Source organism: Eurosta solidaginis, chromosome 5 (assembly GCF_040869045.1).
Source record: "Eurosta solidaginis isolate ZX-2024a chromosome 5, ASM4086904v1, whole genome shotgun sequence".
Classification (NCBI taxonomy): Eukaryota; Metazoa; Arthropoda; class Insecta; order Diptera; family Tephritidae; genus Eurosta; species Eurosta solidaginis.
This window is the reverse complement of record NC_090323.1, coordinates 214,034,561-214,106,649: the sequence shown is the minus strand read 5'-3', so window position 1 is coordinate 214,106,649 and position 72,089 is coordinate 214,034,561.

Below are 72,089 nucleotides of genomic sequence, written 5' to 3'. Positions count from 1 at the left end.
CGCAGCCTTTATACTGTCTGTTGCCTCGTTTGGCTATTTCCCCTAGGGTCTGGACTTTTCACTAATAGCCTTCTTGAACATTTCTATTTTTATTTTTCATGTCTGTAAGTATCTCATATTAATATTTGTCTTCTAGTTATATGCGGGTTTATGCGTGAGAAACGACATATTTGCGCTTAGCTGATGATTACATGATGTGTGGCTATTTCTCCTTTCTGCTAATTAATTTGAATTTCAAAAACCCTGTCTCTTCATTTGGCTTTCAGCAGTTGTCTTCATTTAAAGTTGAAAGGAAGTTTAATCAGTTTTGAAATGTGCCATAAGAATTTCATTACTTAATTTAAAACTCCCATTTTAATGATGCTTTTTCTCCTCCTTCCCTACAATTTCCATAGAAGCTGTTCATACATACCGGCTTATGCCTTCTCATGTTTTCAAATATCAATACGTATATTTGTATGTATTTGTTGCACAAAAATTATAGTAAAGAAGTAACCATCCGTATGTAATCAAGAGTGGTAGAAGTCACACTCCAATTACCCATAGGGAAGATAAATTAGTAAAGAGCAGCCTGCATATGCGTAAGAGAACATTCATACTATGTAATACAATATATTAGTATGAGTGGGAGTAATGTTCGGTGAGTGCAATAATGCGATTTCAACGTATGTATGCATAAGTAAACAAAAAAGTCTAACTGAGCGCAAAGGCTCAAAAGAGGTTTTGTGCATCGACACCTATGAATTATTATGCACAGCTACATATGTGATTGGGCAGGATGTATTGGGTATAATGAAAAGTTATGTAAAGCTATAAAAGCAACATTGAAATGATCTTGAAGTAAATAATGGTTGTAGTGTACTTCAAAATGTATGTATGTATGTAGGCAGGTATGATGAAATGAGCTTGGTTGTAGAATTGAAACTTTTCCCTACGGTCATTATTTGTTTGACTTGCTATTGGTACTCGCCTTATGATCGCTGTTGTTTTTGTACAGTAGTTCGTCATTGATTTAACAACGTATTGTTTTACTACCTATTACATATGAAAAGGAGAGATGTGGTTTGTAATACTGGCATGATTTTCAACTAAAAAAAATTATACGAATAACATGATGCGTTCGTAGTGTGAGTGTAAATATTCTAATAGTTTAGAGACGCCTTTTCGGGAAGTGGACAAGATGGCTCAATTTGTTTGAAATTTATTACATGGACAACCTTTCGAATAGGTTAATCTAATATATGCAAGCGAGTTCAAAATCTGTTGGTTACTTTATAACTCAATCTCGGATGAACCAATTTTAAAATCAAAGTTTTGTTAGAAGGTTTGGCTGCATGTGTGGACCCACTTCTAATACATAGATAAAAATGTGGACTAGAGTGATCTCAGAATGCGTTTTTATACATAGGTATGGAATAGAGCCTGTAGGGCGTTAACAAGGGGTGGTGGGTAAGAAGGAGAGCGAGAGGGAAATAAAGAGTAATACAAAAAGCCATAGGCTTAAAAAGGGAAAAATTTAAATAAGAGATAGGAGTGAGAATTGGGTGTGGTCTGCGGACGGGGAGTGGGAGCGATAGTGGGATCGTGAGTGTGAGTGGTAGTCTGTGTGAGAGGAGGAATGCTAGTGGAAGTTGGAAGAAGAGTAGGACGAAGATAAATGGAATAAGTGGTGGACAAAGATAACAAGAAAAATGCAAAATTAAGTAGAAAAGAATGATTGGAGAGTGAAGACGGGAAGCGAGGCTCCTTTTTGAAATATAGGCAAACCAATTTTCGAGCAGAACTAATTCTGTTAGGTACTCTGGGTGATATATTGATTAGTTTACTTACAAAATGATATGCCCTAATGTACTTATACATAAATAATGCACAAACATGCGTATCTTATGCAATCATTTTGTTCTACAAATTAATTGTGTAAGTAAAATTCAAGTGTAATAGGTTTCAGCCGACAGACTGAGGATATCCTAACAAGAGCGAAAGCAAGCATTATCTTTATAGCAAAAGGCTAAGACTCTTTAATTCAAAGAAACAAGTTATTCAGCTTTTTAGTCCTAATTATGATAAATTGTAATGAAACCGCATGCGAAACGATTTTACTTCCTTTTGATATTTTTGCCTTATTTAGACAAAGGTTTAGAATTACCCAGCAGTGTGTTAGTGCTAATGCCTTGTATGAACAAGCTAATTATTACATATTATGTGTTTTCTTTATACACTTACGTATGTATGTATGTGCACTCGTGCATAAGTCCAAATTTTATATAGGTATCATATATCACTTATATTTGTGCATATGTTGAAATATTCATATGTATTTGTGCTTTTTAGATTGCTTTCTTTTTGCCATTTAATATAAATGAGTTTCTGCTTTATGACCTTTTGTTGAGTGTCGACAGGAGTGCAAAATTCATACTAATTTAGTATGAATTAGAGTGAAGCCATAAACATAAATCATTATTTGCGTAGTGTTAAAATTTGCAAATTTACGCTTTTATAAAATAGCGCACATATGTATGTATTATAGGGCGGGTCGATTTAAAAATCGCTCATTGCTCTCTGAAAATCTTATTCTAGGGATTAAAATAAGAAACTTTGCCGAAGGAACCATACCTTTAAAACGAATTCTGATGTCCCCCCCTTTGGGTCGAACTTTTGGGTAGGGGCAATTTCAATTCTACCTGCTGTGTCTTGTGGTGGCTTAAAAAAACAACGCAAGCAATTTTACGATCTGCAATTGTGTCACAGTGATGCCTTCATTTTTTAAAACGGTTGAATAAAAAACCCACACAACTATGTTTAAGACATGCAAATGCATCACAGTGATGCCTTGGTTTTAAAAGGGGGTTGTAAAAACGCTAATTTCTAATAATTTTTTTTAATTTCTTTTCTATTGCTAAGTTAAATTCATTTTTTCATTTACATATGTTCTGACTAAATAAATTTCTAAAGAGAAAAATAAACTCCAGAAAGAGAAAACATAGGCATTTCTAAGTGGGATTTTTCAAAATTTGCAAGTTCGACCCAAAGGGGGGGGGGGGGGGGGACATCAGAATTCGTTTTAGAGGTATGGTTCCTTCGGCAAAGTTTCTTATTTTGATCCCTAGAATATGATTTTCTCAGAGCAATGGGCGATTTTTTTGCCTCCCTAAATATCGACCCGGCATAATGTATAAGTGTTTGTATGTGACATTAATAAACACAAACGAAAATCACAATAGCACTAAATATGATGAATATGAAGTAAGATATTATGGTGTTGAGAAAATTTTTATATAACATAAAATAACACAGTGTTACAAAAAATAAAAAAGTGCAAATATCGGGGAAGTAATATAATTTTATAAGTTGATCTGGGAAAACAAAACCCAGATACATAAAGGAGAAATAAATAAGCAACTGTTCGAGAAGACTATTTGCGAAAAGTCTACGCCCTAGAAGGTGAACGAAGCAATTGAGGGTATAAAAGCAGCGCAAGCTAAATAGTAAATCAGTTTAATTTTGTTATGCTAGTAGTGAAATACGGGATTATTGTAATTGTGTAGTGCTAGTACTACAGTAGGGTGATAAATAAAGGACATATTCCTATATTGAATACTAAACTATTTATTCGACAGTTCAGCGATTCGATAGCAGGAGGTGCAAAATAATCAGAATATCCAAAACTTTTTTGCAATATATATATATTTCTTCTGTATGTGTTTTTGTTACTAAACTCCTCTAAAACGACTAAACCGATTTTGATGAAATTGTATGCGTGTGTGAGGATTTAAGAATGCTTATGACTTACACTTTGAAACAGAATGTGGACCAAATACCGATCTATTCTAAAAAATTTATTTACGGTGCGATTCGCTTGAAATTCTGTACAGGAGTGCCTGTTTGACAAAGATCATATTTGAAAAAATTTTCATTCCTGAAAGTGGACAGGTGGCTGACTTATTCCAAATAAGAATAATTTATGATGCGGTTTGCTTGGAATTTGGTATAGAGGTACTCCATGGCAAGCTCATTATTTGAAAAACTTTTCTTTCCGCAAGGTGGACAAGTGACTAATATATTTCAAAAAACTCCTTTTGATGCTATTTGCCTGAGATTTGATACAAAGCCATCTTTTTATGAAGATTAAGGTTTGAGAAACTTCTTTCGCGGTAGTTTACCAGAGACCGACTTATTGGACAAAATTAAATTTATTGGGCAATTTAATTAAAGTAAAAAGGTGCAAATATCTGGGAAGTGTTATAAGTTGTTCTGGAAAAACCAATAATAATTACATGCAAGCTTAAGATGCTTACTGATAGGGATAAAGCCCGAAAACTCTACCAGAAAGTTCGGTGGTTGACGGAAGGCTTCAAGGCCTGGGAAAATTCTTGAAGGAATGATAATAGCGTTCGGGTTACTGACATACAGAGTGTACTTAAGTTATCGAGGGAACATATCTCTTCATTAATATCTAGTGAGAGCGAATATGAAACACGTTCCGTTATCCGATTATAAAGAAGTGATAATGGCAATATCCCAAAGCGCCAATTAATGACAGAATACCCGCCGACCTCTTCAAATACGGGGCAAAAATTTGGTAAAGAGCATGCATTAACTTCTAAGTGTAGTCCGCGCAATCCAAAAGAATGAATAACCGAGCCAATTATCGCGGAATCAGCCTGCTTAGTGTTGCGGATAAGGTTCTATCTAGCGTACTGTGTGAAAGACTGAAATAAAGGATCAACAAATTTGTTGGACAGATCTTCACGACGCCTCAAAATGCCGACTTCAAAGACAGCGCGAAAATAAGCTGCTTGTATGCCGCTGTATTTGAACTTACGTTCACTTTAAGGTAAATAAGTTGAGAAAAGCGGCCACCGTGGTGTGATTGCAGCGTGCTCCGCCTACCACACCGTATACCCTGGGTTCACACACCGGGCAAAGCAACATCAAAATTTTAGAAATAAGGTTTTTCAATTAGAAGAACATTTTCTAAGCGGGGTCGCCCCTCGGCAGTGTTTGGCAAACGCTCCGGGTGTATTTCTGCCATGAAAATCTCTCAGTGAAAACTCATCTACCTTGCAGATGCCGCTCGCAGTCGGCATAAAACATGTAGGTCCAACAAGCCTTCAAACAAGGCGACTCTCTTTCGTGCAATTTCTTCAATATAATACTGGAAAAGGATAATTCTATCAGCAGAACAAAACCGTAATGGTACAATCTATTATAGCAGCATACAATTAATGGCGTATGTTGGTTATATTAATATTGTTGGCCTGAAAAGAAGCGCCTTGAATATTGTCTTCTCGGAATAAGATAAAGAAGCAAAAAAAAGTAGGTCATGCCGTAACCGCGAAGACAAGACGACGTACAATATGTCTTCCAAGAAAGAATCAGTGCATTCGCGCTTTGGCAGCCACGTCACTTTTGACGGACATGAACTCGATACTGTGAAGTATTTCGTCTAGTTAGGAACTAGCATTAACAAGAAAAACAATGTCAGTTTAAAAATGAAACAGGGAATAATTCTTCGTATTGGTATTACAAAAATATATTAACAAACAGAAAATAGTTCTATTGATTTCTAAGCTCGTTGTATTGAATACGAGTAGAGCTGATGAATTAGTTTAGCATATATCGAAATAGATTCATACAACGAGCTAGTCAGTTTTCTTAAAAAATATAGTTCTTCTATTGTAATAAATCTTGTTTTCAATTAAAAGAAAAACAATAATATTAAAACATAAAATTATAGATTAAGCCTTAGCTCCATTCGAAAACATGATACCAAAAAATTTCTTCAAGAATAGAACAATTGGTGCTAGGTTTAGACTCGGTATGGGGCTCCACATTTTGCCTAAATAATTGTATTAAATTAATATTTATAATATTCTTAACATTAAGTTTCACATTTTTTTTTTTTGTTTTTTTAAGAAAGACTAAACAAATTTTCAGTATGACTAAACCCAACTGAACCTATAAGGGACCAAACGGATCAATAATACCTCAACTTAACAAAATAGGTCAAACGCAGACTTCTCTTGTTACAGATTAGTAATAATTTTTCTTTCAGGGATTTTCTGTAGCTTAATGAATTAGCGATATTTTGTGAGCCAATACTCGGAATTTCGGAATAAAAAACGATAAAAAATGGGTGCGTGTACTTATGTATGTGCGTGAGAAATAAAACTTCTTTGTCATCATTAAAAAATGAGTTTCAATTGCATGCAAATAATTAATTAAAACAAAATAATAAAAGGACTGGAAAAAGATGACCAACGAAGTCAATAAAAGGCAGTTGAAAAACCAAGAAAATATATATTTATTTTTTTACATTCAGTGTAACATAAATTCGCGAATAAATCGAATGTTACTGTTTACGCGGTGTAGGCTGTCACCCGTCCCATCTCCCTCTTGTACATACGTATATCCATGAAATTATATATATATTCCGTATCTTGTACTGTATTTTATTATATGAAATTGTACTATATTGAATTACCCACAAAATCAATGAATTGTATTTACCCTTAAATTCCCTATTGGGTCTCCTCATGGACGTGTGGCAGCCTCCACCGCGAAAATCCACCAACTGGAATTCGCCGCAAGTACAGAATGGCGATCTGGCATGATCGCCATCTGTCAGAAAACCACCACCTTTTGGTTATCAAAAGTTGTTATTGTTGTTATATCGTGAAAACCATCACTTTGATTTAGAAAACTTTTTCCTTTTTTTTCGCGCAAATCAATATTGCATTGTTGAAAGCAAAAAAAAACTGTAAATTGGCGATCATCTTTATCACTTGTCATTGTGCAGATTCCATATAGTTTTTCCGAATTCGAGATCTGAAATAGTTCCAACCATCATATACATAAAGTGTTTTTTTTCCTCACTTTGCTGTGCGCGAAATTTGTAAAACGAAATAAATTTACAAAAAACCTGAAAACCAACTTTGATTTTTTTTTTTAAACCATAGCGTAAAGGTCGGCTGCTGTGGAGTGCGTTAATACTGCATATAGTGCGACAGAATAAGGAAAAGCTTTCAGAAAAGATCATTTGTCCAACGAAGCACACGTAAAGTGCAGCATACTCTTGCAACAAAATATTTTCCAGTAAATTTTGCTGAGCTTAGTGAGTTCCTGCCAAAATCCTTGTGAATATTCCTCATTGGAAAACTCTACAGTCGCTTGGTTTACAATCGTCAATTGGACTCATCATCGCTATGCTGTTAGACGGCCGTTAGAACCAACGTGGAAATCCTCAAAGTCTTGCCTCTACCAGTGGGATTTTGCTCACCGTCAGAACCATAGTCCAAAATACCCGGGTAAGTCTCAAATTATCTAGTTACTATTTTTAAGTTATGTCCACTGCTATAGCATCTTCCGGTTATGACTGAATCTGATCTTCAAATTTTAGGCAAATCGAACCATGAATAAATTTTGTACGAAACGACCGATCCCTGGTCCACTTCCCTTGAAAAAAGTATCGTAAATATTAACCTAGCAAAGGGCTATTTATTAACAAAATTTCATGCAAATAAAACAATGAATAGAATTTGTTCGAATAGATCGGTCCTGGTCCATTTCTCAGAAAGTAGTTTTACAAGAGCACTCTGCAGAGTGCTGTGAGGCTATACTGTAATATTGAGCGAAATCGGCGGAATGGTTTAGGATTTCATAAGCAGAATGCAAACACATGTGCATTCTTCTTTATATGTGTGTAAGGCGCGATAACTTCCGAAGAGATTTAGGCCGAGCTTCTCTTTCAATTTGCATCGTACTCCTTTTTAAATTTTCCTGCAAATTGACGGGACGGGACCAGACGGGTTTTCATTGAGAGCTTTTCATGACAGAAATACACTCGGAGTACTTGACAAACACTACCTTCTAATTGAAAAACCTTGTTTCTAAAATTTTGATGTTGCTTTGTCCGGAGCGTAAACCCAGGGTCTTCGGTTTGGTAGGCGGAGTACACTAACATCACATCACGGCTGCCGCCGTATAGATAGATATACATAGATTAAATCTCTTTAGTGCACAAACATTAGTATATATGTACAACGATGCCAAAAGATAAAATAAAACTTCTGTTTAAGAATTTTAACGAAACGTTTAAAATGTTTAGTGCAAATGTGGTGTTAGTTAGCTCGTACAGTGAACAAACACACAAACTGTTTTTCAACCAGTTACTTTTTTGTAATATATCTTAAAATTTCACTCTTATCATTTTTCGATTCAAGGTTCCATAGAGCGCCTAAAGAAGTATAATTTCAAAAATTTCTTGTCAATTACAAAGCTTTTATATTCCTCAATCGTGCACTCAACTACTCTCAACCATTTCAGTTACTAAAGTTTAACATCATCTTTCGACATAATTTAATATGCAAATAATTTAAATTCTAATAGTGTGACGGAAAATCATTTTAAAAGTGATTTTGTTATGGAAAATGATTTAGCTTGGAGCATTTACATTTTTATCACATTTAAGCACTTAGCAACCGCAGAGGTCAAAGGGGAAAACGTCTACGTAGCTTCATGTATACCAAAATTACATTTTGCATCTCGTGAAAGCGATCAAAACCTCTTTTTTCGATTACATTACAGTAAATATAGGGTGATGATATGTTCCGTTATTCGCTTCTTCTTAGCTAAAAGCGTTTAAGCAAACTTAAATTACAAAATGGGAAATGGATATTTTTGTTGCTTTAATGTACTGATAATGGAAAGTTTATTGAAAATCTGTGAGATGCTATAGTTGGATTTTTATTGAGCACTTCAAATGTGAAGTGAAGACAAATTATGAGATACAGTATTCTAGACTTTATCTAAAAAAATTTGCATACGCTGAATTTTTGGTATAGATAGATGTACCTACAAACATGCACCCTGAAAGCTAAAGTGAGTGCAGTTATAATCATCAAAATCATATCCACTTGTTTAGTGACATACCAACTGTGCTCAAGTTGTGAATGGAGCACTTCGTCTTATTGCTAGGTGTGAGGGTGTAAGGGTGAAGACGAATCCGTTATCCAAATTGATGACAGAAAACCAGTTCCGGCGGCCGACTATGATGACGTGAGATTGGAAACTTTACGCCTAAAAAATAGCAAGACTTCGGGTAACAATGGACATCCCGCTGAGCTTTTCAAACACAGAAGCGAAGAGTTGGTAAAGGCAAGCAATAACTCGCGTGAAAAATAAGGTCGGATGAAGCGCCGTGAGCTCTCTGGATTTAATAAAGAGGAAAAAAAGGGATGTTGTGGTAAATGGGGACAAGGGAAATACACAGATTATATGCTGATGATAAAACATCTAAGGTGATGGCTTCAGCCCCTCTAAAGCTGGACTCTGCTACGTTAGATTATCGTATTACCAGTAGTGGTATGTAAATCACTAATTTTGGTTTGAAAATAATTAACCATGAAGGCTTAACTATCTACCTGTAGGGCTAAAGGAATCATCCTTATTTCTCAAACTTATTTAATATTGTATGTGGCATTTGCTTATCCCCTAATCCCCCTATCTATAAGTTAAGGAGATATCATATATGTTCTTTCAACACGCATTTTTTTATTTACATAAAAAAATGGCGGGGTTATTCTAGGAGTTTTGTAGTTTTTGTAAGGAACCTGCACAACAAATTTCCCAATCTTTACTTTTGACCGAAGATATCGCCAGCGAAAGAAAATGAAAATTTATTTTAATAAAAAATTTTTTCAATACTGATGGCATCCATGTAGTCTATATCTCTCTCGATTGTTCTACACCTGTAAAACTAACCGTTATGTTAGATAAGTTAATATAATCTAATATATTTTCCAAGTTAATGGTCTGAAGTTGCGCCATCTCTCATCATGTTTGATAATGGAATATTTTCTTGAACACGTTTTATCTTATAAAGTTGAATAAATATTTTCAGACCACAAAGAAAAAGAGTTCTTTAATTTATATGTGAATTAAAAATCAAAAAGTGTATTTCTATAAATGAACAATCTCATTGATGCAAAATGCATGCCGCAAGCATGCTTAAAATCTTTCCCTCATACGCATACTTTATGTGCGAATAAATAAGGTTTGACCTCAAAATATATAAATTTTACATACTTTTTCACGCTTATAGCATACAAGCTTCGTGTATGCATACAGCTTATTTCAACTGGGAAGTAAATATTTTCTTAGAAAAAATAAAAAATTCTATTGAAATTCAAAATAATTTGATTAATATATATATACAGTTTGGGGACTCAAGCTAAGCATGGTACTTTGGATGTACGAGGCGGTGGTGCGACCGGTGCTTACCTATGGTTCAATAGTCTGGTGCGAAGCTCTAAGTAAGAGCTACAATCTCTCCAGCCTGCAAAAAGTCCAGCGCACTGCGTGCGTTGGTGCCATAGGGGCCGGACGCACTTGCCCCCAACTGCTTTAGACCACATTTTGCACCTGCTTCCAATCGACTTGCACATACTTTGTATATTGTCGCAAACTGCACTGAGACTCAGAGAGTCTGGGTGTTGGAAGGATACTCAGCAAAGGCATAGTATTTTCCTAATGAAACTTCCAGATGGTACATGTAGTACCGAGCTAGATTACTACCCTCGCAAACTGAAGTTTGAGTACGGTTGTAATACCGCCACTCCAAGCAGGAACGAGTGAAAGAGAAACCCGGGCATAAGGGTCGACGACGTCCAAATCTACACTGACGGCTCCAAGATGGAATCGGGAGTGGGGCCGGAGTCTTCTTTGTGTCCCTAGATTTGTCTGCATCATTCAGACTCTCTTCACACTGCAGCGTGTTTCAAGCAGAAATCCTTGCGATTTGGCAAGCCTGCAAATCATTGGAGGGCTTGAATGTAGCTGGTAATGTTTGCATCCTGTCGGATAGCCAAGCAGCGATAAAAGCGCTTTCCTCGCTACACATTAACTCAAAATTAGTGTGCGCTTGTAAGCGACTCATATCGCAGTTATCCACCAATCTAGAACTACGCGTTATCTGGATACCGGGTCATAAGGGGATAGAGAGTAACGAGAAGGCCGACGCGCTAGCATGCAGGGCTCATCGGAGATGAACGAGGAAATAACCATTGTCGAAGCGGGCATAACTCTAGCAGTAACCAAGGGGAATATACAAATTCATTTGGCCATACTATGATGGAAACAGCACGAGAAGTCTTCTGAAAAAATCCAGAACTAACACACGCAAACTGTAAGGATTCTGTACTGGACATTTTGCAGTAGGTACACATGCGGAAAAGATGGGCATTCCGTATAACGAGTACTGCCGAAGCTGCAAAGATCCAAATGCCAGGGAGACAGTAGAACACTTTATGTGTAAATGCCCGGCTCTAGCTAGAGTCCGGAACCCCGTTTCTAGAAGACCTCAGAGGGTTATCTGTAACAGCAATATCGAATATTCTTAATTTTATCAACAACTCTGGCTGGTTGTAATACATTGACCGTAACATTCCGTAGGTTTTTAGATGAGTTGTATGGCATCAAAAGGGCTTTAAATAGCTACCTGGGCGACCAGGGTCGCAGCCATTTCACCTACCTACCTACGTATATAGTTTATGAGCTTAAATGGATGATTTTCCTTTACTATAGTACATACAAAATAAATGTAAGGCCTTATAAACTACGAAGAGATTTTAGGCCGAAATTCTCTTCCAATTTGCATCGTACTCCTTTTTTAATTTTTTCTACGAATTGGCGGGACGGAGACAAACGGCATCTACAAGACAGATAAGTTTTCACTGAGAAAATTTTCATTGCGCAAATACACTCGGAATGCTTGCCATATTAGTGCCGAGGAGCGACACTGCTTAGAAAAACTTTCTTCTCATTGAAAAAACTTGTTTCTTAAGTTTTGATGTTGCTTTACCTGGGACGTGAACACAGGATTTTCGGTATGGTAGGCATAGCACGCTACACCCACACTACGGCGGCCGCCAATTGCAGTACACATTGTGGTTTTCCTTTACAAAAATATTAATATGGAAATATCAAATGCTTGCAGAGGCTGTAAATTCAATTGGGATTACTTCGAAAGAACATATTCTACGAAATTAATCATTTCTTTATTTTAGCAAATATATATCCTTTTTTTATACATTTTGAGTTATAAATTTTGCGAATATAGTTATAATTAAATTCCATATGACTATAATTTTATTGCATTATTATTAATAATTTCATTTACGCACACATAAATAACAACAACTAATAATAAAAGATAAAAGTACATATGCACATTTCCTGTTTTGATCATTTGTTGTGATTTTAATTAAATTTTCTATGAATTCATATTACGCACATTGTTAAACTGTGACAATTTTCAAAGGCATCTCTATACGAGGTGTGACAATTTAGTTCCGGTAATTTGTCAATAAAAATCAAGAAAATAAAGTTTTAGGAAAAATTTTAGTATCCATATTCAGGGAAGTTTTTTTCTTGATCATGTAATCATTAAAATTAAGTGCTTAATTTTACTGAATATGCTGTCGGAATACCAATTGATTTCTATCAACATATCGACTAGCATAACAAATGGACGATTATGGAAGCCACTCTTCTAAGGGAACACATATTGGGAGAATGAAAAGATTGTATTTCCAATCCTTACCTCTTCCAATTTTTGTTTGGCTCCATTTTCGATTTCTTCGATTGGGACGTCGCATTGTCATGACGCATGTTTGAGCCATCCTTGGTGAGTTTGGTGGCATACGAGAAACACGTGCCCGCAGCCTCCATCAAATTTTACAGTCACTTTCTAGCCAAAGGTAATGTATTCACGACACCCTTTTCCACTGACTGCTGACTTTTTTTACGCATCTCAGGATCACACTTAAATATCCAAGCCTCATATCCAGTAACTATCTCCTAGGGTTTTGCTATCCATTTCAACTTTGAACTCAAACTTAAAACATGATCCCATCTCTTAGACTGGTGATGGCGAATGAAAAATTTTTGCCAATTTTTAAATTAAAATCAAATACTCGGAACTGAATTGCCACACACCGTATGCATGAATTGCTTGAAAAATACCTAAATAAATTTATAATCATATGCGAAGTAGAAACTCCACTAACTCCAAAATAATATGTTGAAATTTTGAAAAATGAATGAATTAACAATCAGTTCTGTGAGATATTTAATATGTTTATGACCAATCTTGAAAAGTTTTTCAGACAAAAGTGTATGCCCTATATTTAAGCTTCTTGGGGTTAGCTAGAGGAGCTCAATAAACAAATCTAATAAAAAAAATTGCTTTACTCACAGAGCTAATGCGTTTTTTTTTTAAAGAAAATCTGACAGCTGCCAATAAGAAATATTTCCTTTTACTCTACTCCTATGTATGTAAAGCTCCTTTATTCCAAAATAACAATAGGAGTGTTACGTATACGCAGTGGTGACCGTTTTTTTCAGGTAGTACGTGTGGTGGTGGCGTTCTGGTTTCAAGTCACAGGCAAAGCAATATCAAACATTTTTTTATTCTTGCGGGTTGGGATGGTAATGTTTGATACACCAAAGTTGCAATGGTCGATTCTGGCTCCACCGTGGCTTTTTAATGTACAGTTGTTAGAAGCTTACAACCATTCTTCTTACGAAGTGTGTTTGCCTACGGTTTGGAGCCGTGCAGAAACGAAGATAGGGTGATGTCCATCAGCAGTTTGCTTTTGGTTTATGTTAGTCCATCGATGTTTGCCAACAGCCTGCTTAGCAGATTTACCCGGTTTCTTCTACGGTAATTTCTAGGAATAACAATTTCATTCAAATTTGAACAGCCCCAAAGCGAAACACGCCCAATTTGACAGTGACCATTTAAACAGAAGACAAAGCAAACTATTAAAGTTGTATGTACGACACAGTCTGTCAATATATTATTCAAGTAAAATGAAAAAGAGTTACAGTTAGTTTAATTTACACAATGCTGAAAAATTTTGTAGAAAGATTATAACAGGGAAGGTTAAATGAAAATTAAAACAAAAGGATTTAACCAACATAGCTGTAAGGATTTGGATAAGGTTTTTAGTAGAAGGAAAAGCGCTTACTACTAGTTTCATGATACGAGTGCTATTGAAATTAACCCAGATATGCCCAGTATCTCTAACGTAGGACTTTGTCTCAAATGACCCAACGGCTACTGGCGAAATTTTCGTTCGAACTTATAACCATTTCGGGACCACAACAATATACAGCAGTTCCAGACCAACACAAAAGTGAAAAATTCTTCAGTATTGGTTATACGTTAAATTGTATTTTTTCTTCTTATATCAAGGGAATCCGTACTGATCCAGCTTATAGTCTAATTTGATATTTTAGAGAAACAAGCCGGCAAATTTCAACCATTGCTAACGCTTCGTCGCAAAAATATCTTAAACTTTATCAAGTGCACATAAAAGTATGCAACATTTAGTAATACATTACTTACTTATTTAATTGGCGCTTAACCGTTTAAACGGTTATGGCCGTCCAACAAGGCGTGCCAGTCGCTCCTTCTCTCTGCGAATCGGTGCCAATTGTTCACACCAAGGGAGTCTAAATCGTTTTCCACCTGGTCCTTCCTACGGATTGGGGGCCGCCCGCTACCTCTGCTTCCATAGGCGGGTTCCGATAGAAACACTTTCTTGACCGGAGCGTCATCTTTCATTCGCATAACATGCCTAGCCAGCGCAGCCGCTGCGCTTTAATTCGCTGGACTATTTTGATGTCTGCGTATAGCTCGTGCAGCTCATCGTTAAATCTTCTTCAGTACTCGCCATCGCCAACGCCGCATGGTCGCTAGAAATACTAGCCTTACTTGTATACTTTTACATAGGACTTAGGCTTGGGTTATTCGATAAGACAACATGGTATTAAATGTTGTTTACATATCTGCGCACTACATACTGGTTTAGAGATTTTTGGCGATAGAGTTTTAGCGTTAGCGAAGGTGTTTGTGTGGCTGTCTAGCCTATGGGTAGCACCTTGTTTATGTGTGTTGATTTCCCGAAACTATCTAAAGCGGATGAAAGTGGTGTCTGCAAAAAGTACTCGCTATACTCTGCTAATTCGTAGGGTGAAAGATTTTCCCCATGAATTTCTTCTAGAAAGCAGATGTGAATCATGCCAATCATCAGTCTGTGCTCTGTTAATTGATTTTCGAGGTGCGTAAATATCTTAGCTGCTGCAAGATAATGATGCAAATCAAGGAAGTACTTTCAGGACCTACAATGAAATGCACGCATTTGATCACGACACGATTATATTTGTAGCGCTTAGAATCCTGAAGTGGACAGACACACCTTTGTTTGGAAAGAGAACACATTTATATGTGAAAAAAATTATAATGAAAGAAAATATACCATAATAATCTGATGCCACTAAAATTCTTTCTCTTTCATTCTCGCTCCACAATTGTGTGCCTTCATACGAAGTGGAAATGCTTGCACTTTGGCATGACTTCAGCACACAAGTTGTAATTAGCCTTAGTTCAAATTGATTATTTTGCACCTATCTACTGTTCTACCCCGCTCATCGCACCTCCCTCTCACCATTCCTAAACTCTTGTTTGGTTTGTAGTTGCTACAGAAATTATAACCTGTATTTAGTGTTATTAACGCCCATATACTTGGAAAGTAATATCCTGGTATACCCAATTATTAACTAGAAGTACACAAGGTGTTTTACCTTAAGCTAAATAGGCTGAGAACATTTTTATAAATTTATGAGTTTGCACTTAATAAAATCTGAAATAAAGTATCATAACTATGGGCAGAACCATAAAACCAAAAAATTCAAAATAAACTCAAGCTTGAACAGTTTTCTCTAAATAAAAATTTTTTTTTTGCATTCAAATGTTTTATAAAATTTCGCTTGAAAATATTTTACAATTCCACCAATGAGCGGATTCCGCAAAATAGGCCAATAAGGCTTTGAAATTGTTGGCACAACATGAGATGTTTTGTTTATTAGAAAATTGATATTCGGCAAATAATTCTGTCAACTATGTCCCGAAAAAAGAAATCTGGGCTCGAATCGTAACATACGATCACGGATTTGCAATCATACGAAATAAAATTACTCGAAATACGTCAAACGTATTAACAAAATCGGAACTTAAGAAGCTTTTAGTTACTTTCTGGAGAAGCTAATTTTGAAGCAAGGTGATACCGAAGCGGATATCTCGCCATGAATTCCGCCTTAATTTCCTTTTGATTGTATTAAGCTTGTTTGAGTTCGACCTTTGTTAATAATAAGAGTTTTAAATTTATTATGGTTTCTTTTTTTTATCTGCTTTAACAATTTTCTTATATTTTCAATGAAATTTTTGTGTATATGATCGCCAGTTTGTGTTCGAATGAAAATGGTACGCAGCATGTACGTTCAGTCACTCGTCAGGTATGTTGCGATCCAAAATTACGAACGAAGTGGTACGTTCGCGTATGTCATAAATCGAAATATACGTTTTTACGTGACGTGTTATATGATCACCGATGTTACAATTTGGCCCCTGAGCACCAAACACTCGTGAAGTTCGATATTAAACAAACTAGTGTACGTCTAGAAAACAAAAATATTTTAAATTAAATAAATTAGAGCTCTACTCTCCGCCGGATTGAAACCTCAACGGAAACAACTTTACCTGAAACGAATAATTTCTAGCTATTTGAGAAGTGTTTAGTTAGCTTCTTACTGTGGCAAATAATAGCAGCTTCTTGACCTTGGAAGGAATAGACGAACAAGTCTGCTGATAGTATAACAGCAGCACAAGCTAAGAAAAAGTGTAAGTTAAGTATTATTAAGTACTATTACACCAATAGTAGTGTTGTTTATAGAGAATATTTTTATATACTAAATATTTGAGTTACTTATTCGACAGTTCAGCAAATCGAAGGATTACAAAAGGTGAAGCCTAATCAAAAATGTCTTAAGACTCACTCCATTATTGGTAACAAGCTATACCGGCAAACCCTTCTGTTTCGATAAGAAGAACGTAGACACGTATTGTTAAGGTCACGCAATGATCAGCCCCATGATTTTTATGTATATCGGCTTAAAGGTTTATAACCTCAGACGCAACATTTATAAATTTTATTTATTATTTTTAGGTTTATAAAATAAAGTTTAGGTTTATATACATTTATATTAGCTCTTACGATGAATGATAAATTGTTATGCTCAAGACAATATTATTTAATATTGTGGTTCACAAACGTATTTCTTGTTGCTATTTGCAATGCTTATCGGTAAAAACTTTGATAATTTCTCATGCAGTTGGTAAGATTTATTGGTTTAATTGATTATATATCGGTATTTTTGCTATGAGGTGGACGTGGTATATACGTAGAATGCTGGCCTACCATACCGAAGGTCCTTAGTTACGCCAATGGAAAAATTAACATCAAAACTCTTACAAAAAAGTTTTTAAACGGGGTCGCCTTTTGGAAGTGATCTGGAATACCCTCCCAGTGTACTCTGCAATGAAAAGCTTTTCATATTATAATTCCACTCCTTAATCAGTTATCATTTGAAATCGGCATGGAAAACATCGGTCTTCATAAATCTTTAGGAAAAAAAAGATCCCCGTACCGCTAGTTGAAAAAAACTTCATTTAAATGTTATAAAAGATCTTTGGTATCCATTTGTTATCCTTTTTATTATTGTTTATCCAACAATTTCTTTTTAGAACAACCGCTCTGGTCACAGAATGGCCTTATGGTGCGCCAACGTAAGTTTGTTTATTATCAGTTGCTTGCTATTTAGAAGGAGTTTCGCTTTAAACACAAAGTCATTAAAGCGAATTCCAAAATTTTTCTCCTGTCAAGGGATATCAGGAAAATAAAACAAAAAAGGATCACCAAATGACCTTAACGCAACAGAAGGGTTAATTATTATATTAATTTGCTGTCTTTAAGACCAAATTTGTTATTTTTGTAAAAGGTATTTTTACAAGTTATTTTGTAGTAAATTATTGTAAATAGAAAACAATAACAAGATTATCGAAAAAAAAAATATCGTCGAACCAGCTTGTTGTCACCAATTCATCGATTTCTCCTAGGTTTCTTATCGGCTTTGCGATGGATTACAGATGATTCGCTTATCTTTTATTGAAGCTTTATCCGTATCTTATTCATAGGAAATAAATAATGAGCCGAAGACACATTAGTAACACACAGGAAATGGATAACTTTTCGGTAACAAGTCCATATTTTGATGTTGAAAAATGGAAAAGTTTTGTTGAACTGGCCGGTCAATAACGACCTCATATAGACCGAAGTGTTCACTGTGTTACCAGAATTTCCTTGGCGGCCAAACGGCAAAAAATAGAATTTTTTTAGGTCCTAGCATAATTAATACCTCGAGATGTGGCAACTCTAACCTTGTCCTGGCAAGCGCATAACATGAACAAAGAACGTGCTCAAACTGTTTTTCTTGCAGCTTGCTTAAATTATAACCATGGGACGCCAGAAGGCAGTGTCCAGTTAGTATGCTAATTGTGAGCTTTAAGTCTTCTCTCTTAAGAGATAGGATGGTATTCCCCTCAGATATAAGGTGATATTCCACACAGTAATCGATTTATTATGGATTCGTTATAGAAGAAAAATGGATTTGTTATCGAAAATTTGTCAATAACCTTTCGATAAAAAATCGATTTTTTTATAGCCTTTCGCTAACATATCGATAACTTTTCTATAAAAAAATCAATTTTTTCCGATAAAAACTAAATATTTATACGAGAGCGGGTCGATAACTTTTCAATAACAAATTGATTATATTTTCGATAACTTTTCGATTTTTTTTTACAATAGCAAGTCGGTAACATATCTCTACTTTTATAATAACACAGGAAAACATTTTGGTAACAATTCGAAATTTTTTGATAAAATTTAATTTAACCCTCCTGTTAAAAAAAAGTCGAAAATTTTTTGCAATCCGTTATTTTTTATTTGCCAATGTTAAAAAAAGGTCGCAGATTTTGCAATCCGTTATTCTCTATTTACAAAGGAGGATTAAAAAATTTATTCGTATCACTCTGCCGTTAATTCACGTACTAACTTTGTCTCCTATTACAAAGTTTTCTTTTACCTACGTTCTCTTCAATTTTGATCACCTGATTTTTATGAGCCAATCAGCGAGCGAAGCGTATGCATGTTTTTCAGCGGGGAAATAGTGGGATTTATGCCGGCCGTGTTGCCAGATTGTTCGCAACACTCCCCCCCGGTATATCCTGTCCATCAGGGTGTACCGAGCCCTTCAAGTCCATAACGGCTACCTTGGCAGCAGGCCTCTCATAAATTCCGGATGCGGTCTGGAGTGTAGCACTTCTTACCCTTCCGTCTTTGCTTTTATGCACTTTAATCACCCTACCCTTGGGCCAACAATTTCTTGGATTATTTGGATCGATTATATAAGCAATATCACCGACTTTCATAGCTTTTACTTCCGAAAACCATTTTGTCCTTCTGGTAATGCTGAGCAAATATTCGTTAACCCAACGTCGCCAAAATGTATCAGCCAGTTGTTGCGATGTACGCCAGTCACGACGTAGTTGGATGCCCTCAGAAACCGGTTCTGCGAACGACTTAACACCAGCTACCTAGTAAAAAGTGGTTGGGCGTTAGTGCCTCTTCACCTTCGTGGTCGATAGGGATATAAGTTAAGGGGCGAGAGTTAACTGTCATCTCCACCTCCATTAATATAGCACGTAGAAGCTCATCGTTCGGTCTACTGGTCGTTAAAACTCGTTGAAGTACATCCTTTACTGAGCGAACAAGCCGCTCCCAAGCGCCTCCCATGTGTGGAGATGCTGGTGGTATAAAATGCCACTCCGTTGAAGCCGAAGTAAAGGTTTTCGTTATGCGGTTCTGGTCCACCAGCTCAAACCCGGACCTCATTTCTCTTTCAGCACCTTTAAAATTTGTGCCGTTGTCACTCCATATTTCTAAAGGGCTTCCCCTACGCGCCATAAAATTTCGTACAGCAAAAATGCAGGAATCAGTAAACAACGAATATGCGATTTCCAGGTGCACAGCTCTGGTTGTCAAACAGGTGAACAACACCCCATACCTCTTTTCGGTGCTCCTCCTGACTGCCACCAGAAGAGGCCCAAAATAGTCAACTCCCACATAAGAAAACGGACGGCAAAATTGTGCGGTACGTGCTGGAGATAAGCATGCCATTCTAGGTGGCTGTGGTTGGACACCTCTATTTTTGCAAATCTGACAATTGCGACGAACTTTGTTGGTCACAACGCGGAGTTTTGGTACCCAGTAATTTTGTCGTATTTCGTTGACTACGGTTTCTATGCTACCATGATGGTATTTGATATGAAAGTCGTTTATGATCAAGTGCGTAATACGGTGGTTGTTTGGTAGCAAAACTGGATCTGGGCGCCCTGCGATCTTAACACGTCCATCTATTCTTAAAACACCGTGGTCATCCAAATAGGGTGATAGCTTGTATATATCGCTAGATTTTCCAACAACTTTTCCAGTTGCCAAAGAAGCTATTGAGTCTTTGAAAACATCTTTCTGGGCTTTTTTCCAAAGAAAACGTTCTGCCTTACGAAAAACGTCGGTACTTGGGACACCATATACATTTTTATTACCCCGTACCAAATTTAACCAAATGCGAGCGCAGTAAAAGGTCGTAGCAGTTGCTTTAAAAAGACGGTCCCACGATGAAAAGTTCTCTGGTTTAGGCCCAACAAATTCTGCCGGTAAACTGTGAACTCCAGTAAATTGTGGGCGAAGTTCTTCTGTTGAAACGTGTTTTTGTTGTACAGGTACGGGCCATTCATTCCGGGGAAGATACAGAAAGGATGGTCCACTAAACCATCGATTGTCGTTTGAGAAGTTTGGATCACCGTGCCATTTGGTGGCTTCGTCGGCAACATTTTCTGCTGTTGGAACCCAACGCCATTGATTGACATCAGTTAGTTCTAAAATTTCACTGACTCGAAATGCCACAAACTGTTTGTAGCGACGATGATCGGCATGCAGCCAAGCGAGTACTGTTCGTGAGTCTGACCAGTATACGGAGCAGTCGATAGGTACTGAATGGGATTCAATAACGTGTTTGGCAAGGCGGGCTCCCAGAAGTGCAGCTTTTAATTCAAGTCGAGGTATTGATATCAATTTGAGTGGGGCTACTCTTGTTTTGCTGGCAACTATTATACAGTTAATTATGCTGCCATAAGAGTATCGAAGGTAACATACTGCCGCGTAGCTGGTTTCACTTGCGTCGACGAAGGTGTGCAACTCTATATGAGGTGAACAACTGCCAAATTCAATACGAATATACGAGCGTGGGATTTTCAGACTCTCTATTTTTGGGATAAGTCTAAGCCATCTAATCCATTTTTTAAATTGGTCCTCGGGAATCTGATCGTCCCATTCGCAGCCAGCTCTCCATATTTCCTGCAAGATGACCTTAGCGTATATAACGTAGAAACCGATCAGCCCGATTGGGTCGTATATTGCCATAACCAAACTGAGAACTTCGCGCTTAGTTGGTCGTCGATGGTGAACAAAGATATCAGAGTCCCTGTATTTGGGGGAAACCCGAAATCCAAAATGATCACTGGCGGTGATCCACCACATGCCTAATACCTTCTCAGTTGGTAGCTCTTTTTCAAGATCGAGACAAAGGGCATCAGTTGAGGTTTCGTTCAACGCAGATAGAACGCGATGTGAATTGGACAAGAAGTTTCGAATATTGAAACCTCCCATCGCATGAACGTGACGGACATCGTTTACCAACTTTACTGCTTCTTCTTCAGTGTCAACACTTACCAACATATCGTCTACATAGTGATTCTCAATAAAGCATTGTGAAGCACGAGGAAACTCTTCTTGAAACTCTGCAGCATTTTTATTTTTGACATATTGGGTACAACTGGGTGAACACGTAGCTCCAAAGGTCATCACTGTCATCACGAAAGTTGTTGGTTTATCGGCGTTTGGTTCATACCATAAGAAGCGCATAAAGTTTTGGTCTTCTTTCCGAACTCGAACCTGATGAAACATTTCAGCTATATCGGCCGAGATAGCGACTCGTCTTTGCCGAAGTTTGAATAATACTGACAGCAGAGGAGTTGTTAGGTCGGGCCCTTTGAGCAGCATGTCATTCAGTGACACGCCATTGACCTTTGCGGCTGCATCCCATACTAGGCGCACCTTGCCTGGTTTGTTAGGGCTCGTTACCGCAAACACCGGAAGATACCAGCATTTTTTGGTGGCAACGTCGGTTGCTGACATACGTCTGGCATACCCTTTTTGTAAGTAGTCGTCAATCTTTTGCTGAAGTACCTCAGCCAACTTCGGCTCTCTTTGCATCTATTTTTGCAGGCATCGCGCTCGAAATAAAGCCATAGGCATGCTATCAGGTATAGTGATTTCATGACTCTTCCATAAGAGACTAGTTTCAAATCGATTGCCGGTTCGCACAGTGTACTGCTCCAGCTGCTTCATTGCCAGCTCATCATCTTTTGACATTAACGGGGTAAGGTTAGCCGAAACGCCTAAACTATCCAGGCAGAAGTAAGATTTCGTCAACTGAAGCAACTCTGCTTGGATGGAACAATCACATATGTGATAGACGTAGTGTGGAATATCATGACCGATACCTGGCGTAGGGCCTTTCAATATCCAACCGAGTTTGGACTTTTCAGCTATTGGCTCATTTTCGTCACCATATAAGGATTTCAACGGAAATCCAAGTGCTGCGTTATTTAGTCCAATCAAGATTTGTGGTGTTACATTTGTGTAGGATTGTAGAGGCAATCCCTTCAAATGTTTGAACTTTGACTGCAGTTCCTTGGCATTAAGAGATTGAAAAGGCAAGTCAAGTTTTTTGACCGTGCGTACGTCTTTGATTGAAAATTTCCTACTACCATTTTTAGCTGATATCGCTAGATCAACTACTACAGATTCATCCTCATATCGATGTGTATCACCAGTCCATCGCAAACACAGTGGTTGCGGTGTTCCTTTTATGTTCAATTCAGCTAGCAGCTCTTCGTCAATAAGTGTGAGGGAAGAGCCATCATCTATGAAAGCGTACGTGGATACACTACGGTCACCTGAGTGCAGGACTACGGGAAGAACACGAAAGAGGGTACTACTTCCACCAAAGTTGTGCATGTTTACATCGGCAGTCTGCGACGGCTCCTCATGACTAGTGGTTTTTTGAGTGATTGGAGCTTTAGTAGTAACTACTTCTGCGTTGTGTAACATAGGGTGATGATTACGTGTACAACCATTGACGTTGCAGGTTGCTGCTGATTTACAACCAAAACTAGAGTGCTTTTTTAAACACCGGTGACATAGTTTGAATTTGCGTACTAGTTCCCATTTTCGGCTACGAGGCATTACCTTGAAAGAGGGGCAATTAAAAATGTGGCTACAATTTTCTTTACAAACGATACAGCTTATCGTTTCAAGATGATGATTAATTGTGCCACGTTTGCGCATCTTTGATACCTCTTTGGGTACAATCACACAGTTAGCCCCCTGTGCTATCTGAAAAAGCCAATCACTGAAATTTTGTAAATTGCAAGTCGCTAATGTTCTTTTATGCATTCCCAAGTAGGCTGGTAGTAGTCCAGGCAATTTCGAAACCAGTTTTCGCTCGAGTTCAGGGTTATTCAAATGATTGTTAAGCCCTGATACCGACATCGTTGCGCAGATGTTTTGCACTTCAACAGCAAAGTCTACAATTGATTCTAACTGGTTTTCTGACGGCGGGGGCAGATCACAAATCTGTCGCTGCAGAACGCTGATTATCAACTCCGGCCTTCCAAATCGCATTTGGAGGGTTGTCATTATTTGTGACACACAAGATGAATGCAATAACAAATTTTTCACTGCGTTGCGAGCTGGACCTTCCAGAGCTTGTCGGAGGCGTATTGGATTCTCCTCGTCAGAAAATGCACACACCTCAGTTGATTGATTATAAGCAGCGTAAAACAATGGCCACTCCGTTGGCTTGCCATCAAATTTAGGTAGCTCATTAACAAGACTGAAGAGGCAATGTGATCTTTAGTGAGGCGTCGCTGAGCCGAGGCTCCAAATGATAGGCTGTTAGAATGACCAGCTGTTGGCAACGTAAAAACTGGTTGTGCTCCAAAGGATATACCATTTCTATTAGGACCCGTTGGAAAGGGTTGTGGGGAATAACTTGTTCCATTACGTGTGGAGTACGCCTGTACTTGCTGTTCAAGGGACTGTATTCTGTCCAGCAGGGATTGCAGAACATGCTGCGGCAGATCACCACCTTGTGGTGGTGCAGTTGGTGCTCTGGTAAACGTGTTATTTACACGAGGCTCATTGCTGGGAGGTACATTTGTATTGACGGGTGCAATGGAGTTTGGCGGTAACTGCATTGTGGTGAGAGCTGCATTGTAGTTCGATGGTAATTGCATTGCCTGCATTGTTGGAAGGCCTGCATTCCGCACTGACAAGGCAGACCCAGGCAGAGTATATTGTCTTTCATCCAGGTCATCATCGAAGCCCATTGCATCAATGCGATCCAAAAAACTATGTTGTGCCCTTAGCAGCGCTTCTCTTCGCCTTATGAATTCACTCTGTTCTTGTAGCAGTTCGGCTTGATGACGAAGACGAAGAGAAGTAACCGAATTTATCGCGTGAGCAGGGCTGGGTAGCTGTTGCCCTTGGTGTGCCGATTGTCCGGTAGGGCCAAAGTGCCCAACAGCAGTAGAGTTGTTAGGTTGTGCTGTTGGAGCGCAATAATTCACATCGCCACTATTATCGGCGTTCGCCATTTGACTTGGCAAGGTGTTTTCCGTCGTGGTGCTAGTGGACCAAACGTTATAGTTAGAAGCCACGAGATTGGTGGCGGCGCTGGTATTGAATTCATCTCCGTTGATTGCTGTAGCAGAGGGTTCATCAGCTGCGCTTGAAGGAAATCCATTTGATTGCGCCATTATAATTTAAGCAGTACGACTTTTATGTGGCAGAATAAATTTTTTAAAATGTTAAAAAAAAGTCGAAAATTTTTTGCAATCCGTTATTTTTTATTTGCCAATGTTAAAAAAAGGTCGCAGATTTTGCAATCCGTTATTCTCTATTTACAAAGGAGGATTAAAAAATTTATTCGTATCACTCTGCCGTTAATTCACGTACTAACTTTGTCTCCTATTACAAAGTTTTCTTTTACCTACGTTCTCTTCAATTTTGATCACCTGATTTTTATGAGCCAATCAGCGAGCGAAGCGTATGCATGTTTTTCAGCGGGGAAATAGTGGGATTTATGCCGGCCGTGTTGCCAGATTGTTCGCAACACCTCCCATTAGCGGTGAATAAATTCGACACATCTTAGCGTTGTCGTCAGGCCAGACGAAATTTGACACTATCAAATTTATTCACAAATACTTAAACTTTGAAGAAATATCGTCGCACACTATGATTACCCAGAAACAAGTTTGAATTTTTATTGATAAATTTTGAAATGAATACGAACTACGAGGTCTTATGAGCTTAAAAATACGTTCGTCTGCGCAGATGATAACGCAAAAATGTGCCATAATTAACTTTGGTACAAAAAAAAAAAAATATAAAATAAAAAGAAAAAAATATCGATTTCCAAATTATTATAAAGACCGGAGGAGAAAAGCTATTTACGAAAATAAAGCCTTGTCGTCTGGCTAGATGCCACAATCTATCGGAGAGTAAATAGATAAAGAATAAAATTTGTCCTATAAATAATACATACATGACCCAAAAATATAGGATCAGGTCCCAGTAAAGTTTTTCTGATATACGCTTTGAGGAATAACAATTATTTGCTTAATATAGCTAGCGCAGCAAACGTATCCCTAGCACCATTCCCGGAACCAACCTATTTCGGTCACAAAATATCAGTTTTAAAAAAATCTAAGGCAACACATGACACTAAATCATATCAGTATCAGTACTAAAAATATCTGAAAATAAAAAGTCACTTTGAAAGACCAAAAAGTGCAATATGTTTATATCTCACTGAGAAATCCTTTTTTAATACGCTTATATCCGCTTCAGTTGTATAGAAGCTTCTTTGTAACTCTGTAGGCTAGGCGAGCAAAGAAGAGTTAGACCCATCTAGTAGCAATTATTGAAGACTCGCGGCAGTGGTTAAATAACTCGCAACAAAACGAGTTGTGCTTAATAGCGGAGACACCAACCTCTGTACTACGGTGCTATCAACATCAGATGTCTATTTGCATTTTAGATACTAATCTGGCAACATATATGTGTGTTTTTTAGTTTTTTTAAACTATATTTATATTATTTTATTCTTGGATATCGCTTGTTATCAGCGATAAACCAAATTGCCTTTCCTGTTTAACCGCTAAATGCAATCTATGTTATAAACTGTTAATTTGTGCTGTATACGTATGTATATAAACACTTACATAATTAGCTTAAGGCTTTAGTGTTATGCTTTTCTTTTCTCTTATTTAACTTAAGAATGCAAAAGTAAATTTTATGCTCGAAATGGTTTGGTGAAATTTTCAAATTTGCCTATGTCTATTTACAAAAGTTAGTTTCAATTATTTACTTGCTTACGTTTAAAGTAATTTGATTTTATTATCTGTGTCATCTTTTTTGTTTACATATATTTTATAAAATTGATACATTGTTGGCAGACAATGTGCTTAATAGAAATGAAATATTTTTACGAGAATGCAAAATTGAATTGCCAATTTAAAAAGTTTCTGTTAAAAGGAAGCGCTGCGTATCGCGCATTTTCCTTTACGTTAATTGGCGCTCTTAACTTCAGACATCTAATAAGAAAAGAGATAATCAAGATGAGACAACCAAAAATGTACGCACGGCAGTAAAGCTTGTACTTACCTGCAAGTGCTGCATACTAAATCCTCAATATCCTCTCAACTGGCTGATAATTTATTATTTAATAACTTACCAGTACACAAAAACATAAATTAAACATTTATTAGTTTTCTTATATTTTATGGGTCGAAAAAAAAAGTTGCTAATGTCCGCCCCTAAATTTGAAATTTATGTTGAGAGGGTTTCGGAAAATATTTTTTTAATTTTTTTTGATCCTTCGAAATACAGCCAAAAAGGTTTTTTCGTTGTAACTTGGTTATATTAAGTCCGCTTTTTAAAATTGATATGTCATTCTTTTGGCCTTGAGAAGCTTTACATTTCCGTTTAATGTCCTTATAAGCTATGAAGTCGTTTTCACATGATTAGGTCAGCTAACAAAATTTTACCCACCCTAATGTATGTTTTTTCCTCACCAAACGAAAGTACTTGAAAATTTAAGAAAATGTTGCTTTGAAATCATATTACTAAAATAATAAACAAAGAAGTTATAGCACTTTCAATATTTATCGCAACTGTTATTTTACCTGATTCTTATTATAATTAGACCTGAAACTCGTGATATTTTTTAGGAAAGATTGCAGGATTTGCATTGGAAAGTTAATAAATATATGCCAAATATCATGAATAGGGGAAGTCAAAGTAAATAAATGAGTCAAACCTGTTGTTTCGTATTTATAATAATAACACTATGCGACAAAACCAACTTTTTTCTGGGTGGTTGGACAAACCCACTTTTTCGTAGAGATTGAGGCTTAAGTAAACAAAGTACAGTCAGACTCTAAGTACCGACTTTTCACCTCGTATAACAGCTGTTATACTAAATTTCTCAAAAAAAGAATCCAACCCTTCTATTAAGGGAAAAGGGCGGACCCCACATTTTTACTTGTTCTATTTGCTGAAGGCATTAACATAAAAATAAAATAAAATTTCGAAATGTTTAATTTCGAACCTCAAACTTCGTAAGCCGATATCTATTTTTTGGAGGCTAAGTTCGAAAAACGGAGATAGTTCTTTGTTTACTTAAGCCCAAGTCTCTACGAAAAAGTGGGTTTGTCCAATACCCATTTTCTTAGCTGACCTAATCATGCGAAAACGACTTCAAAGCTTAAAAGGACATTAAACGGAAATGTGAAGCTTCTCGAGGCCAAAATAATGACATATCAATTTTAAAAATCGGATGTCAAATAACCAAGTTACAACGAAAAAACTTTTTGGTTGTATTTCGAAAGATCAAAAAAAATTAAAAATATTTTTCCGACACCCTATCAACATAATCTTCAAATTTAGGGGCGAACATTAGCAACTTTTTTTTTGTCTAATGCGTATATGTGATTGAAATATGCTATCCGTTCGACGTAAGAAGTTATGAGAGTTTGCATGCATTGAGTATTTCTACGTATTTTCTGGAAAACCTTTAACATGCATTAGCTTTATATATTTACATTGATTTATGTATACTTTAAGTAAGGCTTATAATTTAGCTTAAACAAGTACCTGCATATTTTATGAATATACATTAAGATGGGTCAACATTTTTCCTTCTAATTAGAGCAGCTTCAGGCGCGGTTTGGCTCACTGCGCTTGCCGCGGAAGCAAAATGACATTATAAAGGAAAAATTACCCTCGATCGTTCGCCTTAAAAGGAAAATAAAGAACTTTGCATTTGACGGTTAACTAAACAAGCAATTTGGTTTATCACTGATAACAACCGATATCCAAGAACAAAAAAGGACCTTTTTAGTGGAATATGGTTCTTCTTGTTATTTTTCAGATTATCTCGGTGATTAGTTTTTATTTTCAAATGTTTTCACACCATCAGTCGTTTAGTGTGATTTATTGCGCAATGTATTTTTAATACTGTTATATTGCCACTTTAATAGCATTTGGGAATGGTATCTAAATCTGTCTTCATCAGCTTGCGCTGCTTTTCTACTCTCCCTTGCTCCGTTCGCCTATTTCTTCCAGTGCCTAGAATTATCGCAAGCAGCCTTCTGCCTTCTCGATTAGTTGCTTACTGTAGACTTCTATGTACATGTGTATATGTCCGAGTAATATTCGCTCTTTGTTTCTGTGTGCATGTAGGTTTGGCTGTTCTCTTTTTCATCTGCTTGCTTTGCTGTTGTCGTTGTCCAGCATTTATTAGTAGCGGCTTAATAACGTTTCGAAACTGCTAATATTCGCCGCAATATTCTTATTTTATTTCTGAACTTTTCGAGGACTATTTTAGAATAGCTTTGAGACTTTTCTGTAGTAATTAATACTAGAAACATTCCTGTACTCTTTTGAGATCAATTCATGGTGGTTGTTTTAGGACAATTTGAGAATACCTATGAAAAATTTTGAGACTATTTTGAAATTTTTGTAGAATAAACTTCGTATCATTCCTGAGCCCATTTTGAAATAATTAGTGAAATATGTTAGCGACTATTTCGGGATTATTTTGGTACTATTTTGGAATCATGCAGTAGCGTTTGTTATTATCACATTGTTATCGGCATTTAATAGGTTTGGCATTGACGAGCAGTTGGATTGTTATCGATAACAACTGATTACGAGGAGATGTAAATATATGTAATTGCGGTAAATTATTAACATGGTTTCGGTCCATTATCAAAAATATATCGATTTTATTTCGAAAAATTTTCATTTATTTAATATCACTTTCGTGTTTTTTTAAATATTTTAGTACAATAAGATTTTGAAGTATTTTCTAGTACAACAATAGGTACGAGCATATATGGCACACATTAGTAGTATAATGTCAAAAGTTACTTAAGGTTATTATATCTAAAGAGAAATTAAAACTATTGATTCGTTATCGAAAAGGTATCGATTTTTTGTAAATAATTATATAAATTTTTTCCGTAACAAAATCAATAATCGATAAACTTTCGAAAACAAATCGATATTTTTTCTATAACACAAAATAGATACAAATTCGTAGATTTTTGCTGTTTTTTGTTTGTTGGTTACACGAAAATAACGTCTGCTATCAATAATAAATTTATAGTATTTCGATAACTTATCACCAATTTGTCCATAATTCGACGATAACAAGAAATGTAAAACTTTTATACATTTGCTATAGAAAAGTAGTCAAAAAACAACGACTTGTCATCGAAAAAAAATTAATTTTTATCAAATAAATCAACAATCTATAACTTTTCCATAAAATACAATGTTTTTCGATAACACGTCGATAACGTCATGAGAAGAAATCTATGTTTTTCCAGTCACAAACAGCTATATAAGAAAAATGTCTACTTACCTTTAATTTTTGTAAAAAACATAAAAAGCTATATACAGAAAAAGTTTCGGGACTTTAGGAATCCAGGAATTCATTTTTCCGACGTTTTCGACCAGAGATGTGTTATAACTTAAAAAGAAAAGCGTAAAAATCCGCTGCCAGTGAATTTTTTAAGTGAACTGGAGCATCTCAAGAGGTTGAAGTTAAACCACAACAGAAGTAACTTTGCTAGAAAAAGATATGTAGCTTTGTGCTTTTTGAGAAGAAATTTGTCGGATAAATTGTATGCAGAGGAACGTCTTTGGGAACCAATGTTGCTAGCAGCAAACACGTTATAAACGCATTCTTAAAGAATTTTGTAAATATTGCTCATTTGCTCCGAACAACGTGGAAAACTTGTTCTGTAGAACTTGAGCGGACCTAATAATATATTGGATAAGAAAAAATAAATTGATATCATCCTAGTTTGATTAAATTTAAGTTTTTTAGAGAACAATAGTCATTCATTTTAATTTAATTGTCATCCATCTTCTCCGACTCATATCATAAATTATTCAAACATATATTTGCGTATTTCCAAGAGACATTTACATCAAAAAGAAAAGTTTTTCTTAAATGAATAAATAAATAAATATAAAGCGCGATAACCTCCGAAGAGATTTTTGGCCGAGCTTCTCTTCCAATTAGCGTCGTGCTCCTTTTTAATTTTTCCTACAAATTGGCGGGACGTGACCTACTCATTTAATGCCGACTCCGAACGGCATCTGTGAGGCAGGTGAGTTTTCACTGAGAGCTTTTCATGGCAGAAATATGCACGAAGTGCTCGCCAAAAACTGCCGAGGGCGACTCCGCTTAGGCAAATTTTCTTTTAGTTGAAAAGACTTTTTTCTAAAATTTTGATGTCGCTTTGCCCTGCACGTGAATCCAGGATAGTCAGTGTGGTAGCCGAAAACGCTACCATCACACCAAGGTCGCCAATTTACTTTACTAAAAAGTTCAGTTGTGCAGAAAATTCTATAGTTGTTGTTGTTTTAACAGTGCTTCGCCCCATTGAATAGGTGCAACCACTAACAAATTGTCATCAAAGACCTCTTGCGTGAGTCCAAGAATACTAGCAGTTTCAACATGGCTGAACCATAGGGATGTTACTTTTATAGACGGACATACCGTTCTCGTGGGTATCCTCACTTTAAAGTTCTTGTCAAATTTCAATGTAGTCAAAAGATGATATGAATCTTCAACGCATAGCCTTCTAATGATACCGCTCTTACAATACTGCTTCTCGCTCCAGCATCCATACTCTTTTAGTTTGATGCCGGTGGTAGTAGCTGTGAACTTATGTGCAGCTCCAATGGCAGCTGGTTAAGGACAATGTTTTACGCGTACGTTGGACACGACCTTAGTGCTCCTGTAATCCCCGTACAGGCTACCCGTTTTACTTTTTTAATGTTGTTTTACTTGTCTAGAGTTGACCACCATCCGTACGATAAGATGAGCCTTATGACTGCTGTGTAGAGCCACACCAAAGTTTCAGGTCCCAGTTTCTGTTGACTATTCTCATACACGAGTACCTGGCAATATACGCCTTCTATTCTCTCATTTCAACATTGAATTTCTAGTATGGCTTGCTGTATTTTCCAACTTCAAGTTTTTTAATCGTAATTGAAAGCGAGATCTCTGTGCCGTTTTGTTAATACACGCGAATTTGGGGTATTCAGTTTTTTTTTTTTTTTTTTTTTGCTGAAGAGTATAAGTTCAATCTTGATTGGGTTAACATAAAGGTCGCTCGGTGCCGTCAGATATGTAGCGAGCTTAGCGCACACTGTGAGACTTCGCTTAAGAGAGAGAAAATCTGCCGGGACTGTTATAACAACATCATCGGCATATACTTCTACGTTTATGGCGTTTTGACCAAGCTCGAGGGATATCTCGGTCAGTGCCCACAGTAGTGGGGAGAGCACGCTACCCTGGGGTGGTTGTCTTACTATGTTTCGAGTCGTTGTCATCGAGATAATTTCTGCCACACTAGTTCTGTTCTCCAACAATGATTGTGTCCAGCCGCATATTTTTTTGATTACTGTGGCTCTTTGAATGGCTTTGACAACACTGCTGCTTTCTAGTTTATTGAATGCATCTTATATGTCTGAGAAGGCAACTAGAGTGGCATGCTTGTAGTGGAGTGATCTACAGTACCAATGACCTCATTAAAGTACTTGATTTCAAAGCCCGTTGACAATTTTTATAAAACTCGAATATCCTTAGCGCAGGAAATACCCATCTGCATATGTTTTGATATTATGTAAACTGTTTCACTAGCACACAGCAAATAACTCAATGTATGTAAACGTTGTCAAATACATTTGCTGCAGAACGCTTGATGATACACATTTATATAATCAACTAAAATTTAAGTTGGAACTATTACAAAGATTGAGAAAAAGCTGCTATACATAGCTAAACCATAACAATTAGTGTTTTTTGTATTACAACGCAATAGATACTAGATACAATGGGATAGTTTTGAGACTCCATATATTCAATCCCTTGTGTCTAGCATACAAAACCGAAAGCAGTGTAACAAAGTTAAATTTAATAAAAACAAATGATATTTTTGTATCTCCTTTATAAATAGTCAGCAGATTGATTTGCTAATTATGCCTGAGTCTTTACGAGATTGATGATAGCGTAATTGATTTTGTGTTTTCATTTTTGCACGCATTTGTTCTTTAAGAGATAAATGTGTTGTTGCCATTCAAGAGGTAAATAAACATTTGTACAGGATAAATTAATTATTTGTGTCCTGAACTTTGCACTCGTCTCCATTTCTTAGGTACTTTGCACAACCACAATAGACTTTGAATATAAGAGAAACTCTTATTTGAGTATTTAAGTTCAATTACAAAGGATAAACTTTTTCAAAAATATTTTGAAACTGGCAACATTTTACTTTATCTTTGATTAATAATTTTTCTAATCCAGCCATCCGCTTATAATTGGGTTAGGTGAGGTTGACCTAGCCGGTCAATAGAGACATCCAATAGACTGAATATATCTATAGTGCAACCAGAATTTGTTTGATGACCTCACATAAGAACCTCAATCAGTTGCCGGTACTTACGTTGTAGAATAATTCCATTTACATAGCAAATACTACAATATTTCTTTGTCCGTCTAGCGACGTAGGATTTGCACATGATCTTAGAAATTTTGGAGCATCAGCTTCTGTCTGCTTTTGATTTATCACAAACGGATTGAGACATAGATGTCTATTCGTTGAGTTCCGCATCGTCTTTTGTCAATTCATAAGCCTTTTCGTTACTTTTTATGCCTTTATGGCTGGAAACCTAGTACCTTTAGATGTATGGTCAGGCCTGAGTGAAGTCTCTCTTATGCTTCTTTGCATTCCAGGACAGATCTTGATTAAATATTATGTGAGATTATTGCCTTCATCGCCACCTAACTACAGATATATACATATGTTGACGCGACTGCAGCTGAAAGTTTGTACTTTTTGCTTCATGCGGCTGTGTTTTCAGGTGCCGTATTTCATCGTAATGCTAAAGGAGACGACCTTAGCCCCTGGGAGGTCCGGCCTCTTTAATCAGATGTGTGCTGGGATGCCCAGAATTCTGGGTATCCAACAGAAACCGTTTTTTCAGCATTTAATTTCTCTCCCTCATGGGGAGTCCTCTCGCCTCATTGTGTAGGTGGTGTTCTGCGAATATAAGAAATTGGCCGTGTTGGTTCTGAGGGCAGTATTTTGGCAGGCCTGTATTTCTTCCAATGGGAATGCGTAGCATGCAATCGGCCAATTGCTTTGTGAGCGGTAATGATGTTGATAATGTTTCTTTGTCCTTAGCCCAAGATTTTTGAGGATTTTGTTACAGCTCTGGATTCTAGGTACAATTTCGGTTGCATGCTCACCAAAATGTAGATCCTGATCGAACGTCACAGCCAAAATATTTGGGCCAGAGCTTATAAAGTGACTTACGAATCTCTTTTGAATGGGGAGATTGGGAGGTGTTTACCAATATTGGTTTCGGGTATCAGGTCTCCCCTGTTGTTCGAGAAATATGTAAGCGAGAGTGGCTGTTTACCAAGTTGCCATTGGCATAAGACCGGTTCTCCTACTATCCGTGTGGAACCATCGACCTGTATGTATGTAGATAATCTTGTATAAATAACCAGTAGCTCATATTAATAATAACACCTTTCTCTCTCAACTGGACTCAAATTTGTAGGAACTCTGATCTGAAAGCGGCATAGGCATTTATATGCAGTGAGAACTGCAAAGCTTTAAAATTGTTGCATATCCTTGATTTTGTGGTACTTTAAATAAATCCACATATCCTGCAGAAATCGGTACGCAAACACATATTTTTATCAATGTAAGCGGTCAACCGTTGTGAAGGCTTGAAAACCGAAATAAGCAAATGATAATCTACTTTAGTAGGACAATCTTATCCTTTTTTTTGCAATCAGCATGATGTTATCAATTGGTATTGTTGTATTATTCTTTCTACTATGTCATATGTACGTTATGCTGGTGCTACTGCATAAGATTTACAACACGAAACACTTTCGTATTACTTGGATTGCATTTGTGAAGTGAAATAAAATATTAGCAAAGCCTTTGTTAAGCTTAGAAAATTTAGATCTTTGGATGTTAGGATGTATTTCTTTCATTTTATTTCATTTAGGCATGCATGTATATATTTTCATTTGTGTGTTCCTTTTCAAGTCAGAAAATAAGGTAGGTAGTCAAAACCGGAAGCGGAAAGTTTAAGACACTGAATAGATGTATATATGTTTATGAATAATGCAAAATATCTAGGAATGCATTGTATTTTATACTCCTTCATATGTATGGGTGCTTTCTTCATAAGGCGACACTAAAATAGCTTTATAGTTGAAGAAATGTTGGTTGCAGGAAGTCTTAATTCAAGAAAAACTTAAAATAATACACCCATATATGTATGTGCTCTTATATATAAATTAAAAATTAATTTAAAAGAAAACAAATATTGGGTAATAAGAAAATTGGCCTTACAAAGAATGCGATTAGCTTTGGATGAATCCGGGATTAGCCGCAAATAATTGTGCGACTATTGTCCGTTTTGATCTCGTTATATGGCTTGAGGTGAGAAGATTTGTTTGGGCATGTCCAATGGTGAGCACATGTATCCGTTAATGCCTGACCAGGACGTTCTGAACTTGTCCTCTCTTAACCTCTATGTGGACTTTTCGACATGTCCTCTTTGTACTGTGTGATACCTCCTCTTTTTGCCCATAGGAGAATTCTTCCCGATTTTATAACTTCTTTTACCCCTCGCTGGGGTAGGTCCTTGTCGTTGGTGTGAGGGCTTAGCCGAACTCCATAGCGCCCGACTATGAGGCGGAGCTGTTTAGGACTGACATCTGCGCCGTTTCGTCTCATACGAGGGTGGCGGGATGTCGGTGACCAAGAACTGGCAAGCACTTAATCCAGGGTATTATGCGGACCGTGCCTATTGGACGATTTGCAGCCAGGGGATAAATTCGGCTGTATTCGAACGGAGCCTTCCCGATACCGGGCCACCTCGGGAAGTATTAATGGCCTTACCACAGTAAGGGGCGCTGCTTTGGCGTACAGTTCTTTCCCCGTATATAATACTGGACCGCTGAGCCCGCCTTGTCGGGCAGGTGGTCGTACGACCAAGATGAACGACTCATTATCTGACTGTAATAAGGACGATGTAAAGAGGAGGACTGAGTCGCAATCCAAGGACGACAAATACGAATTAAGCGATACGTCGGACTAGGGGAGCGAGAGTAGTGCTGACTCAATGAACTACGTGTTGGAGAAGCACACAAATGAAAACGGAGTAGAAGAGTGGAGAAGGGTACGGAGCAGAGGAAGTAAAAGAGCTCTCTCGCAGTACCGTGCAGCACTAAGAATTGTACAACGCTTGGGAGCAGTGGTCGACCCAACAGAAGTGGAGATCGAGCGCTTGGAATGGGCCCATGAAGCGGTAGAAATAGGTCGAAAGCAGTTCAAAAGGTTTGCTGCGAGAAACCCTCGGTTCTGCAACCGGTACGAGGAGGAAGAAGCGTCGAATGGCAGAATGAAGAGGCAAAGTTCGGCGGAAGGCGACAAGCCCGCTTTCAAGAGGCAGAAACGACCCAGTCCTAGAGCCGCGAGGCAGGGCAGTCGCATAGACAAGACAAGTAGGCCCAAAGCTGTAAAACAGATGGGCTCCAATATCGAGGTAGCAACTACCTCCAAATCTGCGAGTCAGAGGGAAGTTCCAATTAAGGAAGTAGGAGATAAGCTAAAGGGAGATAACGCTAAGACTCCGGCTTTCTCGGTTGCGCTAAAGGGAATTAACGCAAAGACTCCGGCTTTCTCGGAGATGCCAAAGGGAGATAACACTAAGACTCCTGCCTTTCCCGAGAAGATGATTGATGTGGCAAAGCAGTCACTGACTGTGGCGCTGGTTGATCGTAGCAGTCCTTTCGGACAAATGACTACTGAAAGGTGGAGATCTGTGGAAAGGGAGCTTATTAGCCTAATGCTTAAGATGATGCGGGAACAACCAAGTAAGCCCTTCCAACCTTTGATTCGGGGGAATGGTATAATGGTGTGAAGATGATAGCGTGCGAAAACATCGCGAGCTTGCGGTGGCTGGAGGAAGTGGTTCCAAACCTCCAAGGGCAAGGCACGAACGCGCGGTATGAGGTGGTGGATAAAGCGCAAATCCCCACGGTACCAAAAGTTAAGGTATGGATACCATGCGTGATGAAGTCGGAGGATACACTGCGACTTCTGCAGAATCAGAATCCGAACATACCGACACAGGAATGGAAGGTACTTACTGTATCTCGGCCTACCGAGGATGGTCAGTTCTACATCTTCCAAATAAACAAGCAGGCGGAGGATATTTTGTACTCGCAGCTTGGTAAAATGTCCTTTGGCACTGGCAAAATTTACATGCGACTCAGGAAAAGAAGTCCCGAGGATAAAAACCCTAACACGCTGGAGGTGGGCGAAGTCGAAAAGGACCAGAAAAGCCTAAGGGAAAAAAGAAAGGTGGAGGTCCCCGACGTCACCACGAACCTGCTAGAAGAGGACCAACCGCTAAATGGTGCTGTGACTCGCACAGAGGAACACCCTGCACAACAGTCACGAGAGGCTGAAGGGGGCCTCGAATACTCTAAACCAAAAGGGCAAGTGGAGGACTACGACGTCAAGATGATGGTGCTGGAGGGGGCAAACAGCCCAATGGTGCTGCAAGCCCTACTGATAAACCTCCAACACAGTAAAGTTACATCGAGCGAACTCCTCCTAACCCTTGAGGAGGGTTCGTTTGACGTAGCGCTGATCCAGGAGCCGTGGTTCTCATCGGGAGGAAAGGTTTCTGGACTTAGCGCGCGCGGATTTGGCGTTTACTATGCGCAAACGGAAGGACGGGTGCGAGCTGTAGTAATCGTAAGGAAACAGCTGCATTCATATATGCTGCCTAATTACACTACTGAGGATCTCGTAGCGGTGGCCGTTGAGCAAAAGAATAAGCAGGCATTTATCCTGGCGTCCTTCTATATGGCCCATGCTGCGGAGGTCCCACCGATGGTGTGCAAAAGGCTAGTACAGGAGGAAGGGCGCAAAGGGCGGTTGGTCATAGGCGCAGATGCAAATGCGCACCACAATGCTTGGGCAGGAGCAGATACGAACGAGAGAGGCGAATCTCTGTTTTGTGACATCCTGCAAACAAATTTGCAGATAGCCAACAGGGGAAATGTCCCTACATACATTGGTCCAACATCCAGCAATATTCTGGATATTGCATTGAGCTCCGGGCGTGATATATCAAGGAATGATTGGATGATTCTTGATAGACCATCCTTCTCCGAACATGCGTATATCAGCTTCAACATCCCCCTAAAGAGGGTAGAGAAGGGAGGAACCTTTAGAAACCCTAGGTCAACGAACTGGACTAAATTCCAGAAACATGTAGAAACAAAACTGGGACAACCCAAAGAGGTTGCTAATGTAGAGGAACTGGAGGAGTCGAATGAATTCTAACAAGGACGCTTATGACTGCGTATAACAAAGCTTGCCCTCTAAGAAGATTCAGAGGAAAAGCAAAGCCGCCATGGTGGAGCAATGAGCTGGGTCTTCTAAGAAGACAGGTAAAAGAAATGTTTAAGCTCGGAAAGGCCGCGGAAAGCGAAGCGTGTCGGGACAATTACAGGGATCTACTAAGTATCTACAAGCGCGAAATTACCAGGGCGAAGAGAAACTCATGGAAAAGTTTCTGTACGGACATAGAGTGCTCCAGCGAAACAGCACGGTTGAAAAAAGTCCTAGCAAAGGGAAACATAGTCCAGGGACTAATAAAGAAAGAGAACGGGGAATGGTCACGTAATAGTGAGGAATCCCTTGAGGTGCTTCTCGATACATATTTCCCACCGGGAGACGGTTTAGAAGAGCCAGCAGACATCACTCACACTTTGATCACGGAGCTAGTAGTGCCGGGCTTGGTGACCGATACCGAGATCGAGTGGGCAGTGAAGACGTTTTCTAAGTTTAAATCGCCGGGCCCAGATGGTATATTCCCGGCCATGCTACATGTCTCAAGTAGGGCGGTCATGGAATGGCTTAAAATAATATTCGATGGGTGCATAAGACTGAATTATGTACCGCACTCTTGGAGAACTGCTCGTGTAGCTTGTCTACCAAAGGCGGGAAGGGGCGGTCACATGTATTCCAAAGACTATAGACCCATTAGCTTAACATCATTTCTGCTCAAAACTTTTGAGAGGCTGATAGATGTGAAAATAAAGTCAAACGTGGATGAAAAGCTGCTCTCCACAACACAGCATGCGTACACCAAAGGCAAGTCGGTAGACACTGCATTGCATAGGGTGGTAATAAGCATAGAGAAATACCTGGAATATAAGGAGTATGCTCTAGGAGTCTTCTTGGACATTGCCGGGGCTTTCAATAATGTTGCAAAATGGGCGATTATGGATGGTCTTAATTACATTAAAGTACATCCTGCCTTAATCAGATGGATCGGCTGCATGTTAAATTGCAAAAAGATTACATCACAATGGGTATTGTACGAGGCCACGAAATCAGTGGACAGGGGCACGCCGCAGGGAGTGGTGCTATCACCTCTGCTGTGGACGCTGGTCATCAACCAACTGCTCAGGCAATTCGATGAGGGACCCGTAAAACTTACGGCTTACGCAGGTGACGTTGCAATTGTCATAATTGGAAAGTGCCTTCCAACGATTAGTTCTTTGATGGATCGGGCCCTTCGCAATATTCATACCTGGGCATCTAATGTCGGGTTGAAAGTCAATGCGGAGAAGACGGATATGGTCTTGTTTACAAAGAGGTACAAGGTCCCACATTGGACCAGGCCTAAGTTAGGAGGGGCGAACTTGCAGGAAAAACCTTGCACACAATATTTAGGAATCATCCTAGACAGTAAGCTGTCATGGAAGCTCAACGTGGAGGAGAGGGTCAAGAAGGCCTCAACGGCACTCTATGCATGTAAAAGAATGCTGGAGTGTACGTGTGGCCTATCGCCCTCTCTTTCTCATTGGGTTTTTACAGCGATTGTAAGCTCTATTCTATACTATGGAGTTCTTGTTTGGTGGAAAGCCACACAAAAAACAACATACCTCAAAAAATTAGAGGGAGTATGCATACTATCGATGCTTAGCATTACGGGAGCCCTGAAAACAACCCCGACGGCTGCACTCTATGCCATTTTGCGCATCCCACCTGTAGACCTGGTAGCAAAGAACAAAGCGTTAACGACCGCAACCAGGCTTGGTGCTTCGGGGCAGCTTGAGCGCCGAACATATGGCCATAGTAGTATAGCGTCATCAATCACAAGACGAACAGAATACATGATTCATTATCTGCACTTCGAGGGAGATCTTAAGGCCACAATAGAGGTGGACGGTTGGCGTAAGGGTGCGCAAATGGCGGACGAGGCGATACATGTGTACACCGATGGTTCCAAAGTAGTGGAAGGAGTAGGGTCTGCGGTATACTGCGCTGATCCGGAAATAAGCAGATCCTACAGGCTGCCGGATTACTGTAGCGTTTTCCAGGGGGAAATATTAGCCGTAACCAAAGCAGTAGAAACCCCGGAAGAGAATAGCTTAAGCTGCAACCGTGTTAACTTTTATATTGACAGTCAAGCAGCAATTAAGGCAATAATCTCGCATAGCACAGCATCTAAATGCATGTTAGCGTGTAAGCAGTCTCTGGAGAGAATCGGGACAGGGAGAAGCATACATCTATATTGGGTCCCAGGGCATATGAGAATAGATAGGAATGAAAAAGCGGACGAACTAGCTAAAAAGGGCGCATCCCTTGAAGCTTGCTCCGTAGATGTCCCAATTAGATTGGGCGAGATTAAGCGAAGGCGAGAGGTGCACATGATCGACCAAGCGGGAAAGGCGTGGGTTCAAGCCGGGGCTGTAAAGTGTCGAAGATTATGTGTAGGTCTTACAACCTTAGACTAACACAGTTGCTCCTGTCATTAAAAAGAGAGGACTGTAGACTCATGACGGGTATTCTGACTGGACACTGCCTTCTGGCGTCACATGCCTTTAAACTAGGCTTGGTCAGTGATAGCAGAGGTAGGAAATGCGGATTGGAGGAGAAAACGATCGAGCACGTTCTGTGCTCGTGCCCTGCACTTGCCAGGCAAAGACTCCAGCTGTTAGGAGTGATAAAACTGTCAGATCTAGAAGCAGCAAGTGGCTTAAGTCCTAGGAAGCTTCTAGTATTTGCCAAGAGGACGGAGTTATTTTATAACATAGGTCCTGGTTTTTGATAGGGTTTTTCAGTTTGGTCGTTAAAACAAAATTCTGGTAACACTACGGACTCAATCAGTCTATGTGAGGTCCTCATGGACCGGCCAGTTCAACCTACCTACCTACCTCTTCTACAAGTATATTCACTTTTTGATGTGTAAACATCTTTGTTCACAGTATGAGGGAATTCCGAATTTAAGCGTAAGTTGAAAAAAGTCTTTTTAAGTAGTATGCTATATATAGATATATGTGTATAATGTAAGTTTAGGTATATCGTTGATGTACAGTATAGAAAACTAGAGAATGTGTAAGCTTAGGAATAGTATGGTGTTGGGATGTTGTATGGAGTAATAACGGATGCAAAAGTAATAACCACTACACTGATCTGTAATGTGGGAAAATTTTCATTTTTTACGAGGAGGAAGCATCCAAGCCACCTAGTCAGTGTGGGACTTTAACCGCACAAAACCTCCCACCATCTGAGTATCATTTGCCGCCCGATATTACCGCGAAGTATTCCGTCGGAAGGTAGCAACTAAGCTCTACTTCTGTTGGGGTCACGTTGCCATACTGCCACCGTTGCACGGCATAGCTTAAGCTAGGACTGATACCCGCTCGCGTATATGCCGCCTATAATTTATCTGAGCGATATAACACAGCAACCCAATTAAAGCATATCACCTTCATTTAAATTAGTATTTCTGAGTACATGCAAAACTTTTATGCATGCAAGTGCACGACGAGATGTGTTCACTGATTTTTTTGGTTGGAAATAAAGAGCAAAATGGTGTTTAGAAAAAAATAAGAACGTGGTTAGATATTAAGGTTAAGTGAAAATAAGTAAGGATGTCTCGGTTTGGGTGCAACCGAGCATTAAATATTCAGGGAGTACAGCTTAATTCAGATAGACCTGCCACCCTTTTGAGTCCATTTTTAATAGAAATATTTCCTGCTATAAGCAAAATATGTGCACTCAATCTTTTTACGGTCCGTGAATTTTTCTTCGATTTATGGCTCCCGAAATATACAAAATTGCTTAGTCAGAAAAAAGGCAGTGCCACGCTCATTTTCCAAAATTTTAATCTTTTCCAATTTCCTGGTGTAATTTTTTTTAGTTTTCCGGAAGAGTGGAGCGTTTAGAAAGCCAGATCTCTAGAACGAAAATGGCTTTTGAGAAAAGATTGCATAACGCCGAACTCGGTTTGTCTCAAAGTATTCTTATACTCAGCTCAGCAGATCTCAGAGAGTATATTAATTTTGTTCGCATACCCGTAGCGGCATAAACTAATCTTGATAGATATAGGCTTCTATATATCAAAATGGTCTGAGCGAAAAAAGAAATTCATTTAGCCATGTTCGTACGTCCTTTTGTCCCTAAACAGGATAACTTGAGTAAATTTTGAAGTATCTCAATGAAATTTGGCATGCAAATTTCTGGGCACTCATCTCCGATCGCTGTTTAAAATGAACGAAATCGGACTTTAACCACGCCCACTTTTTCGATATCAAAAAACCGAAAAAGTGCGATAATTCATTAACAAAGACGGATAAACTATGAAACTTGGTAGGTGAGTTTACCTTATGGCGCACTATAGAAAATTATAAAAATTTTGGGCAATGGGCGCGGTACCGCCCACTATTAAAATAAAAAATTTTTCAAGCTGTAATTTGGCAGCTGAGTATGTAATGTTCGATTACACCCACGGCAAGAGGTTGCCAATGCGGAGTAACTGGAGGATCCGAATGAATTCCTAACAAGGACGCTTATGACTGCATATAACAAAGCTTTCCCTCTAAGAAGATTCAGAGGAAAAGTAAAGCCGCCATGGTGAGCAATGAGCTGAGTCTTCTAAGGGGGCAGTTAAAAGAGACCGCGGAAAGCCAAGCGTGTCGGGACGAGTACAGGGATCTACTAACGATCTACAAGTGTGAAATTACCAGGGCGAAGAGAAGATCATGGAAAAGTTTCTGTACGGACATAGAGTGCTCCAGCGAATAAGCATGGTTTAAAAAAGTCCCGGCAAGAGGAAGCATAGTCCAGGGAATAATAAAGATAGAGAACGGGGAATGGTAAAGTAATAATGAGGAATCCCTTGAGGTGCTTCTCGACACACATTTCCCATCTGGAGACGGTTTAGAAGACCCAGCAGACATCACTCACATTTCGATCATAGAGCTAGTAGTGCTGGGCTTGGTGACCGATACCAAGATAGAATGGGTAGTGAAAACGTTTTCTAAGTTTAAATCACCGGTCCCAGACGGTATATTCCCGGCCATGCTACAAGTTTCAAGTATGGGGGTCGTGGAATGGCTTAAAATAATATTCGACGGGTGCATATGGCTGAATCATGTACCGCACTCTTGGAGAACTGCTCGTGTAGCTTTCCTACCAAATGCTGGGAAGATCGGTCATGTGTATCCCAAAGATCTTAGACCCATTAGCTTAACATCATTTCTGCCAAAAACCTCTGAGAGGCGGATAGATGTGTACATAAAGTCCAAAGTGAATGAGAAGCTGCTCTCCACAACACAGCATGACCCCAGCGGGCTAGGGGATCAGAATATACCCGCGGTAGGTATGCCTGTCGTAAGAGGCGACTAAAATACCAGATTCAATGGGCTGTGTAGCGCAACCCTTCAGGTTGCCAGCGCAATATATAGCTTCTCCAAACCCAATTTTCAACCTCACCTCTCCGCGGCGAATCCTGTTTAACTAACAGATGAGGCTCTGGCGACCCCAAGCTCCTCATGGAACTTGGGAGTAGGGAGGGAGGGAATGGCCTGAAGGTTTAAGGTGGCCACATAAATCGTTCCCGAGATGGTCGGGCTATCACCTTAATGGTGCTATAGCACCGGAGCGGATTTGTATCCGGCAAAGGACCATCACATCGATAACACTCCCCAAAGCCTTCGGGGAGCAACCTTATCGCTACAACAACAACAAAAACAACAACAACACAGCATGCGTACAAAAAAGGCAAGTCGGTAGACACCGCATTACATAGGGTGGTAATAAGCACAGAGAAATCCCTGGAATATAAGGAGTATGCTCTAGGAGTCTTCTTGGTCATTGCCGGGGCTTTCAATAATATTTCAAAATGGGCGATTGTGGATGGTCTTAATTACATTAAAGTACATCCTGCCTTAATCAGATAGATCGGCTGCATGTTAAATTGCAGAAAGATTACATCACAATGGGGATTGTACGAGGCCACGAAATCAGTGGACAGGGGCACGCCGCAGGGAGAGATGCTATCACCTCTGCTGTGGACGCTGGTCATCTACCAACTGCTCAGGCGATTCGATGAGGGACCCGTAAAACTTACGGCTTAGGCAGATGACGTTGCAATTGTCATAAGTGGAAAGTGGCTTCCAACGATAAGTTCTTTGATGGATCGGGCGCTTCAAGATATTTATACCTGGGCATCTAATGCCAGAGAAGACGGATATGGTTTTGTTTACAAACAGGTACAAGGTCCCAAATTGGTCCAGGCCTAAGTTAGGAGGGGTGACTTTACAGGAGAAATCTTACACAAAATATCTAGAAATCATCCTAGGCAATAAGCTGTCATAGAAGCTCAACGTGGAGGAGAGGGTCAAGAAGGCCTCAACGGCACTCTATGAATGTAAAAGGATGCTGGGGTGTATGTGGAGCTTATCGCCCTCACTTTTTCATTGAGTTTTTACAGCGCTTGTAGGCCCTATTCTATACTATGAAGCTCTTGTTTGGTGGAAAGCCACTCAAAAAACAACATACCTCAAAAAATTAGAAGGGGTATGCAAACTGTCGATGCTTAGCATTACGGGAGCCCTGAAGACAATCCCGACGGCTGCACTGTATGCCATTCTGCACATTCCACCTGTAGATCTGGTAGCAAAGAACATAGCATTAACAACCGCAACCAGGATCGGTGCCTCGGGGTAGCTTGAGAGCCGACCATATGATCATAGTAGTATAGCGTCATCAATCACAATACGAACAGACTACCTGATACCCTATCTGCGCTTCGAGGTGATCTTAAGGCCACAATAGAGGTGGACGGTTGGCGCAAGGGTACGCAAATGGCGGACGAGGTGATACACGTGTACACAGACGGTTCCAAATTAGTAAAAGGAGTAGGGTATGCAGAATTACTGTGCTGATCCGGAAATAAGCATATCCTAGAGGCTCCCGGGTTACTGTAGCGTTTTCCAAGCGGAAATATTATCCGTAACCAAAGCAGTAGAATCCCTGGAAGAGAATAACTTAAGCTGAAACCGTTTTAACTTTAAATTGACAGTCAAGCAGCAATTAAGGCAACAAGCTAGCATATACAGCATCTAAATGCATGTTAGAGTGTAAGCTGTCTCTGGAGAGAATCGGAACAGGGGGAAGCATACGGATCCAGGGCATATGGGAATAGACGAGAATGAAAAAGCGGACGAACTAGCTAAAAAGGGCGCATCCCTTGAAGCTTGCTCCGTAGATGTCCCAATTAGATGGTCGAGATTAAGCGAAGGTGAGAGGTGCACATGATCGACCAAGCGGGAAAGGCGTAGGTTCAAGCGCGGCGCTGTAAAGTGTTGAAGATTATGTGTAGGTCTTACAACCTTAGACTAACAAAGTTGCTTGTATCATTAAAAAGATAGGACTGTAGACTCACGACGGGTATTCTGACTAGACACCGCCTTCTGTCGTCACATGACTTTAAATTGGGCTTGGTCAGTGATAGCAAATGTAGGAAGTGCGGGTTGGAGGAAGAAACGATCGAGCACATTCTGTGCTCTTGCCCTGCACTTACCAAGCTAAGGCTCCAGCCATTAAGAGTGATACAGCTGTCAGATCTAGAAGCAGCAAGTGGCTTAAGTCCTATGAAGCTTCTAGTATTAGCCAATATGACGGAGTTTTTTAATAGCATAGGACCTGGTTTTTGATAGGGTTTTTCAGTTTGGTCGTTAAAACAAACTTCTGGTAACACTACGGACTCAATCAGTCTATGTGAGGTCCGCTTGGGCCAGCCAGTTCAACCTAACCTAACCTAATACCCGAACTTAGCCTTCCTTACTTGCTTTTTTATTTATTTATGTAATTCATGGTAGAAATACATTGATGTTGCTTTGCCCGGGGCGTGAACACAGGATCTTGGGTGTGGTAGGCGGAGCACGCTACTACCACACCACCGCGGCCGCAATGTTACCAAGGTTAATAAACTCTTTGTGTAGAGCACGCTGAGTATAAATATATATAGGTAATTTTTCCAGGCACTTGACATTTCAGTTTCGGATCAACGTTTCTACGTGTTGGCTTAAAGCTAGCCTTAAGCCCGGCCTAACGAATTCAGATCCTGAGAAAATGAGCGCGTTGTTTTTAATTTATATAAATTTTATATTTTTCGAGACCTGAGAACATTTGTTAGTGTGCACCAGAGGTGCGCAACACAAGCAGAGCATCGAAAATAAGCGCAACACTTTTTTTATATAGTTTATTTAGCATTAGATATCATATGAACATACATCAAGTAGATGTTGCGGGAAAGGCGGCCGCGGACCTTTCGTTGATCAGGCTTCATGATATAGGCTATAAGCTTTCTGACTTCGGGCACTCTAACCTTCTTTCCAGGATCGACTTCAACTGTGCAAACTTTACCCCCGTCATTCCCCCGAGCAGGAATATGAAATGGGACCTGTCTGGGGCAGGGGACCAGTTATGGTGCCATCGAGGGTGATCTGGGGGCGCCTGAACTCACTTGCGATAGCATTGAATTATTTTATGATTAAGATTATATATTGATATCACGGGAAACTGTTGAGCAGTTCTCTCAACCCTCCTTACAAATTATGAGGATTATTGTAGGGATTTCGTAATTTCACTGACCACCTCTTGTCTGCTCCTGCACAGATGAGCATGGAGTCAACTCGGCAAGCATTGGGCGGACACCACCTCTAGCACCGTAGCAAGATCCTTCTGGACGAAAGTGAATATCAGCAGATCTGGCGAAATAATTTAGTTTACATGGCTCATCTATCAATGATTATTCTGGTTTCCATCAGGAATCTATGCGGTGCGTCTCAATATCCTCTAAATAAACCCTTTCCTGTTGCAGCTGTATGGAGGATGACGTGGTGGAATCGTGGAATCATCTAATGCTTGGCTACCCATCTTTTACTGGTACTAGGCGAGAGTATTTCGGTATCGACTCTTTTGGATCTCCAGAGGATGTAAACAAGCTAGAGGTACAACTAATTCGAAACTACCGTCTCTAAGCAGTTACAACTTACATCAACGATATTTTATGTAATATCACAACGGACCTTTATGCTCTCCAAGTCAGCTTACCCTTCCAAGGCAGCTACCAGTCAACCTAACTTTTATGAAAAATGGCGAAAATTTTTCAGCACAGAATTTGAGAATGAGATGTTTACCGCATGAAGATCTAGCGAAAACTTAATCCCTGCTTGCTTTGCTGAATCTCACTCGCTGCGCTCATATAACAAGATAAGTTGTTCTATGAAGCTCTCAAGGTACCACTGGTTAATATATACATATCTCACCATATTTATTTGTATGTATTTTTTCTATACATACATATGCATACATACGTTTAATTATAGCCATATGAATTGAACAATGAAATTGTGAAAAGCAATTCGAAGCAACATTATGGACATATTGCACTTTCCTGTTTGTGGAAAAAAAATGTGTTTTATCTTCTGACAAAAGAATTCAGTACAGAATTGAAAAGAAGCTCACACAAGAAACACAAAATGAAATTCTGCATTCATTGGCACTTATATGAGCTCACTCGAATGCAACTCAAGGCATGCGTATAAACATACATACATACATAGGTACGTTCAATCGGAAATAAGTACATTAGTGTTGAAATAAGCTTAATGAACATATGAAAGTTATATGATTCCATTTTCAGGAACGTAATAGATAATACCAAGTATTGTACTCAACAAAAGGTGGCCATTGTCTACATGCACACAATAACATACACACACACCATAGTGCAGACAAAGAGTGAAACTTAGGCGTATAAATTTCTATGAGTTTTCAAGGTATCTTTGTATTAATACGCTGACAAAGTTTCCATACAAACAATTGACAGGCGGTTTCGCATAGTTAGCATACGTAAAATCATATAAAAGTGATATGAATCGATTCGTATAGATCAGCCGCAGTGTATAGGCCTATTTTTGTTAACAAATATTACCCTATTTGTTTATAATTATTGTTTTTTGTAAAACCAACAATCTCTCCAAATATCGATATTTACTTTCTTGCACAAAAGCGCGCCATCTTTGGACAAATAATGTAAGTGCTCTATCCGAAGATTAGAATCTTCATATTTCCACAATGATCACATTAAAAGCCGGAAAAAGTCTAAGTACACTTATTGCGTTTTTATAAGGAACTGTTTGTTCACTTCACTTAATTTCAAGTAATTTCACCATAATTCTATGCCAATTTCATTTGATTTTACATAATTTTTATATATTTGTTTAAGGAACTCCATACCAAAACGTTATAATTACATGTGAAAAGTAGAAAATTTAAGAAAATACAATCAAAAAGTACAAAGTCTTAGATAAAATTCAAAATTTTACAGAAAAAGTTAAGTAGGTTAGACCAGCCTGTTATATTTCCAACACTTGATGTATAGACTGAGTTGAAAAAAAAATAAACGTTGTTCGAATTTCAAACACAGGCGATACAAGCTCCAATTATTTTACTTGTCAACTTACTGCAAGCTATAGAGTACACGAATTTTTTCTTAAAGAATCCGTTCCTGAAAGTTAAATTTAAAAACAACTATCCTTGAATAGCTTTCCTGATAGATTAATACAGCTTTGTACGTATTAAGTCAATCAAGTATTAAGTAATAATCAATATATATAAAATTCAAATTACGTACTTATGTATGTATGTAGGTATAGATCGAGTTGCGTCCTAAAGGGATCGACCGATCACAACCAAATTTGCACATCAAACTAGAAACATTCCAATGTTGGTCACAGGCTAAAAATAATAGCGATATTTAAAAGGGGTGTGGCACCTCCGATGCAAAATGAATATTTCGTACTACATAATTCTGAAAGTAATTATGCTGGAACATTGAAATTCACTAAGAAATTATATGAGGTCAATCACTAACACCCCAAGAAACTGTTGGGTGGGGGAGAAGGGGGCGTGCCACCCCCTCATAAAAATGCAATTTATCATATTGCAAATCTCTGGATGTAGTAACGGTAGGATAGTGAAAATTGGTAAGGAGCTATATGAGGTTAAGTCCTAGCACCTTCAGTAAAATGTGGAATTGGAGAAAAAGGGGGTGGCAACTTCCCTACAAATGTGATTTTTCAGAACTACGGCTGCCGTACCAACTTAGGTTATTATAAAAGCTAAAATTTTACTATAGAGTTGTTTGGCTGTTATTCCTTTTCGATGTTTAGTAATCTTCAGCCGTTAAATTTTTTTGTTAAATTCAGTCTGCCCGCATCTTCTATCTATATAAAAAGTTAAAATTATGAATGCTTGTATGTAGGTATAAATTGGGTTGCATCCTAAACGGATCGGCTGATCACAACTAAATTTGAATCACCCACTAGAAACCTTCCAACGATGGTCATAAGTTCAATATAAAAAAAGAGGGTGGCACCTACATTATAAACGGAATGTTTTATACAGCATTACTCTGGAAGTATTCATGCAAGAACATTGAAATCCAGCATAGAGTTAAATTGGATCAATCCCTAAGACCACTAAGAAAATAAGGGTTAATGGTCTTTTATGTTACCTTTAGGGTTGATATTTTTGGATACGCATGGAAGAAACGGAAAAAAAATTTTTCTGTTTAATTTAATATTAACTGATGTAATTTTAAGATGTAATGATCATTCCAAAGGTAGTGCTTTCCTGTTACTTGCTGGAACAGTCGCAGCTGAAGCAAATGCGTGCTTTTTCGCCTATAGACGGCTTTACGTACAAAACTTTACTCTCTTTAGAAAAATGAGTGGGCATTTTCCTAAACAAATTCTTGAAATTAATTATGGCAAAATTCCTATTTCGTTACTAACAGATTTGATTTCCTTTAGTGCAAGTTTTTGAGAAATTATGAACTGAAGCTTTAATATCCAATGTTTCTTCCAAATATTGAATATATCTTTTCAAATTATAAATTGGTTTGATGAAAGGCATTTTAAGCAACTTAAAATGAGAATGCTAATATCACTAGAACCAAGACAATTTATCACTCTATTAACACAGTCGTGGAAGAGTGCCAAGCTGTGCATATCCGTTTGAGTTTATTAGCTCTTTTGAGCCACCAGAAAGAGCCCATAATATTATAATATTTATGCTTCGTTATTTCGATTCTCCACGCTTTTGTAGTGGGACAAGGCTTTTCATCACAAAAATTTTACGGATGTCATTGAAGCATTCTATTTTATCGGAAAATTTCGAAAACAACAAAGTTTAAAAACAAGGGATTCCATTTTAAATGCCTCAAATTTTCTATCCCTATCAATGAAGCTCAAGGACGATTATTAGATGCGAATAAAGAGATTGATGAGCGCAATATAAACCTTTATAGCTTCAGAGCTACTGCAACTTAATTATCAGTCTCACCTACGCGAGGGGAATCCTGTTACAAATATGATTATATCATACAAAAACTGCCATTAGCTGCAGCAGAAGTCAATCTTTCCAACTCATGTTTTATCCATTGCCAGTTACGGGTAGCTTGCATATTTAATAGAAACGTGGCATAAGCTAGTAAATCATAAAAGCTAGAAAATAATTAGCTAGATCCTAGGTACTAGTTATCACATTCATCAATCTAGGGCGGTGATCAGAAAATTAAATAAATAAATGGCCTCGTGAAATTTCTAAAAATATGAGGCATAGCATAAACTGATTAAGGTTCAGTTGGTCTTATATAAGACTATCAATATAAATTTGACGGGTTCAACGCTTTTATTTAATTGCCAGATCAAAGCCCTAGATTGATGGGGTGAGTGATGACTAGTTCTTAGTACTTACCTAATTAGTTTCTAGATTTTAGTATAATTATTATTTCCTTCATGTAAGTATTTTTTTCAATAAAACCGTTTAATTTAAAATTTTTTTTAAATTATTTTATTTTCAAGTTTTTTGTCTTTGTTTAATGACCTATTATTTCTCATTCTATATAGCTCATTTAATGACTAATTATCGCACGGACTCTTTTCTGACAATTTGTTACAATCTAAGTTCTCAATACATAATCATTCCAAAGACTTTACTCAACTCTGCGCCACGTATTCTTGTCCCTCCTCGAACTCCAAAAAATTTCGATGCTATTTCTACCAGACTGTATGCAATATTTGTTCCAAATATGAGCCAAATCGGACATCATATGTCACTTTCTATTCATGTGTGTATTATGTGTTCCAAATAGGGGCCAAATCGGAAACAAATGCAATTTTTTTTTTATATCTCGATCCTTGCGCCTCCTAGCAGAGATGTTTCTTCATAGGTCTCTTTCTATGTATTATGTGTTCTAAAAATGAACCAAATCGGGCCACAAATACGATTTTTTGAAATATGTATTTCAGTCCATGCGCCACCTATCGGAGTTTTTTTTATTATCGCATTGACATCGGGATCTGAACTTACTTACTTACTTAATTGGCGCTTAACCGTCTAAACGGGTATGGCCGTCCAAAAAGGCGTGCCAGTCGCTCCTTCGCTCCGCCAACGTGTAGAGGTCCATAAATCTTTCGAAAAACTTTTCTCTCGAACATCCCAAGGCCGCTTCATCTGCTGTTGTCATGGTCCATTCTTGACGGGATCTGAAATATATTCCAACTTTCAAGATTGTAGCTTATGGGGAAGTTACTTAATTTTTAATTACAAAGTTCGTTCACAATGGCCGTGATGCCGGCCGGACGGCATCTCAAGTCAAGCAAAATAAAACCGTTTAAAAAACTCATGCAATACATAATTTCTGTTTATAAAATATGTAACCTTGCTAAGCTTTTGTGAAATTGCAACTTGTTTTTACACTCAGTTGAGCAGAGCTCACATAACGGTTGGTTGTACAGGTATAAAGGAATCGAGATAGATATAGATTTCCATATATCAAAATCATCAGGATCGAAAAAAAATTTGATTGGGCCATGTCCGTCCGTCCGTTAACACGATAACTTGAGTAAATTTTGAGGTATCTTGATGAAATTTCGTATGTGGGTTCCTGGACACCCATCTCAGATTGATATTTAAAATGAACGATATCGGACATAACCACGCCCACTTTTTCGATATCGAAAGTTTCGAAAAATCGAAAAAGTGCGATAATTCATTACCAAATACGGATAAGACGATAAAACTTGGTAGGTGAGTTAAGCTTATGACACAGAATAGAAAACTATTAAATTTTGGACAATGGGCGTGGCACTGCCCACTTTTAAAAGAAGGTAATTTAGAAGTTTTGCAAGCTGTAATTTGGCAGTTTTTGAAGATATCATGATGAAATTTATCAGGAACGTTACTCTTATTACTATATGTATGCTTAATAAAAATCATCAAAATCGGAGAACGACCACGCCCACTTTAAAAAAAAAATTGTTTAAAGTCAAATTTCAAAAGAAAAGTTAATATCTTTACAGTATATAAGTAAATTATGTCAACATTCAACTACAATAATGATATCGTGAAACAAAATACAAAAATAAAAGAAATTTTCAAAACGGGCGTGGCTTCGCTCTTTTTAATTTAATTTGTCTAGGATGCTTTCAATGCCATAAGTCGAACAAGAATTTACAAATAGATTCTTGTGAAATTTGGTAGGGGCTTAGAATCTATGACGGTATATGTTTTCTGTGCAAAAGGCGAAATCGGTTGAAGCCACGTCCAGTTTTTATACACAGTCGACCGTCTGTCCTTCCGCTCGGCCGTTAACACGATAACTTGAGCAAAAATTGATATATCTTTACTAAACTCAGTTCACGTATTTATCTGAACACACTTTGTATATGGCCGAAATCCGACAATGACCACGCCCACTTTTTCGATATCGAAAGTTACGAAAAATGAATAAAATGCCATAATTATATACCAAATACGAAAAAAGGGATGAAACATGGTAATTTGATTAGTCTATTGACGCAAAATATAACTTTAGAAAAAAACTTTGTGAAATGGGAGTGACACCTACCATATTAAGTAGAAGAAAATGAAAATGTTCTGCAGGGCGAAATCAAAAGCCCTTGGAATCTTGGAAGGAATACTGTTCGCGGTATTACATATATAAACAAATAAGCGGTACCACTCCCTTTTAAAACCCTCACTAATACCTTTAATGTGATACCCATATCATACAAACGCATTCTGGAGTCACCCCTGGTCCACCTTAATGGCGATATCGCGAAAAGGCGTCCACTTATAGAACTAAGGCTCACTCCCTTTTAAAATACTCATTAACACCTTTCATTTGATACCCATATCGAACAAACAAATTCTAGAGTCACCACTGGTCCACCTTTAAGGCGATATCTCGAAAAGGTGCCCACCTATAGAACCAAGGCCCACGCCCTTTTAAAATACTCATTAAGCCCTTTCATTTGATACCCATATCGAACAAACAAATTCTAGAGTCACCACTGGTCCATCTTTAAGGCGATATCTCGAAAAGGTGTCCACCTATAGAACCAAGGCCCACGCCCTTTTAAAATACTCATTAATCCCTTTTATTTGATACCCATATCGAACAAACAAATTTTAGAGTCAACCTATATATCGATATTCCGAAAAGGCGTCCACCTATAGAACTAAGGCCCACTCCCTCTTAAAATACTCTTTAATACCTTCCATTTTATACTCATGTCACACAAATGCATTCCAGGTTTACCCTAGGTTCATTTTCCTACAGCTGAGTATGTAATGTTCGGTTAAACCCGAGCTTAGTCTTCCTTACTTGTTTTTACTTAGCTCTTCCTTCTTACCCATTTTCCCCGTTGTTGATGGCTTGACTTCCAAAGTAAACATGTTTTTAAAAATTTTATAAAACGCAAACTCAGAAATAATTTGTTCAAAGCCTGCTTTGTTATTACTAAATATAACTAATAGGGCATTCAAAATTAGCAGAACTTTCTGTACCTGTCCTTATCCAACTATTGGCAATTACCTACATATATGTATGTACTTATTGTAGTTTTTTGATAAATCGGAAAACATCTGTTTTGATATCAGCAGAAAATATTGTAATGAATTCTGGAAAATTCCTATTATTTTGCACCTTCTGCTAACGTTCGTTTCGCTGAACTGTCGAATAAATAACTCCAATATTCAGTATTGTGAATTGGTCTTTATTTATACTACTTTGGTTGTAGTAGATACAATTATATTTCACTATCACGTACTTCACAAAAGTGTGTTTAAATCAAACTGGTTACATATTCCTCAGCTTATCCTGCTTTTATACTCTCGGCTTTCTCGTTCACCCATTTCGAGACCAATTGTGTCTCATGCTCGGCTTATTACTACATGTGTGTGTGTGAGATATCTCTTCGTTGCCTTTATTGTTGTGATTATTCCCTAACAGCATAGTGATGCTAATTTTCGGCACAATATGTACGCGCATCCTTGAGTGTACTAATTCACATATTCCCAACGTTCCTAAAATGTACATATTTGGCGCTCCAATTGACTTATTGAGCGGCAATAGAAATATCGTCTTCATTGTTTGTTTTTGTTGACGATGGTATTGTTCAAAAGCTTGCCAGTAATGGTTGCCAAAATGATGCTGATGATGATTTTCACATTTCCTTTTTCGCTCATTCTTTGCGTTTTGTTTCTTTTATCTTCTGTTCATATTTGTGTATTTTTTTTTTTTTTTTTTGAGATTTCATACGAAGACTCTTTAATCTATACCAGTTGTTTACTGACGGCCACCGTGGTGTGATGGTAGCGTGCTCCGCCTACCACACCGAATGCCCTGGGTTCACGCCCCGAGCTAAGCAACACCAAAATTTTAGAAATAAGATTCTTAAATTAGAAGACAATTTTTTTAAGAGGAGTCGCCCCTCGGCAGTGTTTGGCAAGCACTCCGAGTGTATTTCTCCCATGCAAAGCTCTCAGTGAAAATTCATCTGCCTCACAGATGCCGTTCGGAGTCGGCATAAAACAAGTAGGTCCCGTCCCGCCAATTTGTAGAAAAAATTAAAAAAGGAGCACGATGCAAATTGGAAGAGAGGCTCGGCCTAAATTCTCTTCGGAGGTTATCGCGCCTTATAACAACAAGCCTCGGATAAATACACTCTCTATTGATGACGACCATGGCAAACGTTTGAAGGACAATGAATTGAGGGCATGCACCTGGAACGTCCGCTCCCTGAATGGGATTGGTGCAGATGCCCGGCTGGTTGATGTCCTCGTCAAAGCAAAATCTGACATCACCGCCATCCAAGAAATGCGTTGGACGAAGCAAGGAAGAAAGAAGATCAACAAGTAAGGAAGGCTAAGTTCGGGTGTAACCGAACAATACATACTCAGTTGAGAGCTATGGATACAAAATAAGGAAAATCACCATGTAGGAAAATGAACCTAGGGTAACCCTGATATGTGGTTGTATGGCATGTGTATCAAATGGAAGGTATTAAAGAGTATTTTAAGAGAGAGTAGGCCATAGTTCTATGGATGGACGCCATTTAGGGATATCGCCATAAAGGTGGACCAGGGCTGACTCTAGAATGTGTCTGTACGATATGGGTATCAAATGAAAGGTGATAATGAGTATTTTAAAAGGGAATGGGCTTTAGTTCTATAGGTGAACGCCTTTTCGAGAAATCGCCATAAAGGTGGACCAGGGGTGACTCTAGAATATGTTTGTACGATATGGGTATCAAATGAAAGCTGTTAATGAGTATTTTGAAAGGGAGTGATCCTTAGTTCCATAGGTGGACGCCGTTTCGAGATATCGCCATAAAGGTGGACCAGGGGTGTCTCTAGTTGTACGATATGGGAATCAAATGAAAGGTGTTACTGAGCATTTTAAGAGGGAGTGGGCATTAGGTCTATAGGTGGACGCCTTTTCGAAATGTCGCCATTAGGGTGGGCCAGGGGTGACCCTAGAATGTGTTTGTATGATATGGGTATCAAATGAAAGATGGTAATGAGTATTTTAAAAGGGAGTAATCCTTAGTTCTATAGGTGGACGCCTTTTCGAGATATCGCCATAAAGGTGGACCAGGGGTGACTCTAGAATGTTTGTACACTATGGGTATCAAATGAAAGGTGCTATTGAGCATTTTAAGAGGGAGTGGGCATGATGTCTATAGGTGGACGCCTTTTCGAGATATCGTCATTAGGGTGGGCCAGGGGTGACTCTAGAATGTGTTTGTACGATATGGGTATCAAACGAAAGGTGTTACTGAGCATTTTAAGAGGGAGTGGGCATTAGGTCTATAGGTGGACGCCTTTTCGAGATATCGCCATTAGGGTGGGCCAGGGGTGACTCTAGAATGTTTGTACGATATGGGTATCAAACGAAAGGTGTTACTGAGCATTTTAAGAGGGAGTGGGCATTAGGTCTATAGGTGGACGCCTTTTCAAGATATCGCCATTAGGGTGGGCCAGGGGTGACTCTAGAATGTTTTTGTACGATATGGGTATCAAATGAAAGGTGGTAATGAGTATTTTAAAACGGAGTAATCCCTAGTTCTATAGGTGGACGCCTTTTCGAGATATCGCCATTAGGGTGGGCCAGGGTGACTCTAGAATATGTTTGTACGATATGGGTATCAAATGAAAGGTGGTAATGAGTATTTTAAAAGGGAGTAATCCTTAGTTCTATAGGTGGACGCCTTTTCGAGATATCGCCATAAAGGTGGACCAAGGGTGACTCTAGAATGTTTGTACGATATGGGTATCAAACGAAAGGTGTTACTGAGCATTTTAAGAGGGAGTGGGCATTAGGTCTATAGGTGGACGCTTTTTCGAGATATCGCCATTAGGGTGGGCCAGGGGTGACTCTAAAACGTTTGTACGATATGGGTATCAAACGAAAGGTGTTACTGAGGATTTTAAGAGGGAGTGGGCATTAGGTCTATAGGTGGACGCCGTTTCGAGATATCGCCATTAGGGTGGGCCAGGGGTGACTCTAGAATGTTTGTACGATATGGGTATCAAACGAAAGGTGTTACTGAGCATTTTAAGAGGGAGTGCACATTAGGTATATAGGTGGACGCCTTTTCGAGATATCGCCATTAGGGTGGACCAGGGGTGACTCTAGAATGTTTGTACGATATGGGTATCAAACGAAAGGTGTTACTGAGCATTTTAAGAGGGAGTGGGCATTAGGTCTATAGGTGGACGCCTTTTCGAGATATCGCCATTAGGGTGGGCCAGGGTGACTCTAGAATGTGTTTGTACGATATGGATATCAAATTAAAAGTATTAATGAGGGTTTTAAAAGCGAGTGGCCCTTAGACGTATATGTGAAGGCGTTCTCGCGATATCGACCAAAATGTGGACCAGGTGATCCAGAAAATCATCTGCCGGGTACTGCTAATTTATTTATATATGAAATACCACTAACAGTATTCCTGCCAAGATTCCAAGGGCTGTTGATTTCGCCTTGTAGAACTTTTTCATTTTCTTCTACTTAATATGGTAGGTGTCACACCCATTTTACAAAGTTTTTTCCAAAGTTACATTTTGCGTCAATAAATCAATCCAGTTACCATGTTTCATCCCTTTTTTCGTAGTTGGTATAAAATTATGGCATTTTTTTTCATTTTTCGTAATTTTCGATATCGATAAAGTGGGCGTGGTTATAGTCGGATTTCGGCCATTTTTTATACCAAGATAAAGTGAGTTCAGATAAGTACGTGGGCTAAGTTTAGTAAAGATATATCGGTTTTTGTTCAAGTTATTGTGTTAACGGCCGAGCGGAAGGACAGACGGTGGACTGTGTATAAAAACTGGGCGTGGCTTTCACCGATTTCGCCCATTTTCACAGAGAACAGTTATCGTCACAGAATCTATGCTCCTACCAAATTTGAGAAGGATTGGTACATTTTTGTTCGACTTATGGCATTATAAGTATTCTAGACAAACTAAATGAAAATGGGCGGAGCCACGCCCATTTTGAAATTTTCTTTTATTTTTGTATTTTGTTGCATGATATCATTACTAGAGTTGAATCTTGACTTAATTTACTTATATACAGTAAAGATATTAAATTTTTTGTTAAAATTTGAATTAAAAAAAAAAATTTTTTAAAAAGTGGGCGTGTTCTTCATCCAATTTTGCTAATTTTTATTTAGCACATATATAGTAATAGTAGTAACGTTCCTGCCAAATTTCATCATGATATCTTCAACGACTGCCAAATTACAGCTTGCAAAACTTTTAAATTACCTTCTTGTAGAAGTGGGCGGTGCCACGCCCATTGTCCAAACTCTTACTAATTTTCTATTCTGCGGCATAACGTCAACCCATCTACCAAGTTTCATCGCTTTAACCGCCTTAGGCAATGAATTATCGCATTTTTTCGGTTTTTCGAAATTTTCGATATCGAAAAAGTGGGCGTGGTTATGGTCCGATATCGTTCATTTTATATAGCGATCTGAGATGAGTGCTCAGGAACCTACATACCAAATTTCATCAAGATATCTCAAAATTTACTCAAGTTATCGTGTTAACGGACGGACGGACGGACGGACGGACGGACGGACGGACATGGCTCAATCAAATTTTTTTTCGATCCTGAATATTTTGATATATGGAAGTCTATATCTATCTCGATTCCTTTATATATGTACAACCAACCGTTATCCAATCAAACTTAATATACTCTGTGAGCTCTGCTCAACTGAGTATAAAAATTGTGACATATATTGGAGTGGCCATGCGAATAAGCGCAGTTTCGGCGTCGGATTCGTGGTGGGAGAGAGACTTTGTCGCCAAGTGCTGGCATTCACGCTTTGGACGAGCGTCTCGCCGCTATTCGAATAAAAGCAAAATTTTTTAATATATCATTCATCTGCGCCCATGCGCCGACAGAGGAGAAAGACTATGAGGTGAAAGACACTTTTTATGAACAATTAGAACGCACATACGAGCGCTGCCCCCGTCATGATATAAAAGTCGTGCTTGGCGACTTTAACGCCAGGGTGGGCAAAGAAGGTGTTTTTTGGCCCTACAGTCGGAAAGTTCAGCCTACACAATGAAACTTCTCCTAACGGACTGAGGCTGATTGACTTTGCCGGTGCTCGAAACATGGTCATATCAAGCACAAGGTTCATGCATAAAAATCATGCATAAAAAGATACATCAAGCTACATGGCTGTCTCCTGATCGAAATACTCGCAATCAGATCGATCACGTTGTGATAGACGGACGGCATGCCTCCAGTGTTTTAGATGTGCGAACGATCCGAGGACCTAACATCGATTCGGACCATTATCTCGTTGCAGCCAAAATACGCACCCGCCTGAACGCGGCTAAAAACAAGGAACAAAAAACACAAGGAAAGCTAGACGTCGAAAAGCTTCAATCACAACAGACTGCCAATGATTTCGCAACTCGACTCTCACACCTGCTCTCTGAGGGCACAACTCATCCTGAAGGAATACAGGAGCAGTGGGAGCATATCTCCAAAGCACTTCATACTGCCGCCGAGGAAAAAATTGGTTACCGGCGGCCACGAAAAAACAACTTGTATGATGAAGAATGCCGCGTTGCAACCGAAAGAAAAGACGCTGCCTACAGGGCTACGTTAAAAGCGAGCGCGACAAGAGGAGTGTGTGAACGCTATCGTGAGTTGAAAAGGGAAGCGAGGCGCCTTTTCAGGAAGAAAAAAGCAGAAGCAGAAAGGCGTGAGTGCGAGGAGCTTGAGCTGCTAGCCACCAGGAATAACGCCCGAAAATTCTACCAAAAAATACGGCGACAGACGGAAGGTTTTAAGACCGGGGCAAACTCCTGTAGGAATGAAAACGGCGACCTTGTAACTGATGTCCAGAGAGTGCTTAGATTATGGAGGGAACACTTCTCTGCTCTCCTAAATGGAGGCAGCAATTCACCGCGCAGAGATGAAGAACCCGATCCCGCAATCGATGATGATGGAATATATGTCCCCCCACCCGATTATGACGAAGTTAGAATAGCAATAACCAGATTGAAAAACAACAAGGCCGTGGGCGCTGATGGATTGCCTGCGGAGCTATTCAAGTTCGGCGGCGAGGAGTTGGTAAGGCGCATGCAGCAGCTTCTTAGCAAAATATAGGCGGACGAAAGCATGCCCGACGGTTGGAATCTAAGTGTTCTTTGCCCAGTCCACAAGAAGGGGGATACTGCAAAATGCACCAACTATCGTGGAATCAGCCTTCTTAATATCGCATATAAGGTCCTTTCAAGTGTATTGTGCGAAAGATTGAAGCCCACCGTGAACCGGCTGATTGGACCTTATCAGTGCGGCTTCAGACCTGGTAAATCTACCATCGACCAGATTTTCACAATGCGCCAAATCTTGGAAAAAACCCGTGAAAAGAGAATCGACACACATCACCTCTTCGTCGACTTTAAAGCCGCCTTCGACAGCACGAAAAGGAGCTGCCTATATGCCGCTATGTCTGAATTTGGTTTCCCCGCAAAACTTATACGGCTGTGCAAAATGACGTTGAGCAACACCATCAGCTCAGTCAGAATTGGGAAGGACCTCTCCGAGCCGTTCGAAACTAAACGAGGTTTCAGACAGGGTGACCCCCTATCGTGCGATTTCTTTAATTTGATGCTGGAGAAAATTATACTAGCTGCAGAACTTAACCGCACTGGAACAATATACTATAAAAGCGTGCAATTACTGGGCATATGCTGATGACATTGATATCATCGGCCTAAACACCCGCGCTGTTAGTTCTGCTTACTCCAAGCTGGAAAAAGAAGCGGTAAAGATGGGTTTGATGGTGAATGAGGGCAAAACGAAGTACCTGCTGTCATCGAGCAAAGAGTCAGCGCATATGCGCCTTGGCAACCACGCTACTGTTGGCAGCCATAATTTAGAAATAGTAAAAGACTTCGTTTATTTGGGAACCAGCATCAACATTAGCAACAACATCAGCACTGAAATCCAGCGAAGAATCAATCTTGCCAATAAATGCTACTTTGGACTAGGTAGGCAATTGAAAAGTAAAGTCCTCTCTCGGCGAACGAAAATCATACTCTACAAGTCACTTATCGTACCCGTCCTGCTATATTGGGCAGAAGCATGGACCATGACAACAGCAGATGAAGCGGCTTTGGGAGTGTTCGAGAGAAAAGTTCTTCGAAAGATTTATGGACCTCTACGCGTTGGCGATGGCGAGTACCGAAGAAGATTTAATGATGAGCTGTACGAGCTATACGCAGACATCAACATAGTCCAGCGAATTAAAACGCAGCGGCTGCGCTGGCTAGGCCATGTTTTGCGAATGAAAGATGATGCTCCGGCCAAGAAAGTGTTTCTATCGGAACCCGCCTATGGAAGCAGAGGTAGAGGGCGGCCCCACTCCGTTGGAAGGACCAGGTGGAAAACGATTTAAACTCCCTTGGTGTGACCAATTGGCGCCGGTTGGCGGAGCGAAGGAGCGACTGGCGCGCCTTGTTGGACGGCCATAACCGTTTAGACGGTTAAGCGCCAATTAAGTAAGTAAGTAAGGTTATCGCGCCTTACATTTATTTTTTTAGTTGTTTGCCGATTTTGTGCAACAATGATAATTGTTAATCATTGTGTGGAGTTTAGATATGAAAATTTCAACTCGTAATGGGTGATACCAATATTTAATTGAGAAAAGAAAAAAGTGTTTAGGAAAAAAATATTTTGCTTTGACTGACACATAGAAGATTTTGGTAGGCTTTCATGATTAGTGTGGTAATTTTTTTTTTTGTAACATTTGATTTGAAACTGATTTATCATCTTTATATGAGAGAGCTATGAAGCTTGGAACCGTTTGGGGATTTCGTTTCGCTAAAGTTCGTAGAGAGAAGTGTATTCAAGTTCATAGATGATGTGTTTGCAATAGTAAGGGAGGGTGAACTAGCAAAAACAATGAAAACTCTATACACATATCATAAAGATATACAATTTACGATGGAGAAACAGATTACCCTTCCTGGATTGTATCGTATGTAAGAGAGGTAACCAAATAAAAGTTGATTGGTACCAAAAGTCTACATCATCGGGACGGATAAAGAGCTACAAAGCCAAACATACGAGAAGCATGATTATAAATGCAACCAAAAACTTTATTTGGAAGGTGTTGGACCCGAAACCATGAAAACAAAAGAAAAATAGCAAATATACTAAAAATGAATGACTTCCCTCATGGAATTATACGGAGGATGATAAATGCTTACAGTGAAATAAAAATACCCAAAGCGGGGAAAAAATAACTACAAAGTACAAATCGGTGTTATACATACCAGGCTCCTCCGACAGATTAAAAGGTTCCGACATATATGACAAGGAGAACATAAAACTTGCACATAAACCAGCCTATACGACTAATATTTTCTACAACAACAAGAAAAGTAAAGTAGCATTATTAGACAAAAACAACATCGTATACAAAATTACATGCGCTGGTAATGAAAACCATAAATGTAACAAAGAGTATGTAGGTACAACCAAGAATAAATTTAAAAGGAGAATATCAGGCCACCGATCTGATATAAAATGCAGAACAGCTAGTAACGCGCAAAAAACTGGACTTGCGGTCGACTGTACAGAGAGCGGCGATCAATCAGATTTCGAAGCAGTGAGCATACTTCAAACAGAGCAACATTACAACAAACGCTTCACTTTAGAAATGCTCCACATAACAAACACACCACAAACAAGAGACTTAACTATAAAATAGACATCGACGGCTGCTCACATATCTACAGACACCTGCTAGAATCGTGGAAAATTAGTTCAAAGTAATGTTGGCCGATCTCGTGATTTTTGAGGAACAATGTTATCTGTGATTGTGACCTCACAGTCATAGAGGCTTTTAACCGTGACTGTGACTGAAAAAAAAAACCAAATATCACACCAACAAGAATCAGTTTTCGGTGATTCTAAACGACAGCATGACACTGCTAATACGCATCCAAAAATATCGAGAGAGGTGTCAAGAGACGCGTATTGACCTCGGCAACAATAATCCGAAGGCGGAAAATAAAAATTTTAGATTTGTCAAAAGATATTTGTGAAATAAATTGAACATTTTTACGTGGTTGTTGTAATTTTGAAGATTTTGTGATACTCAAAAAAACAAGTAAGGAAGGTTAAGTTCGGGTGTAACCGAGCATTACATACTCAGTTGAGAGCTATGGTGACAACATAAGGGAAAATAACCATGTAGGAAAATGAACCGAAGGAAACCCTGGAATGTGTATCAAATGAAAGGCATTAAAGAGTATTTTATGAGGGAGTAGATAGAGGATAGAACTTTGGCCGTTCTATAGGTGGACGCCATTTAGGGATATAGCCATAAAGGTAGATCAGGGTTGACTCTAGAATGCGTTTGTGTTAATGAGTATTTTAAAAGGGAGTAATCCTTAGTTCCATAGGTGGACGCCGTTTCGGGATATCGCCATAAAGGTGGACCAGGGGTGACTCTAAAATGTGTTTGTACGATATGGGTATCAAACGAAAGGTGTTAATGAGTATTTTAAAAGGGAGTAATCCTTAGTTCCATAGGTGCACGCCGTTTCGAGATAACGCCATAAAGGTGGACCAGGGGTGACCCTAGAATTTGATTGTACAATATGGGTATCAAAAGAAAGTTGTTAATGAGTATTTTAAAAGGGAGTAATCCCTAGTTCCATGGGTGGACCCCGTTTCGAGATATCGCCATAAAGGTGGGCCAGGGCGACTCTAGAATGTGTTTGTACGATATGGGTATCAAACGAAAGGTGTTAATGAGTATTTTAAAAGGGAGTAATCCTTAGTTCCATAGGTGGACGCCGTTTCGAGATATCGCCATAAAGGTGGACCAGGGGTGACCCTAGGATTTGTTTGTACAACATGGGTATCAAAAGAAAGGTGTTAATGAGTATTTTAAAAGGGAGTAATCCTTAGTCCATAGGTGGACGCCGTTTCGAGATATCGCCATAAAGGTGGACCAGGAGTGACCCTAGAATTTGTTTGTACAATATGGGCATCAAACGAAAGGTGTTAATGAGTATTTTCAAAGGGAGTGGGCCTTAGTTCTATAGGTGGACGCCATTTCGAAATATCGCCATAAAGGTGGACCAGGGGTGACTCCAGAATGTGTACGAACGATATGGGTATCAAACTAAAGGTATTAATTAGGGTTTTAAAGGGGAATGGTGGTCACATTTTCGAGATATCGCCATAACGGTGGAGCAGGGGTGACCCTAGAATTTGATTCTACAATATGGGTATCAAAAGAAACGTGTTAATGAGTATTTTAAAAGGGAGTAATCCTTAGTTCCATAGGTGGACGCCATTTCGAAATATTGCCATAAAGGTGGACCGGGGGTGACTCTAGAATGTGTTTGAACGATATGGGTATCAAATTAAAGTTATTAATGAGGGTTTTAAAGGGGAATGGTGGTCGCATTTTCGAGATATCGCCATAACGGTGGACCAGGGGTGACCCTAGAATTTGTTTGTACAACATGGGTATCAAAAGAAAGGTGTTAATGAGTATTTTAAAAGGGAGTAATCTTTAGTTCCATAGGTGGACACCGTTTCGAGGTATCGCCATAAAGGTGGGCCAGGGGTGACTCTAGAATTCGTTTGTGCAATATGGGTATCAAACGAAAGGAGTTAATGAGTATTTTAAAAGGGAGTGGGCCTTAGTTCTATAGGTGGACGCCTTTTCGAGGTATCGCAATAAAGGTGGACCAGGGGTGACTCTAGACTTTGTTTGTACGATATGGGTATCAAATGAAAGGTGTTAATGTGTATTTTTAAAAGGGAGTGGCCCTTCGTTCTATAGGTGCTCGCCTTTTCGAGGTATCGCAATAAAGGTGGACCAGGGGTGACTCTAGAATTTGTTTGTACGATATGGGTATCAAAAGAAAGGTGTTAATGAGTATTTTAAAAGGGAGTAATCCTTAGTTCCGTAGGTGGACGCCGTTTCAAGATATCGCCATAAAGGTGGACCAGGAGTGACCCTAGAATTTGTTTGTACAATATGGGCATCAAACGAAAGGTGTTAATGAGTATTTTAAAAGGGAGTGGGCCTTAGTTCTATAGGTGGACGCCATTTCGAAATATCGCCATAAAGGTGGACCAGGGGTGACTCTAGAATGTGTTTGAACGATATGGGTATCAAGTTAAAGGTATTAATGAGGGTTTTAAAGGGGAATGGTGGTCGCATTTTCGAGATATCGCCATAACGGTGGACCAGGGGTGACCCTAGAATTTGTTTGTACAATATGGGTATCAAAAGAAAGGTGTTAATGAGTATTTTAAAAGGGAGTAATCCTTAGTTCCATAGGTGGACGCCGTTTCGAGATATCGCCATAAAGGTGAACCAGGAGTGACCCTAGAATTTGTTTGAACGATATGGGTATCAAATTAAAGTTATTAATGAGGGTTTTAAAGGGGAATGGTTGTCGCATTTTCGAGCTATCGCCATAACGGTGGACCAGGAGTGACCCTAGAATTTGTTTGAACGATATGGGTATCAAATTAAAGGTATTAATAAGGGTTTTAAAGGGGAATGGTGGTCGCATTTTCGAGATATCGCCATAACGGTGGACCAGGGGTGACCCTAGAATTTGTTTGTACAATATGGGCATCAAACGAAAGGTGTTAATGAGTATTTTAAAAGGGAGTGGGCCTTAGTTCTATAGGTGGATGCCATTTCGAAATATCGCCATAAAGGTGGACCAGGGGTGATTCTAGAATGTGTTTAAACGATATGGGTATCAAACTAAAGTTATTAATGAGGGTTTTAAAGGGGAATGGTGGTCGCATTTTCGAGATATCGCCATAACGGTGGACCAGGGGTGACCCTAGAATTTGTTTGTATAATATGGGTATCAAAAGAAAGGTGTTAATGAGTATTTTAAAAGGGAGTAATCCTTAGTTCCATAGGTGGACGCCGTTTCGAGGTATCGCCATAAAGGTGGGCCAGGGGTGACTCTAGAATTCGTTTGTGCAATATGGGTATCAAACGAAAGGAGTTAATGGGTATTTTAAAAGGGAGTGGGCCTTAGTTCTATAGGTGGACGCCTTTTCGAGGTATCGCAATAAAGGTGGACCAGGGGTGACTCTAGACTTTGTTTGTACGATATGGGTATCAAATGAAAGGTGTTAATGTGTATTTTTAAAAGGGAGTGGGCCTTCGTTCTATAGGTGTTCGCCTTTTCGAGATATCGCCATAAAGGTGGACCAGGGGTGACTTTAGAACATGTCTGTACGATATGGGTATTAAATGAAAGGTGTTAATGAGTATTTTAAAAGGGCGTTGGGGCTTAGTTCTATAAGTGGACGCCTTTTCGAGATATCGCCATAAAGGTGGACCAGCGGTAACTCTAGAATGAGTTTGTACGATATGGGTGTCAAATTAAAGGTATTAATGAGAGTTTTAAAAGGGAGTGGTGTGAAGGCGTTTTCCAGATATCGACCAAAATGTGGACCAGGGTGACCCAGAACATCATCTGTTGGATACCGCTAATTTATTTATATATGTAATACCTGCCAAGATTTTAAGGGTTTTTTATTTCGCCCTGCAGAACTTTTTCATTTTCTTCTACTTAATATGGTGTCACACCCATTTTACAAAGTTTTTTCTAAAGTTATATTTCGCGTCAATAAAACAATCAAATTACCTTACCATATTTCATCCCTTTTTTCGTATTTGGTATAGAATTATGGCATTTTTTTCATTTTTCGTAATTTTCGATATCGAAAAAGTGGGCGTGGTCATAGTCGGATTTGGTTCATTTTTCATACCAAGATAAAGTGAGTTCAAGTAAGCACGTGAACTGAGTTCATTAAAGATATGTCGATTTTTGCTCAAGTTATCGTGTTAACCGCCATGCGGAAGGACAGACGGACGACTGTGTATAAAAACTGGGCGTGGCATCAACCTATTTCGCCCATTTTCACAGAAAACTGTTAACGTCATAAAATCTATGCCCGTACCAAATTTCAAAAGGATTGGTTAATTTTTGTTCGACTTATGGCGTTAAAAGTATCCTAGACAAATTAAATGAAAAAGGGCGGAGCCACGCCCATTTTGAAATTTTCTTTTATTTTTGTATTTTGTTGCACCATATCATTACTGGAGTTGAATGTTGACATAATTTACTTATATACTGTAAAGATATTAAATTTTTTGTTAAAATTTAACTTTAAAAAAAAATTTTTTTTTAAAAGTGGGCGTGTTCGTCATCCGATTTTGCTAATTTTTATTTGGCACACATATAGTAATATGGGTAACATTTCTGCCAAACTTCATCAAGATATCTTCAACTGCTGCCAAATTACAGCTTGCAAAACTTTTAAATTACCTTCTTTTAAAAGTGGGCGGTGCCACGCCCATTGTCCAAAATTTTACTAGTTTTCTATTCTGCGTCATAAGTTCAACTCATCTACCAAGTTTCGTTGCTTTACTGTCTTTTGTAATGAATTATCGCACTTTTTCGGTTTTTCGAAATTTTCGATATCGAAAAAGTGGGCGTGGTTATAGTCCGATATCGTTCATTTGAGATGAGTGCTCAGGAACCTACATACCAAATTTCATCAAGATACCTCAAAATTTACTCAAGTTATCGTGTTAACGGACGGACGGACGGACATGGCTCAATCAAATTTTTTTTCGATCCTGATTATTTTGATATATGGAAGTCTATATCTATCTCGATTCCTTTATATATGTACAACCAACCGTTACCAATCAAACTTAATATACTCTGTGAGCTTTGCTCAACTGAGTATAAAAAAAAAAAAACATTGTGATTATAAGCGTTTAGCGCGGATATAGTTTTGGGGTAATTCTTTACTTTAGAGTACAACTGCTAAAACTCGTCCAGAAATATCGGGAGAGGTATCAAAAGACGCAATTTGTACACAGAATCACGAATCCGAAAGCGGAAATTTTAATTTCTTTTCGGAGATATTTGCAAACAAAATAAAAATTTTCATGTGGTTGTTGTAATTTTGATGATTTTGTTGTACCCACAAACAAATTGTGATTATAAGCGTTTTGTGGGGATATAGTTTTGGGGTGATTCCTTACTTTAGGGTACAACTGCTAAAACTCTTCCAGAAATATTGGGAGAGGTGTCAAAAGAAGCGCTTTGGACCCAGGATCACGAGTCCGAAAGCGGAAATTTTATTTCTTTTCGGAGATATTTGCAAACAAAATTGAAAATTTTCATGCGGTTGTTGTAATTTTGATGATTTTGTTGTACCCACAAGAAAAACTGTCGGCAAAAGTGTTTTGCGCGGATATAGATTTGTTTTCCAAACCGGTGTTGGACACATTCAGGGTAATTTTTTATAAGCGCGGCCGAAGGCCGCCAATGCAGAAAGATGTCCTGCGCAAAAATACTATAGATCCCACCCCAGGTTCCGGAGCACTACGGGCCATTTTGTGGTTTTTTGGAAATATCTTTTGGCAGAAATAAAATTGGAATTTCCGCTTTCGGATTCGTGACCCTGGGATCAAAGCGCGTCTTTTGACACCTCTCCCGATATTTTTGGGAGTTTTAGAAGTTGTACCTAAAGTAAAGACTTACCAGTTTTCGTCTCTAAACCGGTTTCGGAGCACGCCGGGTTCATTTTTTGGTTTTTCGGTAATATTTTTTGAACGAGCTAAAATTTTTATTTTCCGCCTTCGGATTATTGTTGCCGAGGTCAATACGCGCCTTTGGCACCTCTCTCGATATTTTTGGACGCGTATTAGCAGTGTCATGCTGTCATAGAGAACTGCCTCAGTTTTATATTTTTCCCGGCGGATTGTTTTGCGAATAATAAACTCTGCGTAATTTTTTGGGACATCTACTATTATTCATTTATTATAATTTGCTCATTGTATTGGTTCACAGCATAGAAGCGATTTGTTCCTGTGATGAGAGCTATGTTTGAGTCTATGGTTGGTAACGGGAAATAAATGTTGTCACAGGCAATCAGTCACGAATATTCCTTGTAAGCTGTCGCTGAAGTGTACTGTGATATTTCAGTAGCTGTAACAAAATCACAGGTACACGGATATTTGCCAAGTCTAGTTCAAAGCTACATGGCGAACCGAACGGACGCAGATTAACAAAATAAAAATAAAAATGTATGCATGTATATAAATATGAATGGGATTATATACGTAAAATTGTTTATTTAGTTATTGTTGTTAGTTATTACAAACTAAGATGAATTGTGTATTATTTTCGTAGCCCCCCTGATGAAGTTCTCCGAAGGTTATCGAAATATATTGGGAAAATAAAAACAAATCGTTTTATTACTTTTGACCTAGAGCCGGCAAAATAAAAAATTTACATTTAAACGTATAAAGGTTGCTAAAATTAAATATTATTTCAAAGTAAAATAAAATCAAATAAAATAATATAAAATAAAATAAAACAAAATAAAATAAAAAAATAAAGTAACATAAAATAAATTAAAATAAAAAAAAATCTTATCAAATAAAATAAGAGAAACTGAAACGAATAGAATGTTCACTGGCATATTGCGGTTGTATCATTTCGAAAATCGCCAGGTAGTCATCACCAGGCAATTTCGTAATGTTATCGAAGGGTTCACCGAATTTCGAGCCGCGTATTACACGGTCAAACTGCAGGAGCCTTAACCACTAGGCTATCCTATATATAAATATATAAAATAAAATAAACCAAATAAAAGGAATGGAAGGAATGGAGGGAAAGGAAAGGAAAGGAAAGGAAACTAAACGAAAAGGAAAAGAAAGGAATGTAAGGAATAGTAAGGAAAGGAAAAGAAGGGAAAAGAAAGGAAAGCTAGAGGTAAGGAAAAGAGAGGAAAGGAAAGGAAAGGAAAGGAAAGGAATGGAATGGAAAGGAAAGGATTCAACCATCTGCTTAGTTGTATTCCAGTTTTTTTTTTCAGCACTTATAGATCGATGGAGACTGTTATTCTTATCACTTGTACGGATGTTCCTGATACAGTGCGATAAGGTGAAGCTGCTATCTGTCGATGTTCCCTGTACAGCTGTTATCCCTGCTTCACAACAACTGCGCCAATAGGGAAAAATAACGGAAATGTAAAGTTACTTTGCCTACCTTTTCCATCGCAATAGAGCTCACGCTTTTCCTTACCTTCTTGAATTCAGCGTTTTTGTCCATTCGAATTTCATAACTTAGTTATAGGAGCCTTCAGATATTTCTCGTACACTATTTGCATATATATGTAAAGTTCGTAAAGCTCATCACTACGCCTTCTTTGATGCTCGCATTTGGCATTTCGAAAAGAACTCTAAATCTTCCAATGCGTTCTTTGAAAACCCCAAGGCCATAGGTACAATAAGCGACTTTTAGAGCAGGGGTCACCATTTAGTTGAATAATTATTGGCGCCACTTCACACGTATTATTAATCTCTTTCGTCTTTATTCGTATTTATTTGTCGCTGAACAAGCAGAGTAGCAACCTCGGCTAAGGCTGTTGTTTATTTGCGCATTTGCGAAAGATATTTTGCAAATAAACACACATGCACACAATGTTTTAATAGTTTCATCTTAACAATTTATTTTGTTTGAAACTTTCCTTAGACTCAAGCAATAAAGTAGTATTTATATTGCATATTTACGAATTACTTTTTGTGTGTTAAAAAAAAGACGTGCATACATCCTACCTCATTGATTTTTGATCAAGAACTAAACCACTACCAATAAGATGATTTTAGTTTTACCCGCACAGCCACAGTTTGAATTTTGGGCACCCCTCTTTAAGAGCTTGATTTTTGTTTCTTGAGAGAGAACTTTACTTTTCAACTACTTGCTCAGTCCAGAGTAACACTTATTGCAAATGTTATTCTCCATCTCATTTCTTCTGAGCTATAATCTGACATTGTTTTGTTGCTAATGTTGATTCCTGTCTAGACGAGGTCCCTCTTTTTCTCGAATTTATGTACAACCTTCAAAAGTTTCATGGCTGATGAAAGTAGTTTGTCGTGTCCTCATTGATGGCTAGACCTATTTTTCGCCCCTTTAGCTAGTCCAGAGGAAGCAGAACTTGCGGTTTTATTGAGGCCCACGACATCAAAAACAGTGTACGACTGCAATTGTACACCCCTGTTATAAATTTTACCATCGCTATTTATATCTGCTGCTAGAATTATCTTCTCAAGCATTAGGTTAAAAAAGTCGAATAATAGTGAGTCACTTTGTCTGCAGCCTCGTTTGGTTTCAAATAAGCAAAGAGGTTCTTAACTAGAGTTGTGCTTTTTTGTTCTTTTCAGAGATTCGAATCTTTCGTTCTTTTTCTAATGAACGAACGTGAGATACACACTCAAGAAAGTAAAGAGGTAAATTATTTGTAAATTTAAGGTGATTGTCACATTAAGGTATAGTGGGATCAACGACTTGGATATGTTTGTCAAGGGCGGGCGAATGGGGCATTCGGAAATCTCAGTACACGGCTAGACACACCGTCGAAATGACTTTCCGGTTAATGTCCCATTCGTCCCCGTCCCGCTAAAACCTTGGCATGCCTTGGGGTACTTTCAAAGTCCGTTATCATTAAGTTTGTGGTGCAGGTTCAGTTGAGATCCTCCCAATTATTACTGATCTGGCTCTGAACGCAGTCTTCATGAGGAACTGCGTCAAACTTCACGTGGCCTTTCTACCTTCGCATAGACAACCACGGGATCTATATAGGTAACGGCACAGTCGGACTAAGCTGGCGGCCTCAAGTGGGGACCAAATTAAATAAATGATGAGCAACAATAATACTAAAATAAAAAACCAAACACAGGAGAATGAAATGGCGTTCAATCCATTCGTAGGAAGGAAGCTAACTCGCTCTCCAGAAGGGCGTGGCATGTCGGCTGGGGGCCTTAAGAATTCGTCGCAAGTGGCAACGAAACCCAAAGAGCGGAGGCCGAACGAAAGGAAGGAGCGTTTTCGCCGGGTGCTACACCGAAGCTTTGCAAAAAGAGCTCCGACAGCAAGGCTCAAACGGGCACAACAACACTAAGTGAGCTAATTAAGCAGGCGTCATCTTTGTTAAATCAGCAAAACCCCCCTGGAGAAAAAAAGATGACCA